Genomic DNA, 70706 nt, shown 5'->3' with positions numbered 1-70706 from the left:
CAGACTCCACTCCAGCGCAGGTAACAGAAACCCAGCAGCAGGGGTTAGAACAGGCAGGGCCTTATTGCCTCATTCAGCAAAACGTCAGGAGGAGGCAGCCCAGGCCTGGAGCAGCAGCCCCGCGATGCGTTCAAGAGCCTGGGCCCATCCTGTGTTTTGGTCCCATCATCCTTAGCACTTGTCCTACATCTTGTGCTTGTTGCAAGATGGTGGCCGCACCTCCCAGCCTCACAATCACATTCCGAGTGGCAAGGAAAGGAAAGGGTGAGGGGGCCCAAACTCATTCTCCTAATGAGAATTTCCTTTTATTAAGGAAGGGGTACCCCCCCGGGGACTTCCTCATTGGTCAGAAAGAGTCACATGGCCACCCTTGGCAGTAAGGGAAGCTGGAAAATAATGATTTCGCTTTTCAGACTCTGTAGTAGAGGAAGGAAAAGAGGAGATGGATTGGGAATTTTTAATGTTTTTCATGATTTTAATGAATTTTTAATGGTTGCCAATTTTTAATGTTTGCCATAGCCATAAAGGGAATTAGTTGTCCGGTCTTCAAGCATTGATGGATCCAGAATCTCATATGATGTCATCCAGACTCACTCTCCCTTGCTCTCCATCTCTCCACTCACTGTCTTCTGCTTTGGCTTAATTCTCAGGCTCCTTCTGGTGGCACAGGCACAGGCAGCTCCAGATTTGCATCATCTTCACAGCTAGAAATCACACCTGAAAGTTTTGTTTTCCTCATTGTTCCAGCAAAATTCCCAGGATTGAATCTCATTGGCCCTGCTTTGGTCACAGGACCACTGTTGAACCAATCACCACAGTCAGGGGATGGAATATTATTAGCTGGACCTAGGTCATGCCTTCTCCACCCCCTTCCTAGAGCTAAGGATGAGGTCAGCCTTATAAATCACCTGGACTGAAAGTGGAGGTGTGCTAGTCCCAAAAGAAAGCAAAGACCCTCTCTGGATAAGGTAGAGCAGATGCCTGGTAAGCACAAACTGCAGATGTCTCTAGATCCTGACCTCACCTTCCCTGACCTCCCTCCTCCAGTTCTTCTACCTGTCTAACCTCATCCTCACCTCTGGACCCTTCTTCCAGCTTGGACCTCGTAACACTGTGCTCCACAGAGATCTGAGCTCAATCCTTTTCTCAGTCCAAAGCCACCATGAACTCACGCAGTCCCGTAACCTCGTGGACTTCTACATGGTGATGGCACCCGGATGCGTGTCTCCAAAGCAGATCTTGCTATGGAGCTCCAAATGTATCAATCGACTACACTATGTCATGTATAAACACATATAACATACACATACATTTTTAATATGTAAATACATACTACAAATACACATAACATAAAATTCACTCTTAGCCATTTTGAAGTGTACAGTTCCGTGGTATTAAATACATTCATAATGTGCAGCCAGCACCACCACTCATAGCTCTTTTCATCTTGTAAAACTGAAACTCTGTCCCCATTAGACAATGACCCCCCTTCCCCCTCCCCCAACCCCTAGCAACCACAGTTCTTTTTGTCTCTGATTTTGACTACTCAAAGTACCTCATATAAGTGCAATCATATAGTATTTTGGGGGGGGGGGACTTTTTTCACTTAGCATCACGTCCTCAAGATTCACCCATGTTGTAGCATATTGCAGAATTTCCTTCTTTTTTTTAAGGCTGAATCATATTCCACTGCATGTATAGACCACAGTTTGTTTAGCCATTCAGCCATTAATGGATACTTGGGTTGCTTCCATATTTTAGCTATTGTGAATAATGCTGCTGTAAACGTGGGTATACAAATGTCTCTTTGAGACTCTATTTTCAATTCTTTGGGGTCTATACCCACAAGTGGAATCTCTGTGTCATACAGTAATTCTGTTTTTAATTTTTTGAGGAACCACCATATGGTTTTCCACAGCAGTTGTACCATTTTCCTTTCCCACCAACGGCGCACAAGGGTTCCAATTTCTTCACATCCTTGCCAACACTTGTAATTTTCTGTTTGTATGCTTTTTAAAATAATAGTCAGCCTAATGGACGTGAAATGGTATCTCATTGTAGTTTTGCATTTCTCTAATGATCAGTGATGTTGAGCATCTTTTCATGTGCTTACTGGCCATTTGTATATCTTCTTTGGAAAAATGTTTATTCAAGTCATTTGCCCATTTTTGAGTCCGGTTGTATGTTTTTCTGTTGTCAAGTTTTAGGAGTTATCTGTGTATTCTGGATATTAATCTCTTATCAGATATATGATTTGCAACTATTTTCTCCCATTCTGTGGGTTGCCTTTTTACTCTGTTGATAGTGTTTTTTCTTTAATGCCCAAAACTTGTTAATTTTCATGAACTCCAATTTGTGTATTTTTTTCTTTTGTTACCTGTGCTTTGGTGGCTTATCCAAGAAATCATTGTTAAATCCACTGCCATGAAGATTTTGTCCTATGCTTTCTTCAAAGAATTTTCTTGTCTTAGGCCTTACATTTAGGTCCTTGATCCATTCTGAGTTAATTTTTGTATGTGGTGTTAAGTAAGGGACCATGTGGCTCTCCAGTTTTCCCAGCCCCTTTTGTTGAAAATATTCTTTTCCCCACTGAATGGTCTTAGCCCCTTTGTCTGCTTTTAATCTGTCTTATCAAGTCCTTTTTTCACATAATCATCAGAGCAACCTTTCTAAACTGCAAATCAGTGGTAGGATTGGCTGCCAGCTCCCCACATCTGGCTGTGTGACCCGGGGGGTGGGGTTACAGAAACTCTGAGGCTGAGCCTCACTCATCTACAACACAGGATCACAGTGGCCATCTCAAAGGGATGTGGTGAGGAGTGCTTGAGACAAAAGACTTGAACACCCTCTGCGGTGTCTGGCACAAGAGAGATTTCCTATCAAGGGTGGTTCCTTTCTTAATTTCCTTATTACCAGTCAGGTAAGATAGGAAATGTACACTCGGGCTTCCCTGGTGGCGTAGTGGTTGAGAGTCCACCTGCCAATGCAGGGGATGTGGGTTCGTGCCCCGGTCCGGGAAGATCCCACATGCCGCGGAGTGGCTGGGCCCGTGAGCCATGGCCGCTGAGCCTGCGCGTCCGGAGCCTGTGCTCCGCAACGGGAGAGGCCACAGCAGTGAGAGGCCCACGTACCGCAAAAAAAAAAAAAAAAGAAAGAAAGAAATGTACACTATATTCTGGCATGCAAAGCCTCTCAGAGTCTGGTGCCCATTTTTCTTTTGAGGCTCATCTCCCCGCTCCCCACAAAAGCCACACGCACAGATTCACTCACTTAACAGCATGAGCTCTGGCCCATGGATGCACCTAGAGGTCACCTGCTCAGCCTCACCTCCTCAGTCCACACACGCTGTTCCCACCACCTGATGCCCTTCCTTCTTCTGCCTTCTCTCCTCCAAGCCAGTTCACATAACCTCCTCCTCTGTGGTCCCCACTGGGAATCCATCATTACCTACGTATCTGTTCTGAGAACTCATCACGTACCTGTAGAATCATCAGAGGATGATCTGCCCCACTGGACTGGCTCCCCAGGGCTTGGTTGGATCTCACTTTGTCCTGAGGAGAGGCAGTGATGTGAAAAGATGGACGTGGCCTTGTGACTTAGACTCATGGGATCTCACATCTCTACCATTCAGAGACCCTGGGACCCTGGATAAGACACTTCACCCTCTGGGCCTCAGTTTTTCATCTGTAAAATGGGGATAATCATATCTATTTCACAGAATGTTTGTGAAGATCAGAGGCCAACGGATTTTTTAACAATGTATTCAAGTATTATATGAATAATTTTAAATGTAAAACTGTATCAAATGGGAAGTGTGGGTGTTGAATGGACATTATAGCTCACCCAGGATGGGCAGCCAGGATGCAAACTCAGGTCATCTAAATGCAGAATGCAAGTTCTTAACCACTATGGAAGATGGATAGATGATGGACAGGTGGTACCGGGATGGAGGGAAGAACGGATAGTGGATGATGGAAGGAGGCTGCGGGGGGCGGGGTGGACCAGTCACTGGATAGAATCAGGAGGCTTCCATGTGAGGCTTTCCCAGCTGAAGCTCAGCCACTCCCCACTTAGCCCTCAAAGAGAGCTGGGATAGGGTGAGGCACTCACTTCGGGTGCAGAATCTAAAGGGAAGCTAAAGTCACTAATCAAGATAAATAATCCTTTAGGTGATATCTTCAGAAATCAAAATCAATGCAAAAAAACCCCATAATGAACAAAATATCAAAAATAATGTTAATATTTTTAAATTTAAATAAAGATCAAATCTGCCCCAGCGTTTATACGACCTCCTCCTGGTCCAGGCCTTACCTACCATCCCAACACCTCCCCTCCCAACCTGAACCCATCACCCCCAGCCCATCACTTCACCACCACCCCCATCGCCACCCTGAGGCCGGCAATGGAGAGTCGGGGAAGGAAGTGATGGAGAATGAAAGAGAAGGCAGAGAGAGGGGGCTGCCACGCTCTTCCCAGCGCCCAGCCCTGCCGGCCTCCCCCCCACCCCCAGTACAGTCACCGCCCATAGACCCAAACACAGGCCTTGACGGCTCCTCTGGGTGGCGTTCCCCTGGCCACCACAGGGTGGCGCCCGTGGGCTGATTTTGGTCTCCGAGGAACCAGCGGAAGGGGACAAGGGAAGAGGGTCGGGGCCTCCTGGATCTCCCAAGGCCGCGCTGGGTGCTGGCTGCTTGACGTGGATTCCTTCATGAAATCCCTCACACCTTCCCTCGTGGGAGGTGCTGTCATTATCCCCGTTTTTACAGAGAAGGAAAAAGAGGCCCAGAAAGGGAAAGTGGACGGCACCTGCTGGGGACCTGGCCGTGTCTGCAGGGCTCCTCGACCTGCGCCAACCACTCACCGGGAGCCCAGAGGCCCCATGCCTCACAGAGGGCACTCTGGGCAGTCTTGCGAATAAATGGGCAAACAGGCCCATTTTGCAGAGTTGGAGACCGAGACTCGCGTGGCTGAGTCCCTTAGCTCCCGTCATACAGCCGGAAGGGACGGAGGAAGCAGGGGAAGCCTGGGACTGCCCAGCACCATCCCATGCCCTGACCCCACCCGCGTGACCCCCGCTTGTGAGGCCCTGTGTCCTGGCCTGTAGATTCAGCCGTGCCCAGAGAGAAAGTTCTAGCAGGTGGGAGTCAGGAGCCTTTGTCCCTCCCCCTCCGTGCTGACTTTGGCCAGATCATGTGCTCCATCGGTCCCAGGGTCATCTCAGGACCCTGTGGGCCTGGGGTCACAGAAACCAGATGGGGCCTCCTCCCAGCATATCGACAGCCTGGTGTGGGCAGGAGGGCAGAGGGTGAGGGGCAGCCGAGGGGACTGGACGAACAGGAGGGAATGAATAAAAACCAGGACTCAGGGCGCTTGGGAGCACCTCCCTACCTCCGCGGTTCTCTCTTCCATAAGCACAAGGAGAGAGATCTCAGACACACTAAGGGGCCTTCCAGCAGAACATTCTGGGATTCCAGGACTGCAAGCTCATTGCCATCACAAGCTGGTCTATGTCACCATTCCTGGACATGACTCGTACAGCCCAGCCTGGCCCAGGGACCTGGCTTCCTGATAACTGAAGGTTCTGGTTAACAGAGTTGCCATGCTCGTATGGTGATGACCAATTTCAGAGTGACTCTAGAAGTGACTCTCATTTCATCCCAGGGCCCTGTTGGGAGTGTTACCACCTCCAAAACTGTGGTTTGCAGGTAGAGAAGAGGTGCCAGCTGGCCACCTGCCTTCTGGTTAGATGGAACTTTACGGTTGTAGGACGTAGAAGGTCAGGAATCAAAAGGTCCTTAGAGCTGATTTGGTCAAACCCTGACAGTCACCCCAGCCACTTATTCGTACAACAAATACTTACTTAGCATCACCATGTGCCACAGACTAACTAGATAGAACCAGCCCCATCCCTCCTAGCATTTATAATCCAGTGATGAAAACAAATATCGAGCAAGTAATTATAGTGATGGGTCCTAGGATTCTGGTAGGGTGCGCTGAGAGCCATGAGCATGTGGGTCCGGGAAAACTGCCCAGAGAAAACAGATTAAGCCAAAACCTGAAGCTTGAGTAGGAATTGACCAGAGAAGGCAAGGAGAAAGAGCACATCTGGTGGCAGGAGTGGCATGTGCAAAGGCCCTGGGGCATGAGAGTACACGGTCTGATCAAGGTAAAGAAAGATGGCCTACAGAGCAGTAGCATAGAGTGGATGGGAGAAGAGGGCAGAGCAGCATAGCAGGCAGAAGCCAGACTCCAGAGGGTCTTGTGGGTCATGCTATGGAGTCTCAATGCCATCCTGAAGGCAATAGGGAGCCACTGAAGGTTTTTAGGCAGAAGAATGACGTGACCAGACATGTCTTAGAAAAATCAGTCTGGGTACTATGAGGGCAAAGATTCGGGGTGGGGGTGGGGCAAGGCTTGAGGCCAAAAGACCTACTCAAGCTGTCACAAGAGGAAAGATGATGTGATGGTGGCCTGAATAGGGAGGTGGCAATGAGGGAGCCTGAGGAGTCCATGGCTCCGAGAGTCATTTGGGACACCAGACTCCAGGGAATATTGATTATGCAGGCAGGGACGAGGGAAAAGAGGGGTCTAAATCGATGCCTGGGGTCCCGCCTGGGTGACTGGGGGCGGGGCGGGGGAGCAGTGCTGTCGTTTGCTGAGCTGGAAAACATACAAGGGGCCAGTTTGGGACCCACTGAGCGGAGGAAACAACCCAAATGGAGTTGTCAGGTGGGAAACTGGAAATGTAAGAGTCAGAACAGAGCACGGGGCGGGAGTGTCGGTGCGCACTCTCGGACCTTGAATGACAAAGAAAGAGGTTCTGGGACAAGCCCCGAAGGAACCCCAGCATCCTACACACCACTGTGTCCATGTCCCCAGGGACCGGCACATTGCTTGGTGTGAGGAAGAGTGGCAAGTGGTATTTTCCAAAGATGGCGGCACCAGCATCTCCCATCCACATAATCTCATAAAGTGACCCCGTGACTATGGTGGAAGTGACACTGAGAGACTTCCAAGGCCAGGTCATAAAAGGCGACTGTTTCCACCTGGCTCTCTCATGGCTCCCAAGGCTACTGGCTACCTGGACCCGCCATGCTGGAGGGGCCACGTGGAGAGTCCACAGAGGGCAAGAGAGAGATGCCAAGTAGTTCTAGATGTTCAAGCCCACAGACCCACCGCCAGCTACGCAAGACAGTGAGCCTTCAGGTACCCCAGGCCCATTCTTGGGCTGCCCCAGTTGACACGAAGTAGAGCCCAGACCAGCTGCCCCCACTGAGCCCTGCCTACACTGCAGATTCATGAGCAGAATAAATGTCATTTAGATCCACCAGGAAGTTTGGGAGTGGCTTGGTACGTAGCAGAACAATGGGCACTTCATAAATGTGTTGAACAGACATTTCAGGACACATAGAGAAAAGGGAGCCTGCAGAGGAGTCTGGGAAGTGGTTAGGAGGTGAGAAGGAATCAGTGAGTGAGTGAGCGGCCCAAGGGCACACAGCAGACTGGTGGCCGAAACTTTAAGTCTGGTCTCCTCTGCCCACTATACTTGGGTTTGACCCGAGATATTTATGTTATCTTCCTTCCTTCTTTCCTTTCTTTTATGATGAGAATTTGTATCTCCCAGACTATCACCCATATATACAAAAAACTAGGAATATGAAAGTATACAATCAGGTCCAGGAGAAAAGAAGGCAAATGTGCCAAATGATGCTGCAGTTGAGCTTCAGATTTGCTTGAGTTCCTGGGCAGCTGGAGTAAAAAGAGAACAGGGCAAGTTACTCAGTTCTCCTTACTGGAAAAGGGGAAACAGGCCAGTGCTCTGGTGAGTTGCATTTTCCTAACACCCTGCTAGAAGAAAGCTCTGTGTGCTCTTGATGTAAGGAGCACTGAGTGACATCACGCCTTCAACAGCAAATACAGAAGTGGTCTCCTTATTTCCTGTAATAACTTCTTTGCTAAAGGCTGACCCCAGAGCTCTGAAGCCCGGAGTGTATCCTGACATCATTACAGAGGGAAGGACAACATCTCCCTTGCCAGGGTTGCAAGCATCTGAGCATATATTTAAAATAATGATTTCAGGCCCCTCCCTCAGAGGATGGTCCCAGGAGTCAGTGGCCTGGCAGTTTGTACATGAATAGACTCCCAGGGGGACATATCCAGGGGTCCCCTGACAAAGAGAATCTTTCCTAAATCTCAGGAAAACAGACAGTAAAACAGGGCCTACTGTCCACTGGGGCCCTGGAGCACTCTGGAAATTAGACGAGCCATGGGGAGATGGACAAGGGCCAGTGGCTGCCTCCACTGAGGCCCGTTCCACTGTACAACCACGCCCTCCAATCTTTACAAGCCAGAGTGACGCTCTGCAGTATCCCCATTTTACAGATGAGAATGCTGAGTCCCAGAGGATACTGCCACAGCTCATAGGTGGAGGCACTGAGGTTCAGAGCCAGGACCCACTGAGCTAGAGGCTGACGCCAGGAAGAGGCCAGTTTCCCAGCTGAAACACACATCAATCCTTCATAAACAGCCTGAGTTTCACCAGTGACAGGGTCACATTCATTCCTTCAAGAAGCATGCACTGCACACCTACTGTGTGCGCAGTCTGTTCTAAGTCCCTCCGAAGCAGCAGGGAACCAAACCAACCCAGTGTATTAACTTATATACTAACCATATTTCCTTATTTTCTACATTCTTGAGGCTCTGGTATCTGGGGCCTCACTTCTGGGAAGCGACTTCCACGGCACCAGGGTTAGCTAATTTCTAGAGCTAGTAAGTGAAGGGGCGTGCCAACATGAATTTCAGATGCAAACCAACCCTCTTGGGTCCGTATCCCCATCGGCTTCCTCTGTCTGGCTTTACATTCCAGGACGTAATAGTCTTTCCTAGACAACTAGGAACCACCTCGATTGCCCAGAGCCTGCCAAAATCATTCCAACTAGCCAATCCTAACCCTGCTCCATGCTTACCTTGCCTCACCCATTTCTTCCCTGGAAAACCACAATAAAGGCTTTTGTCCATGCTTTCCTCTCACTTTTCTGCCCCCTTGACTGGCCCTGCTACTTCTCTGTGTGGCTCTGCGTGGCCTGCCACGCCCCCTTCTCTTGGGAATCTGTGCATATAGCATATCCCTTCTCGACACCCCCGTTCACTGCCTCCACTTCCTCAGCTTCCCAGCCTGTGGCCCCTGCCTGGCCACCACCCACCCCAGTCACCCGGCTATAACGCAGTGAACATTCAGGGACCTTCACCTCCCCCCACCCCCTGACCCTGCCGGGGACACTGATGACCAGCTCTTAAAAGGCCATCATCTCTTGGGCTTCCCTGGTGGCACAGTGGTTAAGAATCCACCTGCCAATGCAGGGGACACGGGTTTGAGCCCTGATCCGGGAAGATCCCACATGCCGCGGAACAATTAAGCCCGTGCGCCACAACTACTGAGCCTGTGCTCTAGAGCCCGTGAGCCACAACTGCTGAGCCCACGCGCCAAGAGCCCGTGCTCCGCAACAAGAGAAGCCACCACGATGAGAAGACTGTGCACTGCAACGAAGAGTAGCCCCCGCTTGCTGCAACTAGAGAAAAGCCCATGCAGCAATGAAGACCCAACACAGCCAAAAGTAAAATAAATAAAAATAAATTTATTTTTTTAAGCCCTCATCTTGGGGTCTCTGACCACTCCTGGGTTTCCTCCTGTCTCTCCGACTGCTCCCCTTCCCTCTCTGTGGTGACATCTCTCTCCAGGGCCCCACGGGTTCTTGCCTTGGTTCCCACCAGCAGCCACCTCTCTAGCCGGGGGCGTCCACCACCCACCTAGATGCTGCAAATACCAGCTGCTCTGTTTCCAGGAATCCCTTGCATCGAGGTGTGAGCATGGGTCCACCTTGGCCAAATGGGATGAGCAGAGCCCTGGTGGGCACGGTCAAATAGATATGAGATGCCTGGAGCTGCTGCAGCCATCTGGTGACAACGAGGGAGGCAGGACACAGGGAGACGTGGCCTCTGGCCACTCGGGCCTACTGGAGACCTTCTGCTTCCTCCAGGCCCCCACTTCTGTGAGCTTGGGAGGAGGGTAGAGCCTGGGCCACGTCCTGTGTGTATGTGATATGCACACCTGCACTTGATGTGCAGGTGTGTGCTCCTGTGCCCAGCAGAAACTACTGCCCCCCCAAAATCAGAAATCAGAGGAAATTATGAAGGGTTGGAAAGGGGAAGTGGGAGTCAGGGAGGCCCTGAGTGGAGGGCAGAGGCCTAGGAGGAGGAGGAGGTGCAGGGAAGGGACAGACCCCAGGCAAAACCAGATCCAGGCCTGGATTCATGCCAAGTCCCACCCTCCATTCCATCTCAAGCCTCTGAGCCTTTGCTCATGCTGTTCCTCCAGCCTGGAACACCCTTCCCTCACCTTCTCTGAGGCACAAACTCCTGCTTGATCTTCCAGAGGATTCTTTTCTTCCTTGTACAGATATCCAAGACTCCAGACAAGCATCCCTGCTCTGTGAAGCCCTTGCTAAGTGATGTGACAGTGACTGGTCCAGAGATGGGCCCATGACCTAGGCCTAGCCAGTCAAAGTCTTTCCCTGAGAATCTCTTTGGGTAGGCCCTCTTTCTGAAGTCAAAGGTACTTTGATGTGAGCCTGGAGCCTTCTGTGGCTAGGTTGACTGCCCCATGGAGAAAACCCATCTGTAACCAGAGACAGAAACAGCTAAGGCAGACAGAGAATGAGAGAGAGAGAGAGAGAGAGAGAAGAGAGAGAGGGGGAGAGAACAAGGACATTCTGAGTCTCTGGTATCCATATCATCTAGGCCAACCCCATCCCTGACCCTCCAGAAACTGAGCCAGTAAATTCCAGTTTAAGCCAGACTGAGTTATGTTTCCTTAAAAACAAAAGATGCTTGAATTCTGGAATATCACCATTCTCTTTAATGACTCACACTGGCCCATCATCTGGACCCCAAATAATTTATTAACCATCTAGTCCCTTATGTACATGTTGACTCTTCCCATATTCCCCAGTTATCAGTGATGCTGTGTGCTTGCTCACCCCTTCCCACATACGTGCAATTATCTCATTAGGGGCCATTTCTAGACATGAACTTGTACATGAAAGTGTGCTTCACTGCCCTTAACCCCCACCCCTGTCTTTGGCTGAGTCGTGGACCCTCCCACAGGTCTAGCTTCCCTCTATCCTTCTGTCCTGCAGGTTCCCAGTAAGTCTTGTGGCCAAACCCAGATGAGGAGTGACAGGTATGATGGAAATCAGGAACATTTGGAGAGCCCGTGGGCTTCTGGAGACCTGCTTGCCGCTTGGGCCTTATAGGCAAGACCCTCAGCAGCCCCAGGATGTAGGGATGCACCACCCACCAGACAGAGGCTATCTACAGTTCTGAGTCATGAGATAAAATGAGAAATCAGAGAAAATTATGAAATGGGAGGATTTCAGAAATGATTCATCCCAGACACTCACCCTGCCCACCACCTACCATGTCCCACCCAGTCCAGCTGACTTAACCATGTGTCCCATGAAGGCTGGGATTTTTGTCTGTCATGTGCCAATGCCAAAAACGGCACATGGCACATAGTAGGTCTTCAGTAAACACCAACTGAATGAATGGACAAATGGATGGATGGATGAGTGGATGGATGGATGGATGGGTGGGTGGATGGATGGATGGAAGGATGGATGGATGGAGTACTCTCTGCAGCCCAAAAGGGTTCAGTGATTCAGCCCTTACCCACTCTAAGTCTCCTCCTTCTCCAGGTCTAAGTTACCGTACATGTGAAATGAGGTCATTGTATTAGACCACCTCTAAGCTCCTTCTAGATCTCTTTCCTTAGAGCCATTGGTGTCAAGGTGAAGAATTCTGAGCTTTGGGGCAAACAGAGAGTGTCACTCATGTAGTTTTGCTACAATTCAATTCAAGTGCTGGACCTTTTTATCTCTCCCCTGAGGGGTGGGCAGGCCGCTGAGTTTCTTTCTAAATGTTTAAAATGATGCTTGCACAAATTCAGAACGAGAATGAAGTGAGCACAGGGCTTGAATCTGAGCTTTGCCTCTTCCTGGCTGTGTGACCTTGGGCAAGTGACTTAACCTCTCTGAACTCAGTTTCCCATCTATAAAATAGGGATTGTAATACACTTCATTGGGTTGTGGAAAGGACTAAGTGAGATGTGCACTTAGCACAACACCTGGCAGGTAGTGAGCACTCCATAAATGGTTGTGGTGATTGTTTGGGGACCCCCCAGGCCCCATGGTTGGGGACTGTTGTGTGTTGTCCCATAACCAATTATGGACCTCCACCTCATGTACATGAAGGAAGCAGAGACTCTGACCTCAGCCCAGAAAGAACTAGAGGAAGAGCCCTTTAAGGGGAGCCCTTCCCATCTTCATCCTTCTTCCTACTTCAAATTCAGGCATAACGGCTGGAGATCAGGTAGCCACTTTGGACCATGAGGAGACCTTAAGGACAGAAGTGGCAAGTTAGAAGGAGCCTGGATCCCTGATTACCAGACTTCCATGAGGGCAGTCCTATATTACCTACCTCAGGCTTCTTTCTCGTAGGAGATAAATATACCTCTAATTTCTTTAAGCCATTGTTATTCGGGTTTTCTTTTTCATGTAAGCAAACTTAATCTTTTTTTTTCTTAGCAAGTTTATTGTTTTTAATTTATTTATTTATTTTTGGCTGTGTTGGGTCTTTGTTGCAGCACGCAGGCTTTCTCTAGTTGCATTGAGTGGTGGCTTCTCTTCGTTGTGGAGCACGGGCTCTAGGCGTGTGGGCTTCAGTAGTTGCGGTGCATGGGCTCAGTAGTTGTGGCTTGCAGGCTCTAGAGCGCAGGCTCAGTAGTCGTGGCGCACAGGCTTAGTTGCTCCACGGCATGTGGGATCTTCCTGGACCAGGGCTCGACCCCGTGTTCCCTGCATAGGCAGGTAGATTCTTAACCACTGCGCCACCAAGGGAGCCCAAGCAAACTTAATCTTATCTGTCCCCATTTTGCAGATGACAAAAAACAAGACTCAGCGGTTAGAAGCCCACACAACTGGCAGATGCTGAGTCAGGATTTGAATCCAGGTCTCCATAGCTCCCCTACTGCTGACTCTACCAAACCCTTTGCCACCCACAGTGAGAGTACCCTCCCTCCCAGGCTACCTGCGTACAAGCTGTTAGACATGATCGGGGCTATAGGGGAAGAGCAAAGGAAGGTGTAATCACCGAAGGCTTCACAGAGGAGGTGGTATTTGAGTTGAGTCTTAGAGAAAGAGATAGTAATAATACTGAACCATTCAACCAGTCCTTCAGACAAAAAGGGAAGTCCCAGATGCCAAACTGTGGCCCTGGGCAAGGGACACCTACTGGGCCTGGCTGTAGCATTAGAATATGTGTCAGCGGTCCCCAAAGCCATCCCCAGTTTCAGTGATTCACCAGGAAGATTCACAGAACTCGGCATATAGTCTTACCTGCAGCTGTGCTCTATTACAGCAAAAGGATACAAAGCAAAATCAGTGAAAGCACGTGGAGTGACGTCCAGGGGAAACCAGGCATGAGCTTTCAAGCCTCCTCTCCCAGCGGAGTCACACAGGAGGTGCTTCATTCCTCCAGCAAAAACTTGTGAAAACACATGAGAGGTGTTGTCAACCAGGGAAGCTCAGTAGAGATTCCACTCCCCAGGTTTTTACTGGGAGCTGCTCGCGCAGGCACCCTCTGCCTAGCACATACCCAGATCCCAGAGCCCCGGGAGGAAATGGGTGTTCAGCACAAACCACACTGTTTGCGCAAACAGTTTGGGTCACTCTTACCAGGAAACAGCAGGAACCCTCCTGAGATCCAAGTTCCCAGATGCCAGCCGGGGGCCAAAATGCAAGTTGGCCTTTTATATATATGTATATATGGGGTTTTTTTTAATTGAAGTATTATTGTTTTACAGTGTGTGTTAGCTTCTGGTGTACAGCAAAGTGATTCAGATATAGATATAGATATATACTTTTTCAGATTTCAGATTCTTTTCCATTATAGGTTATTACAAGATATTGAACATAGTTCCTGTGCGGTACTGTAGGACCTTGTTGTTTATCTCTTTTTTATATAGTAGTATGTATCTGCTAATCCCAAACTCCTAATTTATCCCTCCCCCTCCACCCTTTCCCCTTTGGTAGCCGTATGTTTGTTTTCTATGTTGGTGAGTCTGCTTCTGTTTTGTAGATGAGTTCATTTGCATCCTTTTTTTTTTTTGGTTCCACCTATAAGTGATATCATATGATACTTTCTTTGTCTGACTCCACTTAGTATGATAATCTCTAGGTCCATCCGTGTTATTTCATTTCTTTTTTTATGGCTGAGTACTATTCTATTGTGTGTGCATGTGTGTGTGTGTGTGTGTGTGTGTATCACATCTTCTTTATCCATTCATCTGTCGATGGACACTTAGGTTGCTTCCCTGTCTTGACTATTGTAAACAGTGCAAGCAGTCCTTTTAAAGAATAACGGTCTCAGACCCACTGTTACCACTTTTCTGCACAGGGAATGACACTTTTCTCTCCAATTCTCTTTTTGAAGTGACCCAGGAAATGGTTTTCTTGTGCCTGAGGCCCTGATGTGTTGAGAAAATTCTAGTTTACCATGAAGATAATTTCAACAAGTTTCCTAGGAAATAACCTTGAGCTAGGCAAGAACTGGCAGGCAGGGGGTGCTGGCGTGGGGGCAGGTTTGAAGAGCCTGACAGCTCTAGACCAGCAGTGAGTAGGCCCAGCTGCTGGTCCTCAGCCGGCTACTCACTCAAGTTCCAACTTGGTCAAGCGTGTCCCCTAAAGGAGCCTCAGTTTTCTCTTCTCCACGTGTCTCCATCCTCAGCAGGCCACCCGGGGCAGCTGGGCTACAAGGTTTCTTAAGGCCTCGCCTCGGAAGTCATATAACATTCACTTCTGTCACATTCTAGTGGTCAAAGAAAGACACAGCCCAGTCCAGATTCAAGGGGAAGAGAAATAGACACCACCTCTTGATGGGAAGAATGACTGCATCACAGTGCAAAGGGGTATGGAGACAGGAAGTGGTGGAAATTGTAGCCAACTTTTGCATCAACCACACCATCTCCCCTGTGTGCCCTTCATTCATTCATTCATTCATCCATTCATTCATTGCACGCTTGAACACCCCCTAGGTTCCCAGCATTTACCAGACATGGGACACAGAGGTGAACTTGTCCTCATGGGGCCTTGAGACTGGTGGGGAAACAGACGAATAAACCGATATGTGCCACAAAGTTACAAGGAATGAGCATTTACTTTATAGATCTTTATTTACAATGCACCTTTTTCCATAAAGTATGGAATCAGCCTGCCAAAAAAAGGCACAAGCAATAAAATTATAAATTTTAACCCCCAAAGAAAATTTAAACCAAAAGGGTAAAGAAGATAGTGTTTATTGAATAGCCAAGCATCTTACACACATTATCTCCCTCCATCTTTTCCACAACCCTGAGGTAAGGATTATTATTCCCGTTTCGTAGTTAAGCAGACTGAGGCTCATGGCAGATAAGTGACTCACCCAAGTTCACACAGGTCCTGAGTGGCAGAGCTGAATCACACTGCTGAGTCTGGCCTTAAAGTCCGTATGTCACAACAGAACAGCTGTAAAAGAGCTTCAGATTTGACTGAGCTTCCTAGCAGCCTGGGGGAAAAGGGAAACTGAACATAATGCCTGACTGATCACTAGACAGGAAAAAGCCAGGCATTTCATTGAGGGGAAGCAAAGCCCTTCCTAGCACTCAATTAATTTTTCTTTGCTCAAGGGAGAGTTGATGAAAGAGAGCTTGCGGGGTGGAACTGATGGGGCTCCATGTTGAATGATACTTAAGCTTATATGCAGAGAGGTTCTGTCCTCCAGTAATCATCTTCCTCTGGGTGTGTGTGTGTGTGTGTGTGTGTGTATCTGTGTGTGTGTGTTTTTCTCTGTGTCACCATCTTTCTCTTCTTATCCCTCTCTGTCTCTTTTGCCTCTATCCCTCCCTTGCCCACACCCAAAATGCAAAGAGTCCCCGCTACTCAAAACTCGGCTGGTTTTTAGGAAGTGCTGCTACATCAAGAGACTACGCACCAGACCCCAGCAGGACAGGACTTCCTCCCCACACTGTGCTGGGCGGGGCAAACGGGAAGGGGCCTGTTGTAGCTGAGATGACGCATCCCTGCCTGAGCAGCCCGAGCAGCAGCTGGGTCAGTGGGCCACAGGAGCACAGGCCACCTTTCCCCGGGGGCTTCAGAATGGACTTGTGCCACCCAGGTAAGCACCTGGGCCGACCTGTCAGTTTCCTGTTCTGTAGAATGGGGATAATAGTGCCTGCCTCACAGGAATCGGTGTGTAAATAGATATAACACAGATGGGACATGCAGAAGCAGGCAACAGATATTTATGAGCTTAGGCTACGTGCCAAGCTGTGTTGCATATGCTGGGAGTCCCGCGAACAAAGCAGGCATGGCCCCTGCCCTCATGAGCTTACGCTCTGGAGGGGGAGACAGACAGTAAATATATGAATGTACTATGTCAGGTGGTGACAAGCAGGCTGAAGACCAGTAAAGTGAGGTAAGGAAGATGGGTGGCTGGAAGTCCTCAAGAGGAGACACCGTTTGAGCAGAGACTTGTAGAAGGGAAGGGAGTGATCCATGTGGGTTTCTGGGGAAAGAATATTCCAGGCAAAGGAACAGCCAGTGCAAAAACCCTGAGGTGGGACTGAGAAAGGTTGCTTGTGTTGAAGATGATGATGTCTGTGAGAATGATAACTGTTTGGGTGGCACAAGGGCCCTGCAGCCCGTTTGGCCTCTGGTGGGTGACAGTGGCCTTTGTGAGGCTGAGGGCACCACTTTTGCCAGTGGAGCGGCCAGCAGGGGACCATGGCTGAGACCCTACCTGGTAGGCAGGAGAGGAGGCTGTCAGTTGGTACAGGAAGAGGACAGGACTGTGTTGTGGTGTGTTTCTGTGAGGCCGAGAGGAGAGCGGCCAAGTCTCTGCACCCTGCATCTCAGAATGTTCCAGCATGGCCTGGAACTTCAGAAGACAAGCGTTGTCAGGAGCTGTCCAGTCCCCCAGGCCCAGATGACGTGAACCCTGTTAGCAACAGACCCCTTTCTTCAAACAAAACCTAAGACAAAGCAGTCTGAGTCCACTCACTGGGCCTCCCCTCACCCCAAGTGTTCTGGGGAACACAGAGAACCACTGATCCATTTCAACAGCCCCCATTTACAGCTGGAACAAAGGAGGCCAGGAGAGGGACAGTCTTGCTGAGGCAGAATGACTCCCCACCTCCAAGCTCCCTGTCCAGTGCTCTCTCCCCGAACCTCATGCTTCTCTCCTGGGGGCTTTTGGGGGCAGGTGGCTTGCGGACTGTATGGCTCAGTGAACACATCTTAGGGGCAAGTAGGGACGCAAGCGGAGACCCAGGAGGAACAGTGCCTGGCTCGAGGTCACTCAGCAGATGCGAGGGTGACAAGAAACAGTGAAGTAATCCCCCTCACACTGCCTGTCTTTCCACCATTATTCTTGGGGTCTTCGTGTACAGAAGTCCTTAGGATGTTTGTCCCCATAATGCAAAGAGGAAACTGAGGCTCACAGAGGTGAACTGGAGGAGAGGACGGAATTGCCCAAAGTCGGGTGGCCAATAAGAGGCCGAATAAAGACAAGACCTGAGAAGAGCAAGAGCCCCAGTTGAGCCTGGGCTGTCAGGGAGGGGAGGGGCGAGGCTCCCCCAGGGAGGCCAAGAGATGAGTCACTGCTTTGCTTCAGGCTGGTCCTGGGACGACAGGGATTGAATGGAGTCACTGCAGGCAGTCTCTTGGGAGATGTGAGGACTCCACTGATCAATTCATCTACTCATTCGTTCATTCATTCATTCAATAAGTAGTCCTCTGGTGTGCAGGTCCTGGGCTGTGCAATGCTAGAGACAGCAATGACCCAGCCACAAGCCCAGCCCTGAGGGAGCTGCTGGCTCGGGAAAGGGGGGAAGGGGGAGAAAACCCTGTAGGACAGTGACCCAGGACAGATGTGCAAATGGGCACAGACCTGCAGCCTGGGAGGGAGTGACTCTCTCTACCCGGGGCAAGGGAGATCTGGGAAGACTTCCTGGAGGAAGTGGAGGGAAGGAAGGTCATTTCTCTGCTACCCAGACTGGGTCTTAATGGGAGCTCCTTCACAGCCTGGTGACTTTCCCTCTCTGAGCTCTGACTTGTCCTCTCTAAGTGGGCACCATCATCCTGGCCTCACCCCGGGGAAGTGGGGAAAGAACAAGGATTTGGAGTCAGCCCGACCTGGCTCAGATCTCAGCTGTGCACCAACCTGCCAGTGGTCATGATGGGCCTCTTCCTTCTGTGGGTTTCAGTTTCCCTGCTCGTACAATGGACAGGATGGTGGCAAAGGGGCTGCCTGCCCTCCTCCTCCAGCTATGGGTGTCTGACACCCAGAAGCAGGTCCCCTCCCCCTAGGTCTGCTGAAAAGCTGAGAGGTCCAGGTAACAAAGCCCCAATGTGACCAAAGACAGCCGTGGGGCTGGTGCAACAAGACTGCAGATTAAAAATAGAGGCAGATGGCTTGGGGGAGGAAGCCACACGATTTGATGCGCCTGCAGGCCCTCTGGGGCTGGGGCGGGGTGCAGCTCTGCTAGCCGCCCCCCCATCTCAGACCCCCTCGCACCCAGACTCTGAGAAGCCTCCGCCTTCAGGACCCCAGAATCGCACCCTCCTCCTGCCCTGGAAAGGGGAAGCGGAGCCAGCTGTCCTGGAAGCCAGGCTGCGAGCAGATTTCTAAAAATATGATGGGAAAGAGGAAGGACAAAGGGGAAGTAGAGAGGCGCTGGGGTGATGGCCGGGGCGGCACCTGGGCACACTCAGCTGGCTGGGCACGGGGTGCGGAGGGCAGCCCAGCCGCGGAGTGTATGGGTCGGTGTCCAAGGGCAGCCTTCACGAGGTGTGGGAAGCACAGCCCAGTGAGGAGTAAACAGAGCTCACGGTGGTGGCGGTTGTTACCATCATTTTAATACCTTTGTGTTTTTTATCATTATTGTCACTATTATTATCAGTAAAATCCATCTCCCATGAGCTGCACCAGTGCCTGAAACTCCATCATCACTAGGCTTGGAGTCAGTAGTGACCCCCCTCAGGCTGTGTCCTTGTCACCGTCCCTGCACCTCAGTGTCGTCAGCTCTGAAATGGAGAGAAATCCCCACTTTTAAACAAACAGGTGAAGGGTTGGAAGACCCCCCATGCACCACGGGATGAGTGCCACAGGCTTGGGGCTGTCAGCACTGTTTCAGGGTTCAGATGTACTCAGCCAGCTGCCACCTGTTGGGGTCAGGACCTGACAGAAGGGGACAGTGGACTGAGAGGGTTCAGGAATGCGCCTGTCAAACCACGAAAAGAGCTGCATGAAAAAAAAAAGGCAAGGGCTTCCCTGGTGGCGCAGTGGTTGAGAGTCCACCTGCCGATGCAGGGGACATGGGTTCGTGCCCCGGTCCGGGAAGATCCCACATGCCGCAGAGAGGCTGGGCCCGTGAGCCATGGCCGCTGAGCCTGCGCGTCCGGAGCCTGTGCTCCGCAACGGGAGAGGCCACAACAGTGAGAGGCCCGCGTACCACAAAAAAAAAAAAAAAAATAGGCAAATAAAAAAGCCGTACCCTAACCCTAAACTGTAGCCATAGCCTCAACTGTACCATAACCCTAACCCGTACCTTAAAAGAAAAAAAATGGCAAATAACCCCTCTCTACCCTCATGCCAACCCACTCTCCCAGGAAAAAGAAAAAAGCACTTTCCCCAGCTCTACCATGTTGGCCTTGTTTTTGTTTGTTTGTTTGTTTGTTTGTTTGTTTTTGGCTGTGTTGCATCTTCATTTCTGTGCGAGGGCTTTCTCTAGTTGTGGCAAGCAGGGGCCACTCTTCATCGCGGCGCGCGGGCCTCTCACTATCACGGCCTCTCTTGTTGTGGAGCACAGGCTCCAGACGCGCAGGCTCAGTAATTGTGGCTCGTGGGCCTAGTTGCTCCGCGGCATATGGGATCTTCCCAGACCAGGGAAAGGCTCGAACCCATGTCCCCTGCATTGGCAGGCAGATTCCCAACCACTGCGCCACCAGGGAAGCCCAGGAGACACAAGGTGGTTGGGAACCCCAGGAGACACAAGGTGCCTCCTGGGGTTCTGGCTAGGGTATCTGGGGGGCCATTCCCAGAACTTGAGAACTCAGGAAGAAGGCCAGGTTGACAGGAAATTCTAGGAGTTCCGTTTCAGTCACAGTGACAAATGAGCTGTTGGTCAGGACACAGGGGGATGGAAGGGTCTGAAGCTCGGGGAAGGAGTTGGAGCTGAGGGTATGTGTGTGATTCCTTGGCCCAGGAGGGGAGAGGGGGATTAATGAGACCCCATGGGGAGAGAAGAGAAGTCGGCCTGGGACCCAGCCATGGGATCCACATTGGGGATTATCAATAGAAACACGGAATTCCCACCCAGCTTCTCTCCAACAAGCAGCCTGTCTGGAATCCATGTGGCCTCCAGCAGCAGGTGTGCCCTGGGCCAGAAACAGGCTTTCAGGACACAAGCCCCAGCCAACAGGAAAACAACGAAAAGCAAACAAACAAAACACAAAAGTCTGATCTTTCACCCCAGAGTCAACTAGAGGTGATTGGGTTTTTCCACCGTGGAGCTCAGCCTCCCTTCACTCCTGACAGAGGAGTTCCAGGTCCCAGCCTCTAACGCTGCCTCCCTTGCTATGGCCCTGCTCCTGTCTCCGTGTGAGGGGATGGCCCCTCACTCCTTCTGTCCCTGCATGTCCCCAAAGGCATGCAGAATCCACCTCGCCTGGGATGGAGGCTTAGGTGTTGGCAAACTAATGTTTTGATCCCAGCACTGCCACTTCTTGGCTATGTGACCCAGGGCAAGTCTCTTCACCTCTCTGACCCTCAGTGTCTTAAACTGAGAAAGATCCACTTGAAAGAGTTGTGAGGATTAAATGACATAATTTACATGGAGCTGCTGGCATGGAGTAGGGGTGTTTGAATTTAGAGGTTGAGGAGACTCTTGCTTTGTCCCCTGGTGTAAGTGCCACCTCCCTTCATCCCCCAGGAAACCAGGATCTCTAGACCTCATAGTTGCAGGGACGGAAAGGAAAACTCCCAAGTGGGTCACTAGAAGGATGGTACCACTCCTATTCCTTCCTTGTTCTTGAATCCCAGGAGATTACCTCTTGGGGAAAGAGCACCATCTAATGGTCATTGATTTACCGTGTATAGTACATCTTGGAGGATGATGCTCCATCCAAGCAGTATATCATCTCCAAGCTGACACCTCAGCAGCACCTTCCATAGGCTGCTCCATCGTTCCGTCAGGCCAGCATCCTCTGGTGGTGAAATGTGTAAGAGGACCATTGGATCCCATGGCCACATGCTCCTCCCACACCTCCTTTACTGTAAAGAGGGTCATCCTTTAGTCTAACATGATGTGTTGCAGGGTTCTGGGTCAGCAGATCAAGCCCTTGGATAGTGGTGCTGACCAAGGCTCTGTGGGCAGGAAAGGCCACCATATCCAGAACAAGGGATCCAATGTAATCGGTTTGCCACCAAGTTGCTGTTTGGTCTTCTCAAGAAACAATGGGTCTCTGTTGCTGGCAGGTCTGATATTCAGCAGTGGTGGAGAGCCTGGGTGAGTGGGTCCACACAGACTCTCCACAGAGGCCACATTCATTCGTGTACCGTTGTACCAGCACTGGGCTAGCCAGTCAGAAACTGGCTGATGTCAACTGGCTGAGTCATTCTATCTGCCTGGTGATTTAGTGCCTCTCCTGTGGTGGCTGCTTCCTGGGGAACATTAGTGTGCTTTACAAAAATCTTCATACTCTGTGCCCACTCCCATAGGGCCACCCACTTGACTCTTCCCCAGACCTCTCTGTTCCCAAACTTCCTTTTCTCCTTCCTTCTGACCGAGAAGTCAAGGCATCTTCTACTGCCCATGAATGCATGTATATTCTTACTTCATGCCGCTTCTCTTTCCACATGAAATAGATGACCAGGTGCCCTACCCAAAGCTCTGCTCACTGAGAGGACTTCTCACCACTCTCTTTCTGGAACACCTTGAGCAGGTCTGTAGTTCAATAGCTGTCCAGTTTTACTTGTACACAAACACTGAGCCACCCATCCTGGAACCGAATTCAGGCATTTTTCTCCTTTGTCATGAGATCACAAGGGATCCATCCATAAAGACATAGTATGAGCTGAGGGACCTGGTACAACAGAATGACAACAAGTGGATGACATGAGGGTCTGGGTCACCTGTCCCTGGGGCTTCCTGGAGCCTTCTGTCTCTGCTCATACCTGTTCCTGGGTGAACCACTTACGAAGGATTGCTGTTGGGCTCACTTGACTTTATGACTAGGTGGGTCAGACCCATCCTGGCTGCTTGACAGGGGAATCATTACCATTTACACTTGACACAGTGTTGCAGGAGCCTTCCTTCCAGGGGCCTGACCTCTTCTTCAGTCAGTGGCGCCTGGAATCTAAAACCTGCTCAGGTCCACAAACCAGGCAAGGGCTCTTGGATTTTCATGTAGTGACTGCCCTTTGGGAGGGGCGTATCCTTGGGCAAGGCAGCTCCATTTGGGCTGAGGTAAGTTCTTGAGGAGGGACTCAGCTGTGAGTCATCAGGAGGCTACACACACACACACACACACACACACACACACACACACACACAGCAGCTGAGGGAGTGGGTGCCTTGGTCCTGAGGGGGAGAACTGGGTGACACAACATGGTTCCCATTATACGTGTGTTTTACCCTTCCCGTATGTCAGATCCTCACTGAGTGTTTGACAAAATTCAGATTTTTTTAATCCTGACCACCACCGTCTAGGTTATGGTTCATGCTTCAGAGACAAGGACACTGTGCAAGTTGAGTTTCAGGTGTGGCGGATGTAACAAAAAGACTCAGAATAACAGTGACTGAGACATTCTCAACACTTATTTCTCTCTCATTGAAAAGTCCAAGTGGGTAGCTGGTGGGGGTGACCGTGATGCCTCTTCTCCACATGGCTGCCCAGCACCCAGCCTCCTTCCAGCTTGGCGCTCTGCCACCTCAATACCCAGCTAACATCTCAAAGTCCAAGATGACTGCTCAGTCAACAGGAGGGGAAGTAGGGAAAGGGACCTCTTGATATTCTCTGCTTTTATTTGGAAGAGATCATATCTGTCCTTGCAAAACCTTTAAGAAACGTGACCAGGCACTTCCCAAAGCTAGGACTTGAGAGTCGAGAGGATTTGAATGGGCAGGAAAAGGCATCACAGGGTGGAGGAGCTGTAGAGGCAAAGGTGGAGAAGTAAGACTGAGAGTTAGACCATTTGGGGGCAGTGAGGAGCAGGCAGGCTGGACTGGCAGGCTCTTGTTGAGAATGGTGGGGAATAAGCCTGGCTGGATGAGGACTTTTCCCCCTGTGGAATAAGGATTCCATGGAGATTTTGACCAGGAGAGCGTTATGGATGGGACAGGAAGCGGGGGTCGGGTAGAGGTAGGTCAGCTGACCCAGGTGGGGTCATATGACCCAGGTGGGGTCATAGCACGTTGCCAGAACATTGGCACACCTGTGTCTCCTTTAATTCAGTTCCAGGTGATGAGGAAAGAACTCAGACTTTGTCGTCATCCCAACCCAAGTCCCACCCTGGCTCAGCAACTTGTCCCTTTGGGACCCTGACCAGGTCACCTCACTTCTCTGAGCCTGAGTGTCTGGGGCAGGCACTGTGAAATGTCCCCCCAAATTCAGTTTCCCCATCTTACATAGTAAGGATATCAGGACCACCCTCTTAAAGGCTCATTACCCAGCCTCCCTTGAAGGTAGCTGTAACCGTGTGGCTACATCTGGCCAATGGGATGCGAGGCAAAATGATCACCACTTCCTGGTCATACAAACAAATGAATAAATGACAGATGCGTGATCCAGTGAAGAAGTAAAGTTGCAGCAAAGGATGGATGCCTTCAGCAAGTATTGCACTGAGCACCTGCTATGTGTCAGGCTCTTTCTAGGTGCTGAGGATACAGCAGTGAGCAAAATTGTTGAAGTGTCTATTCTCATGGGGCTGAGTGGAATGAGCAGAACACAAAAGATGCAAGTAAACAAGATGGCTTAGGGAGTCTGTACCCAGAGGGGCAGAAGAAACATAAAGCTTGTAGGAGGGGAGTGTGGGGAGGGACTGCTTTAGACAGGGCAGTCAGGGAAGGCTTCTTGGAGGAGGTGACATCTGAGCCAAGGCCTGGATGAAGAGGGCAAGCAAGTCATGGTTTCTAGAAGGAAGAGCACCCTGGGGAAGTGAGAGCTAGCTGGGGTGGCTGGAGCCGAGTGATGGAGGGGAGGGTGGGGAATGAGCCAGGGACCACCAGTTCTTCTCTCTCCAGACCCAGGGGAGCTGAGCAGCAGGGAGGCGGAGGAGCTGCAGCGGATCAAATGGCATCGGAAACAGCTTCTGGAGGACATCCAGGTGTGCTCACACTCACGCTCACAAATACACATGCTCTTGTCCACCCACATGTTCGTGCTGACACACCCTCAAACCACACATACCCACAAGCAAGCAGTCATTCACGTTCGCACACCTCCTGACCCAGCCTGGGCCAAGAGCGGGGCCAGATTCCAGCCCACATGTAGCCTCAGCCCCAGCCCCCAGGAGTGGGGAGAACAGAATTCTCAGGGGAGTCCCCACTCCTGGGTTCAGCTGCCAGGGCTCAGAGAGAGCCAGGAGAGCAGGGGAGAGAAAGGGAACCATCAGTTCAGCACCTACTATGTGCAAAGCCCCACCTGCATGGCCTCAGTCTGGTCTCATCTCCAACCCAGACCTCAGATTCATCCCCCCGAAAATGTAGACCATTTGGTCAAGATAACACCATTAGCTGTCCAGCACTTGTCAGTTCACCAGTTTCTCAGACATTAGCTCATCTGATTCTCAGCAACCTTGTGAAACAGGCCCTGCTTCTGCTCCTGGAATGTGCCACCATGCTCGGTCCTGCCCCTGGGCCTTTGCACTCACAGTTCCCTCTGCCTGAGACTCTCCTAATCCCTCCTCATGGCTCCTTCTTCTCCTAGTTCATTCTCAGCCCAAATGCCTCTCCTTCTAGGGGTCGCCCTGTCCACTCTGGCTGTAGTTGGTGTGGGACCCCACTTCCCATCCCAACACGTGTACACCTAAGATTCCAGAGAAAGACGAAGGCACAAGATAACTCCCTCAGCAAGTACTTACCATGTGCCAGGCTCTTTCTAGACCATTACTCTGACCATTTTCTGCATGGTCATTTCATTTGCCCCATGATCCAAAGTCCAGTGGGGCGAGCTCCATGTAAGGAGAGCCTGGGTCTGTTTCCCACCACTATATCCCAAGTCCAATAGTCAGAGCATAGTAGGTGTTCAGTTAATACTTACGAGTGAACCTTCATTTTATTTGTGGGGAAGCCATTCAGTGACTTGGCCAAGTTCACATGGACAGGAGCTGACTGGGCTCAGAAGGATGCTCCAGGCCCCATGCTGCTCCTGGGCCCCAGGACAAACCCCTATTAGGACTACCCCCATCCCAAAGATCTTGAGGGAGGTGAGGGAAGGCTGGGGTGCCTTTGGGGGCCCTTTCTGCTGCCACTGAGTTAGGGGGACTCCTCTGCCACTGGGCATCTCCTGCCGGGTCAAGATGGAAAAGGCTTGGGGGGTGTCAGGGAAAGCACAGGCTTGGAGTCAGATGTTGGACATGTCCCTTCACCTCTCTGGGCCTCAGTGTCCTCTTCTGTAAATTTCACTGGAATTGCAAAGTCCCTGAGAAGAGGTTCTGTGCCATCTTGTACCCCGTTGACCCATAGCACCTGGCTCGTAGTGGCCACAGAGTCTAGGGAGCGGGACAGGGTAAATGGATGGATGGAGGAAAACCAGAGAGGAGCTGGGGCCTGATCATTGGGTGAGAGTTTGTACCTCCTGCCTGGCAAGGCAGTAAGGAGCCGTGGATGGAGTTTGAGTGGAAGAAGGGCCGGCACCAAGCTGTGCTTCAGAAAGATGGCAGCTGGGTGGAGGAGGGCTTGTCGGGAAGTTTTGCCTCAAGGGTAGGACACTTTTCAGCTGCAGAGGTGAGAGATGGGGAGACCAGAAATAGAGTGGGTGAAAGGCTAGGGACTGGGGACTCCCTCACCCCAAGAGAGGAGCCCCGGGAGAACTAGGTATAAACAGAGGCAAGAAGTTTGCCTTGGGATTTTGAGGATATGAGATATTCGGGAAAGGGATCCACCAGGGGGAGGGTCCCTTAGTGGCAGCTCAAGACAGAGGTTTGGGAATCATGCCTGGAAGTGGGAATGGTTGTGTTTGGGGTTGGGGGGTGGGTCGTGAACCCCTTTCTGTCCCAGTCTCCGCCCCCTGACTCTACCTCCCCACCCTACCCCCGCCACCCCACAGAAGCTGAAGGACGAGATCGCAGATGTGTTTGCTCAAATCGACTGCTTCGAGACAGCAGAGGAGAGGTGAGGGGCCCGGCAGGGGACCCTGGGAAGCTGCCACAGTGGCTTCCTGAGGATGTCACATGCCATGAGTGAGAGTGAATGAGCCCGGGCCCTGGTGAAATCAGGGGTCGGACCCCCAGAGGGGAGGCATAGGGGGGTGAAATAGGAACAGGGCGGCCCTGATACTCCATCCCATGGTCTGGTCTGGCCCTTACTTCCAGCGACCCCTCTCTTCAGCAGCAACCCCGTTCTCCCACCTCCTCCACCCAAAGCCTCTCCCAACTCACCCTGACCCAGCCCCTGACCCAGCCCCTGACCAATCGCTGGCCAGGAGCATCCTGGGTTGGGCCAGGGAGAGGGGAATTTCAGCCCCAAGGATGAGGACAAGGAAGCCAGGGGCCTTACGGGGACAGGAGCCTGGCCTGTGGCAAGGCCAAGGCTGGTCCACCTCACTCCACCCATAAGGTGTCATCACCCCACCCCTTCTATAGGAAGACTGCCCCTGGCTCTGTGACCTGCGGTTGGTCCTCCCCTCACTGGGCCTCAGTTTCCCCACTTGTACAATGAGAAGGTTGGTCCCTACATAATCCCCTAGGGTCCCAGGGCACTGACTCCTCCATACGGTGTCCCAGGAGATCCCCACCCTGCCCCTGCCAGCCTTCAGTTCTCTGATGCCTCTGATGTTCACCTTCCTAGCCCGGACACGTGCATGCACTCACGCCCGCATACACACGTGCACTGCTCCCGTGCCTCCAGCCCCAACAATGACAACAACATAACATTTTTTTTTTGCAGTACGCGGGCCTCTCACTGCCGTGGCCTCTCCCGTTGCGGAGCACAGGCTCTGGACGCGCAGGCTCAGAGGCCATGGCTCACGGGCCCAGCCGCTCCGCGGCACGTGGGATCTTCCCAGACCCCGGCATGAACCCGTGTCCCCTGCATCGGCAGGTGGACTCTCAACCACTGCGCCACCAAGGAAGCCCAACAACATAACATTTACACGGCACCTAACACTAGCTATTTTCAATGATTTAACCTCTCAACAATGCTTGGGGGGCAGGTGGTAGAGTCACCGCATGCTATAGATGAGGAAACTGAGTCCCAGAGAGATGAGTGGGACTTGCACCGGAAGCCTGGCTCCAAAGCCTGTGCTCTCACCCCCAATCTCCCTGTTAACTTCCTCCCCCTCTAAGCACGGGGCCCCCCTAAATCCCTCCCCAGGAGTATCTCTGGCTCCTGAGGCCACAGCTCCAGAGCTGGGCCCATTGGAAATATGGTCTTGTAGCTCAAGAAGGGGCCCAGACCCTGCATTTCTCACGTTCTCCTCAGTGATTCCAGCCCCACTTGGAGGTCCTTAGGGAATACTGGCTCTAGCTGAGGGAAGCATCCTCGGGGATTGGAGGGGTGTCCTGGGGTCCGGGGGCGTCCAGGCTGATGTCTTCCTGTCTACAGCCGCATGGCCCAGAAAGAGAAGGAGCTGGGCATCGGGCGCAAGAAATTCAACATGGATCCCGTGAAGGTAGGCAGTGCGGGGGCCGAGTCAGGGGGCTGGGAGAGCTGCATGCTGGGTCCCTCCACGATGTCCTCTTCTTCCCCTCAACTGACACAATTACCCACTTTACAGATGAGGAAACAAGCCCCGCCGGGCTCAGCATCTAATCCTGCGCCCCACGCCGGTTATGGCTGGGGGCTCCGCCACCCCACAGCATAGTAGCCCCGGGGCATGAGGTGGGAGCCAGGAGAATGGGGTGGGGTCTGTGATGTCTGTCCCCCACTCTGTGAGTTGGACTTTGGGCAATGGGGCCCTTAAACTCTGGGGCTCAGTCTCCGGAAGTGTCTACCAGCCCCTCGGCTGGGGGAGCCAGTCCTGGGACACTGGCGTGGAGCCCTGAGCGCTCAGGGCTCAGCTACGCTCTAACCCCACCCCCACTGGCCTCAGAGCAGCCCCAGTCCCCACCCCTCGCCCAGCCAGGTGGCCCTGGGCTCCTTTCCTGTAGGAGCCGGGACAGGAGGAAGCCACAAGTTGACACATGGAGGTGGGGTCAGGGAAGCCAAGGGGTCCCTGGAAATTTACTGCTCTCGCTTAGAAGGCTGCCTCTTCCCCATCACAGGCCTCCCGTGTCCCAGCGGCACAGCAATCAACCCCTGCCCCCATCCACACGGACCACACAGACCACACACACACGTGCACACAGGCGTGTGCACATGCGCTAACTCACTTCCTACCTGATCCTGCCTGAGCTCCCCTCAGGGAGGGACCACTGAGGGGTCCCCTGGGCCATCTGCCTGTCACTCAGAGCCCTCCACAACCTGTCCCCCGTCTCCCCTCTTCTCCAAAAGAAATAGGGACTCGAAGGCATCATCATGGAAAACCAGACACCAACCCCTCAAACTCCTAAAATTAGATGACAGACTTCGAGTGCCTGGATTGTGGGGAGAGATGTCTGAGATATTGTCAAATCAGAAAATCGGGCGAGGCACACTCCCATTTTCACACAGAAAAGGGAGGAAAGGACCACAAGGGAAACTGTCTACCTCCGAGTGGTAGGACTGAGCAATTTCCTCTCTTTTTGACTGAGCAGTTTTTTTCTAATTTTTATACAATGGACATAGATTACTTGTAAGAAAAAATGAAACACTATGTTTAAATAATATGAATTTTAAGGGGGACAAAAGGAAGGGCTGAATCATTCAATCTTAAAATTATAAATTCATAGAATCATCGAAGCATATCATCAGAGTGTCAGACTGAAGGGCACCCTGGGGAGCACCTGGCATGAGCCTGGTTCATGGCAGGAACCCCATCTCTCTTTGCACGTCTCTGCTGACGGAGAACTCACCACCTTACAAAGGCAACTTCTATTAAGGAGGGGACACAACTTCCCAGAACAAGCTGTGCCAATGCTAGAATGCCAGGCCCAGGGCTCTGGCCACAGGGGCTCCCTTGCTCCCTCCTCCCAGGTCAGCTGCTGGGCGGGGCTACTCACGGGCTCTGTGTACCACCTCCAGGGCATCCAGTATCTCACTGAGCACAAGCTGCTGACCCCTGATGTCCAGGATATCGCCCAGTTCTTGTACAAGGGCGAGGGCCTCAACAAGACGGCCATCGGCACCTACTTGGGGGAGAGGTAAGGAGGGCGGGGCCTTAGGGAGGCAGAGAATGAGGGTGTGCAGGTGTGCACAGGCGTGGGTGAGGGGATTGTGCATACAGGTAAGTAAGGGAATGAGTCATGTTAGGAAAGTCATAACTCCTGGGGTTCAGCGGCCTAACTGATCACACCCCTCCAGACCCTGAACCCAGGGCTGCCTGCCTTCCTTCTTTCCTTCCTTCACTCATTTAGAAAACAAGTAGATATTTTTAGTGTCTACCGTGTACCAGGCAGTGTTCCAAGCCCTGGATTTACACCAGTGAACAAGATAGACAAAACTCCTGGTCGGGGGGGCAGGCAGGGGGGTTAAATTGGGAGTATGGGATTAACAGATGCACACTACCATATATAATAGATAAACAACAAGGATTTACTGTGTAGTACAGGGAACTATATTCAATATCCTGTAATAAACTATAATGGAAAAGAATTGAAAAAAAGAATACAGATATATACATATATATGTATAACCAAATCACTTTGCTGTGCACCTGAAAATAACACTGTTGTAAATCAACTATACTTCAGTTTAAAAAACAAAAAAAACTACTGGGAATTCCCTGGATGTCCAGTGGTTAGAACTCGGCACTTTCACTTCCATGGGCCTGGGTTCAATCCTGGTCGGGGAACTAAGAGCCCTCAAGTCACGCAGCCCGGCCAAAAACAAAAACAAAACAAAATCAAAAAACTCCTGCCCTCAAGGAGGTACATTCTAATGGGGAAGACAGATCCCAAAATATGTAAAATAAGTTAGAAAATTATAAATTCTTTGGAATACAAATAAAGCAGGGAAGGGAGATGAGAAAGTTCTGGGAACCATGCTTCGAAGGCTGTGACTTTAAATAGTGTGGACACAAAGGGTCTCACAGAGAAGGTGAACGTTGACTGAAATTTAAAGGAGGTGAGCATTGTAGCTCTGGGGGAAGAGCATTTCAGGCAGAGGGAACAGTGCGTGCAAAGGCCCTGGGGCAGAAGCCTGCTTAAAGAACAGCAGGCTAGTGAGACTGGAAGAGAGAGAGGAAGGGAGAAAGTTGTAGGTGACAAGGTGGGGACCCCTGAGAGAGTTCTGGGCAGAGAAGTGGTCTGAGGGGACCCTTCTGGCTGCTGGGTGGCAGATAGACTATAGGGGACAGGCGTGGAGCTGGGCCAGCAAGCCAGGAACCCTTCCCCCAGGCTCCCCAGAGGACACTCTCCTTCTAAGCAAGCAGGGAACCCAGGTGGCAAAAAGGGCAGCGCTTTCTGATTTCAGATCTGGGAAGGGGAAGGAAATGGGGGTGGGCATTTTCTCTTGATTTTACAGATGTGGACACTGGGGTTTGGGGAGGTCAAGTGGCTTGTGTGGGGTCACCCATGAAGGAAGTGACAGAGGAAGGATTTGGCTCAGGGCAGGCCATTCTGAAACCAGAGCTCCCCTCCTGGGTGAGGACAGTGCTGGTGAGCCGTCAGGGGGCGGGGCGTCTGCTGTGTGTGGTAGGACATGGACATGCACACGGGGGCGGGGGGACAGTGATGTGGGCTCAGACAGATGTGAACAGTCCAGATGGTGGCTGGATTCAGAAGGAGGACATCTCTCCCCTCCTTGGCCTACCCCACCTCAACCGTCCCCAGGAGGTGGGTGCCAGCAAATGCCCGAGTGTGTCCCGCCCTCCCTTCTGCCTCCTCGCCAGGGACCCCATCAACCTGCAGGTCCTCCAGGCCTTCGTAGATTGCCACGAGTTCGCCAACCTCAACCTTGTCCAGGCCCTCAGGTGAGTGGTCCAGGGGGCAGGGGCCTGACCCTGGCACAGGAGGAAAGGTTGGGGCATCACCATCCACATGGATAACAGCACAAACAAAGCATCAGGAGAAAGAATGAATAAATGAGGGAACTCCCTGGCGGTCCAGTGGTTAGGACTCAGCGCTTTCATTGCTGAGGGCCCGGGAACTAAAATCCTGCAAGCTGCATGGTGCGGCCAGAAATATTTTTTTAATAAATAAATAAATAAACTTAATTAATGACATTATCCCCCACATAGAGCTGAGGTTAGATGAGATAATAGGTGTGGACTGCCTGGATCAGCACCTGGCTCGTTACTACTACTAATTATTATATTACATCATTATTATAATAATATTTAATCATTATTACTATTATGATGCTATTCCCATCCCACTGCTCTTTGGATTAGTGCTTGTTTTACTTATTTTATTAATGCAGCTTAGTGTGTACTGCATTTATGATTACTTATTATTTTCTAATTAGGATATTATTGTTGCTACTCATTTTTACAACAATGGGAGGCATTACAGTGTATGCATTAGGAGCACAAGCTCTGGAGCCAGACTGCTCAGTTCATATCCTATCTCTGCTACTCAGCCCTTGGGAAAGTCTCACACACACACACACACACACACACACACACACACAAAAACCTCTCCTGCCTCAGTTTCTTCATCTGTAAAATGTGGATACTAACAGTACCAACCTCATAGGGTGGTGAGGACTAAATGAGAAAATGTTTAGAACTGGTCCACTGTAAGTGCTTAGTTAAGTCTTGCTGCTGCAGATGATGCCTGGAAAAGCAGCTCCTGAGTCGGGGCATTTGTTCTGGGCTTTGATGGATGATTAGGAGTTTGCTAGGCAGAGAAGGAAGAAGCCACCACCATCTAAGCAATGTGGCCTTCCCTCTAACTCCCATGCTTTTTAAAGGAGAGGGATAGGTTGGGAGTCTCCAACGTTCATTCGTTCATTTATTCACCTGTTCATTCTTTCACTCATTCAGCTAGCCTTTACTGAGCAGTTACTGGCTGTCCCAGCTCACCAGGAGATGTGAGAGGAGAAGGCACTGCCCTTGCCCTTGGGGAACTTAGTTGGAAGCTGTGGAAATCACTCACTTCTAAGAAAGGGATGCCCAGCCAAGGGAAGACACTCCCCCAGGGTCCCACAGTCAAATCCCAGGGCCCAGTGGCCAGGCGGGGAGGGGCCTCAGAACCCGGGAATCCACAGGGCTAAGGTCGACTGGGCCGCAAATGGTGCTGGGTCTCAGATGGGCAGTGGGGTGTGCCCGCTCAGCTCCTGTATTCTAGAAGAAAAAGCATTTCTTGGATCCCCCCTGCAGTCTTGGTGCTCAGAATAACAAATTCCACTGACCACCCCCCAACCCTATGAGCCTAGATGACAGGTGCAGAGTCTCTCATTTACAGGATAAAGAGACTAAGCCTGGGAAACACAGAGCAGCTTATGGTGTGGGGGGATGGGGTACCCCCTAAGCCCCCTCTGAGAGCCTCCCCCACCTCCACTGCCCATGGTTTTGTTCTTCCCCCAGACAATTCCTGTGGAGCTTCCGACTGCCAGGCGAGGCCCAGAAGATTGACCGCATGATGGAGACCTTTGCCACCCGATACTGCCTCTGCAACCCAGGTGTCTTCCAATCCACAGGTGCCAGTGTGGGAGGGGACCCTGCCAGACACAAATCTGCCTTCCGAGGCACCTCGGCCTCTCTACCCCCTCAGGTCTCTCCCAAGCACCCAGACCCTGGGAGCCCAGATCCCCTCATGAACACTCACTACTGAGTGTCAACTCTGTGCCAGGCCCTCTGCTGGGTGCTTGTCAGGCAGAGCTGCCTCAGGGCATGATCCTTGGGAGAGAAGGGAGGAAATAATGGCACAGGGTGTTAAGGCACCAGTGCCTCATGTGAGGGCAGGGATGGGGGACTCAGCGTGTCCAAGCTGGCTTCCCAGAGGTCCTGAGGTCTGAATGGGGTTTTGAAGGATGAATAGGAGTTCTCCAGGAGGTCAAGGGGAGAAATGGCCTTTTGGGCAGGAGTTCTAGTTTGAGCAAAGGCACAGAAGCATGAAACAGCCTGAGCAGGATGCAGGGCGCAAAGGGGTATAGAAAGATATCAGCAAAGCTCAGTCGTCCACATCCCCCAATATGGTGGGCGAAAAGTCATCATGGAAGGCTTGTCCTGGCCTCTTCTCTGGGTCTGAAGATACCATAGCAATAACCAAGTCCACATACTGAGCACTCCCCAGGTGCTAAGTGCTTTACCCATGCAAAGTCATGTAATCCTTACATCCACTCTACAAGCTCATCAGTGTTCTCATCCCTGCAGAACACAGACTCCGAGAAGTGACAGGAGCTTTTCAGCAGTATATCCATGGGCAAGTCCTACAGAGCATTTGCCTACCTTGTAGTTATATATAAATTAGGGATTTGCTTGTTTGTTATCTGTCAGCCCCACAAGTCTAAATGTCTCACAAGGATGGGGACCATACAGATTTTTTCACCAGTGAATCCCCATTCTGTAGCACTTAGGAGGTACACAATAAATATTTGTAGGGAGGAAGGAATTTTAAAGCACCAGATTTGAATCACAGTCTCACTACTTAATTTTGTGACCTTGGACATGTAAACTCACTCTCCCTGTGTCTCAGTTTCCTAATCTGTAAAACAGTGGTGGTAACAGTGCCTACCCCATAGTGCTGTCAAGGGCTGTAAAGAGCTTAGCACAGGGGCTTCCCAGGTGGCGCAGTGGTTGAGAGTCCGCCTGCCGATGCAGGGGACACGGGTTCCTGCCCCCGTCCAGGAAGATCCCACATGCCGTGGAGCGGCTGGGCCCGTGAGCCATGGCTGCTGGGCCTGCGCGTCCGGAGCCTGTGCTCCGCAATGGGAGAGGCCACAACAGTGAGAGGCCCGCGTACCGCAAAAAAAAAAAAAAAAAAAGAGCTTAGCCCAGGGCAAGCACCAACATTAGTGCCACTGCTACTAGAGGCAGAATCATTGATGTTCTAGAACATGAAGCTACTTCAAAGTTAAACCTGCAGATGGGGAAGCTGAGGCTCTGGGAACTCAGGTACTTTCCAAGGTCAACCAGAAAGTTGGGGACACAGCTGGACTTCCCTGGCTCTGGACCCAGGGCATTAAAACATCATAAAGAAAAAAAAAAAAATCATAAAGTAGCGATCCCCTCCTTCCCAAACGCTCAGCCCAGCCTCGCTCCCAAGCACATGGAAGTCTGAATAATGGAACAGGAGCACGGCTCCGGGAGCCCCACAATGCTAATTAGATTACCAAGTGGCACGTGACGAAGCCCTGAACAGTGTTGCCAATAATAAGCATCCTCTGAGTTCCGAGAAGGCAGAGAACAGAGTGGGCAGGGGAGCTGGGAGGGCTCCGTGGAGAGGAGGGCTGGAGCTGGAGGCCAAAGAGGGGGAGGGTTTAAGTGGGTAGAAAGGGAAGAGGAGGGAGTGCCTGGCAGGGGCCCCAGCAGGAGCAGAAGTACCAGGGTGGGAAGGCACACAGGGGCTCGGGAACTGACAACTGAAGCTTGTTTGGAGCAGGGAGCCCCATAAGAGTGGGAGGCATGGCCAGGCCTCAAATGCCAAGCCGGGAGGGCAGAGTGGACCTTCAGGACATTGAAACGGCCCATTCTTGGCCCCTAGAAGGGATTGGGGCAGGGGAGGGGGGAGTGGCCAGGGCCAAGACTGTGACCGCTGTCCCGTCCCACAGACACGTGCTACGTCCTGTCCTTCTCCATCATCATGCTCAACACCAGCCTCCACAACCCCAATGTCCGGGACAGGCCGCCCTTCGAGCGCTTTGTGTCCATGAACCGTGGCATCAATGATGGCAGTGACCTGCCTGAGGAGCAGCTGCGGGTAAGAGGAGTGTGGCCTCACCCAGCCCCGTCCCCAGGCATCCAGGAGGAGCCCGTCCTTAGGTCCATGGCCCAAGACGGGTTCCTCTAAGATAGGCCGCTCCAGGAGAGGGCGCTGCTGAGACGGCCCTCCCAGGTTGGTAACTGTCTTGAGAGGGACCGTCACAAAAGAGGTTGATCCCGAGAAGGGCTTTCCCAAGTGGGTCCATCTTAAGAAGGAGGTCCAAGACTGAACACCCAGGAGGTCCTCCCAGACCTCAGCCTTTGGGGAACTCTGGGCACCCATCATTCACACCTTCCAGAAAGGGTGCCTCACGCAGCCTAGGTCTATTTTTTGGAATCCCAGATTCTTAGACTCTCAGTGGGTCAGGGCTGAAAATCCCCAGACTCTGCTCAAACCCCTCCCTCTTTCAGAGAGGAAGGAACAGGTCTTCCACAGGCTACACATCAGCTCGAGAGTCGAGCAGAACCCAGGTCTCCCATCCCCTCCTCAAACAGCTCCACCCCTGCTACACTGCACCGAGCCCTGTGCCTGGCACGGGGCACCCAGGGATGAGTAAACCCACGTTCAGGGTCTGGTGGGAGGATGATATACATGTGAATTATAACCCTGCATGATTCATGCTGCACTGACCGTAGGAGACACAGCTATGGAGACACAGAGGACACTATTATCACTCTCCTGGGAGCAGGGGAAGGGTGCCATCCTGGAAGACTCCACAGAGGAGGTGACTTTTGAACTGGGCCTTGAACGTTGAGTGGGAGTTTGCCCAGAGGAGAAGCAGGGAAAGGACATTCCAGAAAGAGGAACTGGCCAGCACCTGACCTGGTTGGGAAAGGGAGGGGCATCCAGAGTGGCCAGCTGGGTACATACAGACAGTGATGGGCACCGAGGTTGGGCCAGAGAGACCATAGCTTCGAACGACAGCCTCAGGAGTTAGCCTGCTTCCTATGGGCAAAGCGGAGCCAGGAGCTGTTTTAGAAACACAGGAGTGAGATTCAAAGCCTGGCTCTGCAAAAATGAATTGACGGTTCATTTCTAGGACCAGAGACGCCCCAGAACTCAATAGAGCTTCACTTCCCTCCAGGTCAGAGCGCGGCAGGAGGGGAGGAGACTGTGTGAACCCCACCCTGGCAGCTTAGCACCCTGTGTACCTCCGACAGCAGAAGTCTGGTCGGTGGGGGGGAGAGCCTGAGTCTTGGAGCGATTCTGGTGCCCCTCGGTGTTTGAGAACAGCTTCGCCCTTAGCCCACCCCCCTCCTTGGTCCCCAGAGACAGTTTATCCTGGTGGGCGGGGGGCACGACATAAAATGAGGGCTTGAGAGTAGGTTAGAGCTCAGGTCAAGTCCCATCTTCCCGTTTGCCTGCTGGGTGACCTTAAATAATGACTCACCCTCTTGGAGCCACCATTTCCTCAACCAGGAGAACAGGGATAATGATGTCTGCATCACAGAGCTGCTGTGAGTAGTAATTTTAAAAAATGTAAAGGGCATAGCCCATGCCAGTACATAGCACAAGCTCTAAATGGTAGCTTAGGTCAGCATTAAGAGTAATTAATAACAATTTAAAATCCCCAGCCCTTAGTAAAATGCCTAAAACGTGAAAAGCATTTGAAAACTGGTAACGCATCTCATTGTGGTACTTGGGGCAGGAAGCTGGGCGCACCTTGTCCAGCAGGTAATGAGTTAACGACATGCCAGCACCAGTCCTGTGGGATCTCCCAGGTGCCACTTTATTGCTTCAGCCCCCAAAGAGCCTCCTTCAGCAGCTCCCTCCTTAGGTATTTTTCCCAATTCAAGCCTTTTGTTAATAACAATGCACTGCATTTGTACAGAGCTTGTAACTTTCTTCTCATAGGGCTTTCCGGTCTATTATCTCAATTTAGCTTCAAGCTCTTCCTGGGAGGTCTGGGAAGGGTTTATTATCCTCCTTGGCAGTGGAAAGGGGCAGGCACTGAGCAGGGAAAAGAACAGAGTGTTGGAGTCACAGCCACATCCAAGTCCTGGCTCCCCCATTTTCAAGTTGTGTGACTTTAGGTAAGTGGCTTGACCTCTCTGAGCTCCTGGTTTATAGGATTAGTGTAGGTAAGCTTATAGGATTAGTAAGGTATTTAGCACAGCACCTATGTCGTTGGACTGGCTAGTTAATCCAGAAGCTTCCCAGGACACAAAGTGAACCACACTGGCCTGGTCCTTGCTCTTCAAGACTTTCACAGGAAGCTGATCAGGACCGGGGGTCCTCTTGCTTTCTCTTGGGGTCTCATCTTCCCCATGTGTAAAGCAAGGACTCGGCTTTAAGCACCTTCAGGTATTCAGTTTGCAGCTTTGCAGAAGGATTCTCCAGGACACATAACATTTTTAAGTGACCTGATTTATGAAATTAAATTGACACAGATACATCATCTAAAGAGAGGTCACCCCGTGACCATGAGGGTGCGCAGCTGGGAAAGGCTTCAAAGAGGTGCATGATGGGAGCTGGGGCTCAGGCATGTTGAGCGGGTCTTGCCCTGGCCACCCTGATGGGGACAGGGTGAGTGCCTAAGAAACTCAGCCCAAAGGTACAGGGTGTAGACTCAGAAGATGGGAGATCAGATCCCAGCTCTGCCCTTATGGCTGTGTGCCCTTGAGTGTGAGCCTCAGTTTCTCCATCTGCAAAGTGGGCTGATGACACTGACCTCACATTGTTCTCCTGAGAAGCAGACAAAGCACTTCAAGCACCTGGCACCACTCACCTTGACAGGGTTGCCCAGAGAGGGAGCCAGGGTAGAGGAGGGGAAGATGCAGAGAGGATAGAAGGAGGGCTTGTCCACTCTCCAGTGTCACGGGTGGAGAAACCGAGGTCCGGGCAAGGGAACAGTCTCCCAGTTCAGGGCATCTTCTGCTGCAGGCAAGGCCGGACCTCCTGGGTTCCTGTCCAAGCGTCTCCATCAGAGCTGACCATATACTGGGCCCATTAAGTCATCTCGACAACCTTAGGCAGCAGGTACCATCCCCAGTTTACAGCGAAGGAAACTGAGCTCCAACAGAGGTAGCTGGCCAAGGGTCTCAGTCTGTGAGGAGTCCAGATTCAAACCCATGTCTGTCTGACTCCAAAGCCCTTCCCTCTGCAGAGACCAGAAAGCAAGATTAGGGGATGGAGATCTTGGCCATGTTTCCCAGCTTCCAGTTTCTTCCTGGCTGGAGGAATCTCAGCTCATATCATGGAAAAGATGGGGGATTGATGGTTGGCTTCAGGCTCGGCTAGATTCAGTTGCTCAGTGAGGTCAGAAGAGCGCAGTCTGGTCTCTCCATCTCTGAGCAACCTCCTCTTCCAAGTTGGCTTCCCTCTTACATAGGCTTTCCCCAAGTTGCAGCAAAGATGGCCTGGGCAGCTCCAGGCTTCCATCTTGCTTTATACTTTAAACTAGAGTCCCAGAATTAAGGTTTATTGAATTAAGGCTTATTGACTGGCATGGGTCACAGGTCCCTCTCTGAACCCGTCGCTGTGACCAGTAGGATGAAATGCTCTGATTAGCCAGATGGGAGTCATTCACAGTCTCCTGAAGCCTGGGGGCATGGCAGGTGGGCAGTGAGTGTCAACCCCCGCCCCCAGCAACCTGGACAGAAAGTCCAGGTGCAAGGATGTTTTATTACAGGGGGCGGGGGCGGGGGGAGCCTGGAGTTTACAAGGTACAGGAAATGTGGGTGAACTGAGCTGTTTCCCTTGTGGGGGCAGATTGTGTAGGCTGTAGGGCGCCTGCCAAAGCTGCCATGGGGCTCCCTGTGGGTGTCATGAAGGATGAGGCCCTCTCTGTCCCCCTGCTCACCTCCTTGGGCCTTCAGAATATTTGTCTGTGCTGCTTGCTTTGCTGACAAGGCCTTGCTACCACAGATCTTGTTCAACCAGCCACCGCCACTTGGGGAATCCCAGGGCCAGGTTGGGCCAGGGCAGGAGGGGTAAAGCGGGGCTTCCCAGCTGCTTTAGGGATGCAGGGGCTCCAAACTGAGAAAGTGGTCCCTGCTCTTCCCTGCTCACCCCACCACAGCCAGCGGAGCCCACTCGATCAAACCCAGGAAAACCTGCTTCCAGCCGGCACTCTCCTCACCCCATCTCTTACCCCTCCTCCACCCCTAAGCTCCTGGATTAGAAAAGACCTTTAAAAACCAGAAAACACCATTTCTAAAACTTTGGGGAATCGAACAGTACTTGGGAAAATTTTCATTTAAAATTTCAAGGAAACCATCCGAACAGCAGCACAGACAACTGCAACAGAAGGAAATGATGTCATTATCTCAACGATAGAGACCCAGCATTGTGTCTGGTTTTAGTCAGCAGAATTAGACAATTTAGAATGTTTTTTCCAAACACTCGGAAATCTGGGCAGCTCGTCTATGGAACGCAGTGCCCCACGGCAGGGGGTTCAAAACACACAGGGGTGATCTGTTGCCAACATCCACATCTCTCCCACAGGGAGGTCTTAGCCCTGGCTTGCATACTTCCAGTGACAAGGAACTCATTACCCTACAAGGTTGCTCCTTCCATATTTCAGCAGCTCCAACTTCTAGAAAGTTCTCCATAGAGAACTAAAATCTGCATTCTGAGAAAGTCCTACCCCCCAGAACAGGTCTCTGGTCTCTGCCTAGAAGAGGGGGCTTTAAGAGCCTAGGTCAGCATCCCACCTTGAGTCACAACATGGGCAGCCAATCTCCAACTCCCTAGCAGGTCCTCTGTGTCCCCCAACCCACGGTACACCTGGAAGTCTAGCTACTGCACCTAAAAGAAGAGGAGACCCCTTCCCCCTTAGATGTTGTCCAAAGAGGCCCTGAATCTGGCTGCTGTGCCCCAGAGTGCGTGTGTGTGTGTGTGCACGTGCGCACGTGCACACGCACGCACACTGGTGAACATGTGTGTGCATGTACACATCCCAGCCAAGCATCCTGTCTCCGACACTCTCAGACATGGGGGTGATGGACCCTGACTCACTCATCTGACCCTTAAGAGCAGTGCTGGGTGGTCAGGGTGCAGGTGGGGGCTTCTCCTCCTCATCATCTTCCCCTCGACTTGGGGGCAGGGAGGGGCTCTGACCCCAGTGTAGTCCATTTACTCTCCCTAGAACACTGGGGGTCAGCACTGTCCATTTTTCAGAAGAAGACAGAGCAGCTCAGAGAGGTTGAGGGATGTGCCCAGGGTCACACAGTCATCAAGTGACCGAGCTGGGATTTCAACCCAGGTGGCCTGACACTGAGCAGGTGCTGTTGTTCCGCCACGCGTGTTCTCCTGCCACTGGCTGGGGTTCCAGCAGGAAGGTGGGGGATGGGAACCATCAGCGCTAGGTCAGCAAACAGTTGCTAACCTGCTTTAGGCCAGGCCCTGGGGGAGGCTCTGGGGTTATGGCACCCAGGCCTTTCCTGGAGGAGCTCCCCATCTGCTTGGGGAGGTCAACCTGAGCAAGCAAACTGACAGCAAAATAACTGGCAGCGTGGGGACCATGGGTGAGGCAGCCAGCACGGTCTCTCGGCGGGGCTCACCCCACCCGCTCCATTCTACAATAGCACAGGGGGAGGCATGACATGGGGTTGGGGACAGGGGAGCACCACTGGGCCTGGGGGGACCGGGGAGGTTTTCCCCAAGAAAGCCAGGGACCAAAGAGGAGCTAACAGGAGGGGAAAGAGTTTGCCCAGAGGGCCAGTGACCTGCCCGAGGCCACACAGGCTGGACCCAGGCCCTGGACTGGGATGAATGTCACAGCGGCTCTTTCCCTCCCTTCTCTGGGGGCAGAACCTCTTCGACAGCATCAAGAGTGAGCCCTTCTCCATCCCCGAGGACGATGGCAACGACCTCACTCACACCTTCTTCAACCCCGACCGCGAGGGCTGGCTGCTCAAGCTGGGTGAGAATGTCCTCATGCGCGCTGGGGGACACGCACCGACATGCCTGCACACTCACGCAACGCGGCTGCCACTCACATGCACTTGACATGCAGCCTCGGGGGTGCAGTCAGGTCAGCCCCAGGTCTCCTGACCCCTGGAGCAGCAGTCTGCCCATCCCATCCATCCATCTGTCTGTCCTGGGGATGAGGGGACAGTGCGGGAGGGGAATGATAAGCAGGAAGTGGGGACGGGAAGCTGACTGATTCATAGATAAACGCTTCAACCGCGGGTCATTCTTCCTGAAGCGATTCTGAGGAAGCCCAGACCCAGTGAGGTTAGGGCATCTGCCCAGGGCCACACAGCCAGCCAGTGGCGGATTTTGGTGGGCAGAGGGTTGGGTGCCCTTGAAAGACAGAGGGAGGGAGTGTGACAGGATGTGGCTCGGGGAGCCTCCCCTCAATGGGACTAGGGGACACGGAGGGCCTCAGGCCTACAGAGGGGAGCTGTGGTGTGTGCCACGGCTGCAGCGGCTGGAGGATCTGGCAGGGGAACTGCAGGGCCCAGCCATTTGCTTCTGCCACCCCCACACACTCCTGGGCGCCGCCCCAGCAGGGGCAGCCCAGCCAGGCACAGTGATCTTCCAGGGCAGGGGAGAACAGACGCCTCGTGCTGGAGCAGGGGTCCTGGCCTGGGGTGCCCATCCAAGCCCTCCATCTCTCCAGACCCACCTCCCAGTTTACCCCCCTGCAGACTGCAGCCTCCTTTCTTGCCCAGCTGACTGTCCTCAGTCCCGGGGAAGCTCTAAGTCACAGATCCCAGCTCCTCCACCCACCCTCAGCCTGAGTTTCCACAGCCGCAAAATGGGGATAATCATCCCTGGGACAGTTAAATGTGTGGGAAGCCAAGCACTTGGGTTCTGGGGCCGGGACACTGGGGTTCGAATCCCAGCTCTGCAGCCAGACCTCGAGCAGATGACTTAGCCTCTCTGTACCTTGGTCTCCTCATCTGTAAAATGGGGTTAATAATGGTCCCCTTCTCATAGGTGGTTATACGGATTAGTAAGTGAAAGTTTTTTGAAACCTCTAGAACACTGCCTGGCAAATGAAAGATGAAAGGCTTAGCATAGTGCCAAGCAGGGAGCGGGCCAAGGCATGAACGGAGGGGTGAGGGCAGCAGGAAGGTGCAGAGAATGGCCAGCCTGCCCCAGGGCCTGATCATGGAGGAGCCTGGGTCAGGCAGCTCAGGGGCAGTGCAGGGGTGATAGAGCCACTCAGGTTTTCAGTCAGGAAGGGATAGATAAGGGGGAAGGTGAGGCAGGCAAGGGGTTGGGGGCTTGCTGCTCAGGTGGGGGCCCAGAGGAGAGTGTCTGAGGCCCTGCTCTTCTGTGGAGGGAAGTGCTGGTGGCCCAGGGCAGAGGAGGGCTGACTGACTCCGCCACTGGCTTTCGCAGGCGGCCGCGTGAAGACGTGGAAACGACGCTGGTTCATCCTGACAGACAGCTGCCTCTACTACTTTGAGTTCACCACTGTGAGCCTTACCCTGCCCTGCCACTCCCCCCAAACCCTTTCCAGACTTCCACTAAGCGGTCCATTGACAGAGCTTGGGGCCCCTTGAGATCTTTCGGACCTCCTCCATACCCATTGTACAGATGGGGAAAACTGAGCTACAAAGAAGGGAAGGGGCTGGGCCAAGGTGCAAGGCAGAGCCGGGGCTCTTCCCGTGCTGCTCCCCTGCCCTCTCCAGGGCTGCACAGAGTCGGGGGAGATGGGCACACTCCTCTCTGGGTCTAGGGATCCCCCAAGGTCACTCCCTGCCCTTGGCTTTGATGCTCCATTTGCAGGTCCTGACCTTGTCTCCCATTCCCCTGCAGGACAAGGAACCCCGGGGAATCATACCCCTTGAGAACCTCTCAGTGCAGGAGGTGGATGACCCCAAGAAGCCAGTAGGTATCGGTATGGAGGCCCGAGGCCAGAGCGGTTGCGGGAATTTCCAAAACAGGGTGGGAGGAGAGGGGGTGCCCATCACACCTTCCGGGCAGCTCAGGGTTGCCTCAGTCTCCCTCCTGGGGCCGTGGATCCTGGGGGCAGGTCGATGGCATCAAGAGGGCTTGGCCTCGCTCTCTCAGAGCTTGCTCCTGACACTGGCTCAGGGACGTCCAGTAAGCCTCTGCGCATTTCTGAGCCTCAGTTTCCCCATCTGTCAACTGGGGATTTTCAGAAGAATCATGGATTTAGGTCGAGCCAGGCACGTAATAAGTTCTCAACAAGAGGGGCTGCAGCTTCCGCCCCTTTGCCTCTCACAGGAAGGCCCAGGGGTCGGGTATGTCCTGCCGCTCATCCAAGCGCTGGTCTTGCCCAAGTGTCTAGGCCTCTCTGAGCCTGCCGGAGAGCCCAGTATAGCAGCCCTTTCCTCCCACCCCTGCCCTGCCTTCACCTGGCCACTTCCCCACAGTTCTGCCTGGAGCTCTACAACCCCAGCTGCCGGGGCCAGAAGATAAAGGCCTGCAAGACAGATGGTGATGGCAAAGTGGTCGAGGGCAAGCACGAGTCCTACCGGATCTCAGCCTCCAGCGCTGAGGAGCGGGACCAATGGATCAAGGCCATTCGGTAATGGGTGGCCGGACTGGTGGGGAGGTGTCTCCTGTCACCTTCCAGAAGCGCCTGCTTCTCTTGGAGCCCTGTTTCCTTGTCTGTAAAGAGGGCTAACTCTAGAATCTCCCTCCTGTTTCTGGCATGCAAATCCCTTCCACACATATTCTGTGAGCATCCCCTCTGGGCCAGCACAGTGCCAGGTCCAGGACACAGGGGAGAGAGGCACCGCCTTCATAGGGATGGTGGGGCATCACGGGAGATGTTGCATGTAAAGCTCTTTGCCCAGCGCCTGTTAGCATCAGGACCCAAAGTGGCCCTGGAAAGACCTGATGGAGGTGGAGAGGAGGCCTTTCTAGGTGGAACAAGCAGTGCAGGCAAAAACAAGAGGGCACGTCAGGCCAAAGCCACGCTCACCTCCATTTTACAGATGAGGACTGAGGCCCAGAGAGGGGAGGGACTTGCCCAGGGCCACACAGCCAGTGAGGGGCAGAGCCGGGACCGGCAAGCAGTTCTGCTGGTTCCACCTGGGCTCTTGTCACCTGCTTCTGAGAGTCTGATGGGAGCCTGGGGAGGGGTCCAAAGACATTTGGGGGCAAAATTCCCAAGGCTCTCAGACCTCAGCCTCACCCCCTCTGGCCCCGCCCGTGGGACTCTGGGTTAGGCCAGCAAAGCTGGACACACCCTGGCTTGGTCCTTGCTGGGGTCGTCTGGCTTTTCCCCTGAGGCGGGGCAGGCTGACCCCTCCCTGGGATATGGGACTCTTGAAGTCAGCCTGCCCAGCTCTGAAATCTTTTCACCTCCTCTCACTCCAGAGCCAGCATCACCCGTGTCCCCTTCTACGACCTGGTCTCTGCTCGGAAGAAGAAGATCGCCAGCAAGCAGTGAGCTTCCTGGGAGGTGGTGCCCGGCTTCCTGGGAGGTGGTGCCCGGCTTCCTGGAAACCCCGTGACCTGTGGTGCCTGGAGACCTACCTCCCACCCCAGGGCACCCTTTCCTGGCCCGCAGACACCCTCCCTCAACCCCCTTCACTTCAAGCTGACAGCAGAGGGGAGGAAGGGCTCAAGAAAGAGGGTGGGTGGGAACCACCGAGGGCTCAAAGCCTGACCATGAGGCCGCTGGCCCTGGATACCCAGGAAAGGCCCCGCCCCAGCCCCAAGTCCACCGCAGTAAAGGGTGAGGAAGGCAGCCCAGAACCCGGCACCCCGCCCTCTCTCTGGGGCTCAGTTTCCTCTCCTGTCAGACGTCTCCTTGCCCTCTGAAATGCTGTCAGCCCTCAGAGCAGAAGGGGCCTGCATGCTTCCTACCCTCCGCCATGGTGATGACCCCTTCTTCTGTTCAGGGGGTTTCTCGGCCAGCCCCTCCCCCATCCTCAGCTGGGGCTTGGTCTTTCCGGCCCAAGGGACACACGTACACATCTCAGACCCACCGACAAGATCTCTGGGAGACCCAAGAGCACTGGACTAGAAGCCCTGATGCCTCAGTCCCAGTCCCAGCTCTGTCTCCAGTTTGTTGTGTGCCCTCATCCAAGTCACCCTCCTTCTCTGGTTCCTGGAAAAGTGCGATGTTTGGTGAGAAATGTCTTGGCCCTTCTGGCTTTGTGCACTTTCTCCCCTGCAACCTCCAACCTGCCAGCAATGGCCCTAGGTAGGTCCCAGCAAGGTGTGAGCTGGCCACCTCCCTCCTCTGAGACTGCTACCTCTTGGTAGAAGGACAGGATTGGACTGGGTCTCCCAAGGAGCTTCTGGCTGGAGATGTCTGCACCAGAGCTGGAGGGGACTCTGGACTGAAGGCTGCTGGGAGGCAGAGAGCAGAGTGGGCTCCATCCTCAAGGATGTCCATCTTAGAGAATGGGCGGGTGGGACTCCTCAAGAAAATGGCAGACAGCATCCCAGACAGATGTACTCAGGCGGAACTGGCGGTACAATCAAGAAGTCAAGAAGAGGGCTTCCCTGGCGGCGCAGTGGTTAGGAATCTGCCTGCCAATGCAGGGGACACGGGTTCGAGCCCTGGTCCGGGAAGATCCCACATGCCGCGGAGTAGCTAAGCCCATGTGCCACAACTACTGAGCCTGTGCTCTTGAGCCCATGAGCCACAACTACTGAAGCCTGTGTGCCACAACTACTGAAGCCTGCGTGCCTAGAGCCTGTGCTCCACAACGAGAGAAGCCATTGCAATGAAAAGCCCCCGCACCGCAACGAAGAGTAGCCCCCGCTCGCTGCAACTGGAGAAAGCCAGCACACGGCAACGGAAGACCCAACGTAGCCAATAAAATTAATTAATTAATTAATTAATTAATTAATTAATTAATTAAATCTTTTTTAAAAAGAAAATACTAAAAAAAAAAAAAAGAAGTCAAGAAGAGAGCTTTGTGAGCTGTGGTTAGCAAGAGGGCTACCTGGAGGCAGCGGCCATGCCAGTGAGTGACACAGAAGCTTGTAGCAGAGTCTCAGCTACAGCTTCCCTGCTGGACCACTGCCCAGGGCTCCCGTGGTGGTGAGCAGGGTCCCAGCATCCTGAGATCCTCTGGAGTAGCACCATCAAGAGTGGAACTGACTTCCCAGCCTACAGGCAGGCAGCTCTCTGGGGAGATTCCAGCCTGGAGGAGGATTCCACGAACAGGTTTCTGCTCAGTAGCACTTCTCACCCCATCGCACAGGCCCTGGGGGAGTCCCTGGAGGGAAGTTCCCTGGCAGGAAAGCAGGATATGGGGTTACGTCTGCCCCACTCCCAGCCTGCGTGGGCAAGCGGAGCAAGGTGGATTCCCCCGGGGAAGGGAGGCAACCTCTCCTCCCTTCCACCTCCCACATGCACACATGCACACTCTCCAGGGTGTCAGGATAGAGTAGCTGCCTTGCAGTGGTGAGACCCCTATCTCTGGAGGTGTGCAAGAACCTGGTAATGATATTGCACTGAGGAGCATCTGGTTGGGCGTCTGCAAGAAGCAGCCTTACAGGACGTCTGAGGTCCTCCACAATCAGACTCCATGTCAGCCTGGGAGTTGAGCGCCACCTCTGCTGCCTCGTTTGGCCCCTGAGGGGGCAACCAGGCATCATGGGCTCTGAGGTTCTCTCCTGCCACTGGTTATACACTGGCTGTGTGATCTTAGTCCACTTCCTTCCCCTCTCTGGTCCTCAGCTTCCCCCAACCACCCCGCCCACATCATTGAGAGGATGGAATGGGGGATTTTCTGGGCATCAGTGACTGTTCTGGGAATCACTCAGAATAGAGAATAAAGCTCATGATTCAGCTCGTGAGTGGGGCTCTGTCCTGCCTGTGACTACATCTCCCATCCTTGAGCCCACCCTGCCCCTTCACCATCCCTTTCCCAGCCAGAGTGCAGGAGGGCCAGACAGGGAAAAGTGGACACTCCAAGGACCCTGGACCCTCATCCTCTGGGCACTGGGGCTACCACACTGGGCAGATCTCCAGGGGCTGCATTTGTGTCAGGGGTCCCTCAGAGCATGGGCAGGAGTGCACTGGTTCTGCCAAGGCCGGGGGAAAGCAAAAGAACTTTCCAATAGGCTGCACTGTCTAAAGAGAGAAAGAATGCTGCTCAGGAGATAGGTAATAAGCTCCCTGTCTGCAGAAGGATGCAAGTACAGATTGGCTCCAATGATCACTTGGGGTGTTACAGAGGGACTTGAATTTGGTCATCTTCATTTATTTGTACTTTCCACAATGTTTATTAAGTACCTACAGTGTTCCAGGCACTGGTGGAACAAGACAGAATCCCTGTCCACATGGAGCTTACATTTTGATGGTCCTGAATTCTAGGACTCTAGGCAGCACCCTCGGATGTGTAAGGCACTGAGGGGACCCCTACACCTTAACCCAGCCCCCTGCCTGAAATTCCACCGTTGAGTCTCTCCTTGAAGACCTTAAGGTGTTGGACTGATCAACATGCTTTCATTTGGCCCAGGCTTATGGAGCACCTACTATGTACCCAGCTCCACACACAGAACCAGAGATCCAAAGATGATCAAGGCAAATCCCTTGCCCTCAAAGGGAGCTCAGTCTGCTGGGGAAGACAGGTGCAAATGAGCAGTGACAGCCCAGGCCAACAATTGCCCGTTATATAGAGTGGAGCACAGGGGCTGGTGGAGGGCTGGGCTGGGCTGGCCGGAGAGGCAATCCAAGGGGCTTCACAAAGGAGCTGTGCTTGGGTGTTGGCAATCAGGTGGGAGAAAGGACACACATTTGATATTGCAGTGAGCTCACCTCATGTCTGCTTCTCCCCACCACACACACACTGACTGCAAATTCCTCGCATGCCAGACTGTCACTGCTCGGTGCCTGGCACACAGGAGGTTGCACAATAATTCTTGGTTAGACTGAAGTCAACTGAAAAGGCCCTCTGGGGCTCCACATGAGGAGATGCAAATATATGGAGGCGCAGGGAACTGTGGGAACGGTGGTGTCGGGCGGGGGGGCGTGGCTAGAGAGGCGAGCAGGGCCACATCGCAATCTGGTCCAGCTCTGACTTGCTGGCCCAGGACTCCCCTGCTCCCGTGGCCTCTGCCCACCTTCACACCCTTCTGCCACTCTTCACTCTGGGCAGCAGGGGGCTCCCACCACCCGTGGATGAGAGGTTCCACGACACAGCCAGACCGGAGATGGGACGGCTGCCCCTTTCAGGGATGAGGCCTCAGCCCAGAGTAGAGCCTTGAACTGGGCCTCCCGGAGAGGGATGCACCTGGTCAACTAGGACCTGTGGGCTTGAGCAGGCCCAGACACCCATGGGCACAGATAAGCATGGGCCTCCCCTCTCCCCTCATGCCAGGCACAGTCAGCCCTGCTCAGCCTAGGAGTCGGGATACCCTGGGCTCTGGCTTTCTGGCTGTGGGACCCTGAACTAGTAGCTTACCCTCTCTAGATGCGATCTTCCTCCTTGAAGGGTTCTGACAGGTGAGTTCTAGGACACAAAGCCTTTAGCGGGGACTTCCCTGTGCAAGGGAGTCTCAGACATGGGTACCAGGCAGCCCCTGCCCTGGGATGAATTGAGACTGTTGTGTGTGGCAGGGTGGGTGGCAAGTGAGAAGGTGCCACAAAAGCCACATACTGTAATAGACCACAGGGGGGCAGTAGTGAGGCCATCCGGAGGCCCTGGGTTCAAGGCCCAACTCTACCCTGTATCTTAAGCAAGTTTCCTAAGCATTCTGAGACTCAGATTTCCCATCTATAAAATGGTAATGATAGAATATATGCAAAATACTTAGAACAGTGTTGAGTACCTACTCAGGGTTACATGCTACTAATATTATCCATCACAAGGCAAACTAGGTACATGCTTTTATGGAGATACAAAACAGGCTGGACCACTGGAGGAGGAAAGATTCAGGGGGGGTTGGGGAGTCGTAGATCTGGGTAGACTTCTTGGCAAAGGTGCCCATGTAAGGTAAGATAAATGGAGGCCTGGCTCTTCCAGCCAGGAGGAACCAAAACAAGGATGCTTGATAAGGCAATGTATTTCTGGAACTCCCTTGAGCCCCCAAAACAAGCCCCCAAAGCAAGAGGAAGAAAGGTTGAGGGGAGCTGGGCCCTGCCAGGGGCTGAGCTGTGTGCACGATGCTGTAGTCCCTTGCGTCTCCAAGGCCATCGTGACCCTTGTCATGAAGCTCTGGCTGGGGATCCAGTAACATGGCTGCTGAACTAGGCCATCACAGAACGAGGGAGAATAAGCTTAGCACCGGATGGCCTGGGGTGGAGCAGGAGGGGGGAAGGGGGACCCCTGCCCAGTGCCTGGGAAGTCGGAGCGCTTCTGGCCTGGAAACGCAGAGCTGGCCCTGGGACCCTGCGCCAGGGTGCCCAGGGCCAGGAAATGGGGGGCAGGCAGCCAGGAGTCGAGCGGCAGGTGTGAGAGACCTGGAGAAATTGATTTATTAGAGACGATGAAAGGAGCTAAATATGTTTGCCAGCTCAGCGATGACTCAGGCGCTCCCCAGGGGTCCACAAAATGTGAGCATCAAAGAATCAAAGACAGGCCTTCTCCCACCCGGGCTCTGCCAGCCTGGAGCCGTCCTTTGGCAATGGAAGGACCACTCCAACTGTCCTGAGAGCCTGGTCCTCAAGGGGCAGCAGAGACCTAGCCACTCCAGCCAGCATCCCCTGCCCGCCCCCCACCCCGCCAAACCTCCCCAGAATGGCTGAAGAGCGAAGCTTCAGAGTGAGACAGATCTGGGTTGAAGTCCTGCCTGGCCCCAAATTGCTGCGTGACCTTAGACAAGTAGCTGACCCTCTCTGGTCCCACATTCACCAGGGAGGACAGATGCCCACCAAGCCAGGGCCCTTCCTCCCTCTCCCTGTCTGGCAGTGTCATTCCTACCTAATTTGGCTTCTTCCAGACAGCTGTGAGCACAGCCTCCTCTGCCTGAAATCTACCAACTTCCCTCCAGGAGACAAGCCAGATTCCACAGGGCCTCATTTCCGGAGAACATGCTCTTCCAGTACCAGGTTCCAGGCTGGTACTGTGTTCCAGGAGAAACAAGAATGAATCAGAGTCAGAGGCCGGAGGCAGGACAGAGGAGGGAGGAATGATCTCCTTGTGGGGCAAAGGGCTGGGGGTTGCAGTAGGGATGTGGGAAGGGGGCCTGCGGCCCCTGGGAGGACCAGTGGAAGAGGGGCTGTCAGGGGTGAGAAGGGACATCTGCCAGGCAGTTGGGGGGACATGGCAAGGACTGTGCAGGGAAAAGACTGGAGCCCTCACACAGCACCATGGCATGGCTGGGGAGTGGTGAACTGTTCACTGGGCAGAGGGGGCCTGTGCCTAAAACAGCAGCAGTTGGAGTTGAATAGAAGCTGGGACCAGGCTGGCCAGCGAGCAGTTAGACTCTATGTGGATGGGGAAGGGGAAGAGGTCATAGCAGGAGACAGGCGGGGCTGGAGGCTGTTTGCAGGTAGTCCTTCTGGCTTCGTAGCCTGGGGCTGCCAGGCTCAAGTGAGGGTGTGAGATTTGATTCTGCTGCTGGACTCCAAGGCCCACAAGCCCCCTCCTTCTCCCCATCTCTCTGCTTCCACAAAGAGACCTCCAGCTCCATCCAGGAATTCCTTGGCCTGTAAAATCATCCTTCCCCTTCTTCATGCAGAAACTGAGACTCACAGAGGTCAAAGGACATGTGCTAAGGGGTCACCCACCACGGAGGCTCCGCGAGGAAGACAGAGGCAGAAAGTACCAACATTTATTGAGCATCCTTCATCTCATCTATCCTCCCAGTAGCCCACGAGGGAGACAGGATTATTCCCATTTAACAGATGAGGATGTGGAGGCTCAGTGAGTCTGTGACTTGCCCAGAGTTACATGGCCAGGAAGCAGCATCTGATCAACTTGTTTTTGTTGAGCTGTTGAGGCCAGGAGGAGCCAGGAACCTGCAGGGAGTTTCCAGCAGAAGTGGAGGATTAATCCATGACCTTTACAATCCCCTTGATCTCTTGAAAATGAAGCTTAACTCTCTTCTCTTCCTGTTTCCTCCAAAAGATTTTCATTTAATAAAATGAAAGAGCCCAGAAAGGACCCAGTTTTGACCCAAAGAAATTATTTTTTGAATAAAATATCCTCTATTAAAAAAGAATAAAACAGGGCTTCCCTGGTGGCGCAGAGGTTGAGAGTCCGCCTGCCGATGCAGGGGACGTGGGTTCGTGCCCCAGTCCGGGAAGATCCCACATGCCGCAGAGCGGCAAGGCCCGTGAGCCATGGCCACTGAGCCTGCGTGTCTGGAGCCTGTGCTCCGCAGCGGGAGAGGCCACAACAGTGAGAGGCCCGCATACCACAAAAAAAAAACAAAAAAGAAGAAGAAAAAAACTTAGATCAAGAGTTCTTCTACCTGATATCATAAACATTTCAGATTATTTCCAGCACACCTATACACTCTATATGTTACATCTCTGCAACGCTTCTACTCACAGACAAGTTTGTAACAAGTCCTTAACACCATGGAATCAATATTTCCCCATGTGTACCAGTCTGCACAGGCTAGTTTATGCTGTGGTAACAAATAACCCCCAGATCTCAGCAGTTTCACACATAAGAGTTTACGCCTTGCTCACACTGTATGTTCGGTGGGGTGTTGGACAGGGGCCTCTGTTTATCACAGTCACTCAGGGACCCAGGCTGGGGAGGTGCCTTCCTGACACAGGCCACTGGGAGTACTGTCTTGGACATGTTATCACTTCTGCTCACATTTCATTGGCCAAAGCAAGTCACATGGCCACCTAACTTCAAGGAGCCAGAGAGTTACCCTTCTACCACCTGCTTATCAAGAAGGGAGAATAGAAATACTTGGACTGCAGCACTAATGCCCATTGTAATTAGGATGACCAACTGTCCTCACTTGTCAGGACCAAGGGCTTTCCTGGAATGTACTCTCAGAGCCATAACTGAGAAAGTCCAGGGCAAACCAGGATGAGTTGTTCACCCTCCCTGTACCATGTTATATATTCTTCACAAACTCATTTCTCAATGACTGCACAACAGTCCATCTAGAAGATGAGTCATGGTTTTCCTCCCTAATCCCCTATTGTTGGAGACTTAGATTGTTTCCAGTTTTACACGTTTATAAATCCACTGTCTTAATAGCTTCATGAATAAAACCTTGTCCATATAGCTTCTCAGAAGTGCAATTACTGGCCATTTTTCAGTCTCAGAATACCCGCCGTGCCTTCATATTTCAAAAGAGTTTGGAACAACACAACCTGCCTTCTACAGCAGAAGCAAGGTCCACTCCTGAACATTCACCCGGAGCCCTGAGCAATATTCTCCAGTCTTAGCAGCAGAATCCCCTGGAGGGCTTGTTGAAAGAAACTACTGGGCCCCACCCCCAGAGTTTCTGATTCGGTAGTCCTAAGGTGGGCCCAAGAATTTGTGTTTCTAACAAGTTCCCAGGTGATGGATGATGCTGGTCTGGGACAACCCTTTGAGAACCACTGGCCTAGTGGCTTAATGCCCCTGCTTTGTAATTTGACAGGTGATTCTGCTCAACTATTCACCAGCTGTGTAACCTTGGGCAAACTGTGTGACTGATCTCTCTCAGCCTCAGTTGCCTCATCTGTGAATTGGAGCCATTGTGAGGATAAGCGCAGCTAACATTTGGAGAGCTCTTTTTTTTTTTTTTTTTTTTTTTTTTGTGGTACACGGGCCTCTCACTGTTGTGGCCTCTCCCGTTGTGGAGCACAGGCTCCGGACGCGCAGGCTCAGCGGCCATGGCCCACGGGCCCAGACGCTCCAAGGCATGTGGGATCTTCCCAGACCGGGGCACGAACCCGTGTCCTCTGCATCGACAGGTGGACTCTCAACCACTGTGCCACCAGGGAAGCCCTGGAGAGCTCTTAAAAGCATGTCACAAGAGCTCAGTTAAAGATAGTTACAGTTATTCAGTGGTAGATTAAATAACTTCATGTTTTAAAATATTTGTTAATCTGAATAGAATTGCATTTATTGAAGTTTTCATGCCTTTTATGTCTCTGGGTGGGAATGATTTTTTTTTCCATGCAGTGATGAAGCATTTGTATTTCTTTTTTTTTTTTTTTTTTTTTTTGCGGTACGCGGGCCTCTCACTGTTGTGGCCTCTCCCGTTGTGGAGCACAGGCTCCGGACGCGCAGGCTCAGCGGCCATGGCTCACGGGCCCAGCTGCTCCGCAGCATGTGGGATCTTCCTGGACCGGGGCACGAACCCGTGTCCCCTGCATCGGCAGGTGGACTCTCAACCACTGCGCCACCAGGGAAGCCCCTGTATTTCCTTTTTAATATGAATCGTCGGCTCCTGTCCTTTGCCCACAGGTTTCCCTGTCTTTCCTCGTGGTCTGCCCAAGCTCGTTAGAGAGCAAAGATAACAGACAGACCCCATGGCTGGTCTTGTTTGCTACAAAAATTTTCCAGGGTTGCTGCCTGCCTTTCTACTGAGGTCATTTTTCTGGTCATTTTACAGAGTGGCCAAATCCATCTGACTTTTCCATTTTTATTCCCTCTATCACTTTTAAGCTGAGATTGTCCCCCTTCCCCAGAATGTGAAAAAAATATATAAAGGAGGTCTTTAAAAAATGAATTAATTAAATTAATTAATTTATTAATTAATTTTAAAAATAAAATAAAGGAACTGGATTTCAAATGATGGGATTTGGTGTGTCCTGACAGTTGGGGGTGGGGGTGGGGAGTGGGGAGAGGGTGCCCTCCTGGCTCACCTCAAACCCTCTCTCAGAGTATTGGGTACATGCAGAAACCCAGGGCCTCGCAGCACTGCCCACCACGCTGCACCCTCAGCTCTGCCCCGGACACAGCCATGTTGTCTGTCTCCCCATCTGCAAAGACCCCCTCCAGAGAGGCACGGGGCAGTTCAGGGTTGGATGGGGCCACTGGAAATGCAAGGGGACAGGATGACCAAGGGTGTAAGAACTGGCCATAGACCTTAGACAGTCTCAGGTTCAGATCTCTCAAGTGTTTGTCCTATGAATTCGCCTGAGACTCTATTTTCTCATCTACAAAACGGGAGTGATAATGCCCGCATGAATGGAAAATTTTAAATAGATCACCAGCCACAGCGCGCTTAACACACTGCTGGGTGCAAAGTAAGCACTCAATAAATGGGTCTTGTCGTTTTGTCCAATTCTGTTCCCAGGGCGGAGGCATGAGCCCCACAGCCTTTTCCTCTGTTTGGACTGAAAATACCCAGCACCGCGGGTCCCAAGTCCCCAGGTCTCCGCAGAAATGAATCTCGACGCCTCAAAGAGCCCTTGCGCGTTCAGGCTTCCGAGCGCGACCGCAGACCCTCCAGGGACAGCTCAGCCCATCAGCCCTGCCCGGCAACTGCATCGCCCGGGCGCCGGGTCTCGGAGAGGCCAGAGTAGTGCCGGGAGGGAGGAGGAGGCTGCGCCCCTCCCCACCTCCCCCGGGCAGCTGAGTCCGCGCCGAGCGGCCTGCAGACGAGCCACGCGCGCCTCCCCGCTCCCGCGTCACCGCCAGCAGGCGCGCCGCTGGGCCTGATTTCCGTAATAATCAGCCGCAGATCTTCCGAAAAGACGGGGAGCGGCCGCCGCCACCCGCCAAGGATGCTCCGGCGGGCGGGCGCCCCTCTCCCGACCCACCCCGCCACCCCGGAGGGAGCCTCATGCTTAAAAGCTTTCGAGATACCGTGGGCTTGGGAGGCAGCTGCGAGACACCCGGGACGTCGCTCTCGCCAATAAGGGGGTTGGCGGGGGGCGGGGAGGCCGGGAGAGGCCGAGGCTCGAATATAGACCAGCCTCAGAGACAGGAGCAGAGGAGGGAAACTGAGGCAGATAAGGGCAGAGGCACGTCTCCAGGCAGGTTCTCACAGCCCCCCTGAGAATGGGTTCTCTGCTAAGCCCCAGTTAACAGAGGGGGAAACTGAGGCCCGGAGAGGTTTCGGGTCTTCCCAGCTGATGAGGGCTGAGCAGGGACCCCCTTCCCGGCTAGCAGATCCAGAGCTCGCGGCCTCCTCCCAAGAGCAGGGCTGCGCGTGTGCATCCCAAGATGAGCTGACCTTGGAGACAGACTGAGCAGAGCCCGCAGGAGGGACGACGCCGAGGCTGTGCACGGCACCTGGAGCTGATCTGGTCTGGAAGTCCACCGGGCTTGCAGAACCGAGTTCGAACCCCAGCTCTACCACCTGCCAAGCAGGGGTAAGCAAACTGCAGCCCACCGGCCAAATCCTGTCCACCAAGCTGCCAGGAGCTAAGCATGGTTTTTACATTTTTTAATATTTAAAAAAATCAAAAGAAGAATAAGATTTCCTGACATGTGAAAATTATATGAAATCCAAATTTCAATGTTCATACGTATAGTTTTATTAGAACACAGCTATACCCTTTTAATATTGGTTACTGAAATCGCTGCTTTCCACTACAACGGCCCAGTTGAAACGTCTTAACGGAGAGACATGGTCCTCAAAGCCAAAGACGTTTACAACCTAAATCCTTTCCAGAAAAAGTTTGCCCACCCTTGCACTAAGAGGACAAGTGATGCAGTCTCTGAGCCTGTTTCCTCATCTGAACAAACGGGACTAACATTAAATGAGGATTAAACGGGGCTTCCCTGGTGGCGCAGTGGTTGACAGTCTGCCTGCCACTGCAGGGGACACGGGTTCGTGCCATGGTCCGGGAGGATCCCGCATGCCGCAGAGCGGCTGGGCCCGTGAGCCATGGCCGCTGAGCCTGCGTGTCCGGAGCCTGTGCTCCGCAACGGGAGAGGCCACAACAGTGAGAGGCCCGCGTACCGCAAAAAAAATAAATAAATAAGGATTAAATGAAAAGACCAGCAAAGCACCAGGAAGTTAGCTCCTTTCTCCCCCCCCACCACCCTTGGAAATACCTTTCGTTTTCTCCTAGCCCATGCCACTTGCTCCCTCTCCCATCCGGGAACACAGCCACCTGGATGAATGCACCTTGAACCCAAAGTGTCCACCGCCCACTGCCTAATCCTGCTTGTCCTCATTCCATCCTTATCAGCTGAGCCCCCAGCCCCCTACCCAATCAGTGGCCAAGGCTGGCTGGCTCCCCATCAGCTCCCAGCACAGTCCCTGGCACACAGTAGGTGCTCAGCAAACATGGTCTAGATAAATGGATGAGTGGATACTTGGCAGTCTTTCTCTTTTCTCGATTCTCTCTGCTCTGACCTCCGTCATTTCCTGCCAAGTCTCCCTGACCCCATCGAGCTCTCTCCATTCCATCTCTGACCCTACAGACAGGTGACCGGCCTGTGTCACACCTCCCCCCCACCCCCCACCCCCGGCTCCTCACTGCTGTCTCTGTTCAGGCCATGCCCCCCAGTGCAGCACACAAAGAGCTCACCTACCGCCCTTACTCAGTCCTACCAAATATCCAAACCGCTAGCACATCCCAGAACACAGAAGGTTGGATCTAGCCTCCAGGTGGCTTCTCCTGCTCTTGCCTCTTGCCTGGAATCTTCCTCCTTACCTCCAATCCAATGTGCCCGGCATCTTCTACTCGACCCCTCCCCAAGACTCAGTTCAGGCCCCAACTCCTACTGAAAACCTTCCAGATCTCTCACCCACCTCCACTGCCCCCAGTATACAAAGCTATCCTGGCACCGGTGGGATTTCAGTGCCATTATGAATATGCATGATTATGAATGCATAAATATGCATGCCCCTCCTGAGCCCTTGAGCCCCTTGAGGACCAAGATTGTGACTGGTATTTCTGTATCATCAATCCCAGCAAAGGCATGGCCCAGAGAAGACTCTTAGTAAAATTTTTAATAAATGCATCCATGAAGGAAGGAAGGGATTAATACATATGGGATCTTGTCCCTCCCTTGCTCAACAACTTTCAGTGGCTCCCCAGTTCTCCCGTATAAAGGCCAGGCACCCAGCCTGGTCTTCAAGCCTTATATGAAGTGGCTCTGATCACATACACACCTGGTGGGGGGCGGGCAGGAACAGAACTTGGTCCTCCAGGCCTGTCTCCCCTAAACAGCCCTAACCTCCAAGCATTTGCCCATGCATTTCCCCCTCCCTGTACGTCTTCTTCACTCACCCCCATTTGTGCCTATGGGAGCCCAGGCCAACCTTGGGGACCTCACAGGGCTTTAGGGACCCAGGGGCACCTGATGTAGGGAAGCCCACTACTGTCACATTCCCCAGATCCCACAGCAAAAGACAGTGAGCAGGGGCTCTGACCACGAGGACCTGGGTCCAGGGTGAACCCTGCCATCTACTATGGGGACATCACTTCACCTCTTGGAGTAAAATGGAGAATAACACTTGCCTCATAGGGCTACTGGGAGGTTAGAGATGCTGTGGTCTAAAGATTCTGGCACACAGTAGGTGTTCAATAAACAGCAGCTCTTCCAGTCCTGGTCAGAGCCTTTTTGCCCAGAGAAAGGGCTCAGGGAGCAGACCTAGAGCTCCCCGCAGCCTTCAGCCCCAACCTCTCTCTTCCCCTCTCTCCCTCACCCCCGACAGCACATGCAGCCAGTAACTAATGCTGCTGTGGACAGAATGACAATGAGGCCAAGACCTAAGCAAGCCTATCTGGGAACCCAAGGCTGGAAAAGGGGCTCAGAATGAAGATGAGGCAGAGAGGGGCAGGACTGAGGCAGGGGCAGGAGAGGGGCAGCGGGTGGGGTAGGAGTTCTGGATGAAGATGGGGCAGAGGCTGCCTAGGAGAGGGCAGAGCAGGGCAGGGCAGGGACCATAAGGGTTGGAGCAGGGTTTGGGTTCACTGGGGAGATGGGGCTGGTACAGGGATCAGGACAAAATCATGCCACCCCCAGGGGGGCAGAAACAGAGACTGTGAGAGAGTTAGGGGTCCTCCCAAGTCAGAGGAGAGAAGGAAGCAGTTTGAGAAAAAGGTGGAGAGGAAAGGAATCTAAGGGGGGAGTGAGAGCAGGGAGAGGAGAGGAGGAAGCCACTGACACTTGAGTCCTGGGGACAGTCCCACCTGTGCCAATCTCCTCCCTTGGCAGGTGGGACCAGTGTAGCCAGAGAGGGCCAAGGACTCACCGGGGCCCTGGCAAAGGAGAAGCACAGTGGAGATCAGCTTATCTCCAGACCCAGAGAGGAGGCTGGAAGGAGGGGAGTGGGAGTGGCTAAGATAGGGGGCAGGGTAGGACCAGCACAGACTTCTGGGGCTAACAAACCAGAAAGACAACTGCCATCCCTCTCAGCGTATGCAAGTCGGCAACACAGATGTCGGGAGCGATTCCTGCCACATGCCCTGCTCATCCCACCTCCCTGCCTTTGCTTAAGTCAGTGCCCCCACCCCCCGTAAGGGAAGCCTTTATTTCCCCCACTCCAAACACTTCAACTCATCCCCAGTCCATGTGCCCTGACTCTTCGGCCCTCAGACACTCCAGCCCCGGCCTCCCTCAGCAATGACTGTCTCTCCCTCACCCTTACAGCTTGATGCTACTGGGATTACATTCTGATGTAAAGGTGCATGCTGGGCCCCCATAAATGTGCTTAGTCCTCACAGACAGCTTGAGAGTCTGCTGGGCTAGGTTCAAGTCCCAGCAACTTCATTTTTTAATTTTATATTGGAGCGTAGTTGATTTACAATGTTGTGTTAGTTTCAGGTGTACAGCAAAGTGATTCAGTTATGCATATACATATATCCATTCTTTTTCAGATCCTTTTCCCATATAGGTTAATACAGAATATTGAGTAGAGTTCCCTGTGCTATATAGTAGGTCCTTGTTGATTATCTATTTTATATACAGTAGTGTGTATATGTTAACTCCAAACTCCTGATTTATCCCTCCCCCACCACGTTTCCCCTTTGGTACCCATAAGTTTGTTTTCGAAGTCTGTTTCTATTTTGTAAATAAGTTTATTGGTATCTTTTTTTAGATTCCACATATAAGTGATATCATATGATATTTGTCCAGCAGCTTCATTTTTACATAGTAGGTGCTTCATAAATGCTGTCCCTCCCCCTCCTTCCATCATATTGGTAGCTCAGGACACACACACACACACACACACACACACACACACACACACACACACACAGAGTATGTGTCCAATAGTGGCTCCTGGGCTGAGCTGAGGTGCCCTTCTGTTCCCAGTGGATCCCTCAGTCCTGAGAGGAGTCGTGGGTGTCTCCCCTGCCTTGGCGCCCAAGCCTGAGCTATCCAGCTTGGGAGAAAGGCCCATTGCTCATTCCCCTTGAGTCTCTGCAGCTCAGGCAATCAATCGGTCGCCATAACAACCAGACCTCCAATCAGAAGCAGGCACTTCACGGCTGAGCCAGAGCCACCCACCCACCCACCCACTCAGGCCAGGCTGTGCAGGTCCCTCACCTAGGACTACTCTGGGGGAGACAAGGGGGCCCTGGCATAATCTGCGGGCACCTGCCTGCATCCTCAAGACCCAGGGATCCCCAAAGAGAGAGCATTTTCTGGGGGGCGGAAAGTGGGGGGACAGAGCGACCACTCCATCTGACCTGATTTCCACAAGCTTCATTCCCATATGTTACTGCCCTCAGTGTTCAGAACAGGCCTGAGGGGTGGGGATCATTAGCCCCCTGGGCAGAAGGGGAAGCCGAGGCCCAGCTGGAGAGTTGGTGGCAAAACTGGGCATATATTCCCTCCCTGAGACCCTACCTTCAACCCTCTCCTTCCTGGCCAGAAGAGTGGGAGCAGGAAAGGGGGGAGCAGAGAAAATCTTGACCCCACTACAGCCAGCAACTACCTTCCCACTAAATCTATGTGTGACACTTCCGGTACCCATTAGCACCAGGCCCATCAGGGACCATTAGCCGAGATCTACGGGCTGCCCACCCACAGCCGGCTACAGCCTCCAGCCCCGATCTCCCATCTTCCACACAGTGCCAGCCAGGTTGGACAGAGCCCAGACTCCGAGTCAGAGTGAGCCCCACGTTTGACAACTGGCTCCTTGCTGGTGAGCCTCAGCAAGCCAGGTAACCTCTCTGAGCCTCAGTTTCTCTGTTGGGAAAGTGGGAATAATTATCCCTGTCTTACAGGGGAGTGGTGAAGTCAAACAAAGGGTGTATAGACCTTAGGACAGAGCCTGGTATGTGGCTTATACTCAGGAAGTGGAGAGAGGGCCCCTTGGAGCTGAGCTAAGGCTCCTCTAGGGTATCTTCTCTAGGAGGAGACAGGAGGCAAATGCTACCGTTATTAATAACCAGCCCAGAAAAATGTACGTTACAGATGAGATTTAGAAAAGGGAAGCAACTTGCCCCGCACCTGACGCAATGAGGAAGAGGCGAGATTCGAACCCAGGTCTGTCCGATTGAGACCTGAGCCCTCTCTGCTGCAGCCCAGCCTCTCCTGGCCAGTCCAGCTGCAGCCAGCGCCCATCACCCTGTGCCGCTGCTGCCCAGCTCTCCCCAGTGTTCAACACTGATTGAGGACCTGCTGTGTGCCTGGCTCACTAGGCGCCCACCACAACTCACAGGGCTACAGAAGGGAAGTCAAGGGGATGCTGAGATGCGCTGGGGGACCGAACCTGGTTTAGGGTGATGGGGAGACTTCTGGGATGAAGGAAGAGGTTATTTTCACTCCTCAGGCTGGGAGTAGCATCACACGAGCTGCTCCTGCTACCCACTGTTTGGAGTTTTTGCCCTCTGCCAAAAGTCCCCCATTACTGTGCTCTGTCTGCTGGGACCCAAAATGTGCTGCAGAGAGAGCCATGTGGCCCAGCACTGCAGGCCCAGCCGTAGGTGCCAGTTGTCTCAGCCCCACCCAACCTGATTCCAGCTTCCTTCTCCTTCCTGCCAACTGGACTCCAAACCCAGTGGTCTCTCTCTTGTCACCTTTCCTGAGCACCTACTATGTTCCACAGACTGCATGAGGCACATTTACAAATGTTAGCCCAGCCACCCTGCTGAGCTGTCCCTCTCTTGGAGATGAGGAAATGGAGGCACGCAGAGGTGAAGTGGATTTCTCAAGGTCACACAGCTGATATAGGCCAGAACCAAGATTTGAAATCAGGTCTGTGAGACTCAAAGGCCGACACATCAGTGCAAATACCTAGGAAGACCCCAGGGCCCCGACTTTTGGATCAGTCTCTTTTCCCTGCCCCCCTTCCTAATGACTCCTGTAGGACAGGATGGAGCAACTTGATTTGAGTTATTATCATATTTCTGCTTCCCTCTTCCCTCCTCCAGAAAACAGATGGATTCATCAAATTACACCTTTAATCTGTCCTGGGGAAGGGGAAGGATGAGCCTCAGCACCCCCAGGAGGAAGCATGGCTGATAATCAGCCCACCCATCCATGCGCTGGGAACGTTCCCCTGTGCTCTACCGTCCCATGATTAAACGCTAATTGCCACCATGCTCTCAAATTGAGGACTTTAATTTCCCGAAACGAAAAGTACATTTCAATCAGTTCCTCTCCCAAACCATCCCTCCTAAGAGGAGCCAGGAGCAGAACACAAGCTCCTCAAGGCCACAGACGGATGAACCTACTTCCTACATGCCTGTCTTCCCCCTCCCCCACCAGCACCACGTCTGTCCTTTCCAGGTACCGTCCAAGAGATTCCTACAATTGGGGGTTCCGAAAAGTGAGGCAGGGCTCCCAGCGCTGAGGAAATAACCAGATGACAGGGGCACAAGGAGGGTCAGCCACAGGCAGAGTCACAGACGCTTCCTCCACTCCCACTGGGTCAGTCTGGTCCTGCCCAAGAGAATGGGCAGAAGTCTGGACAGGGGGCCCAGTGAGAGAAGAGACTGGGAGGAGGACAGCCAACCTCCCCTCTCTGGGTCTCAGGGTCCTCATCTGTCCCAAGAAGAGACTGGGGAGGGGCAGAGTCAAAAGCTAGAAGGCCCTTCAGTCTGTGCCTCCCAGGAACAGATCGGGGACCAGGACTCAGCTGGCTGCAAATTCACCAGCTCAAATCCTGGAGGTGCTGGGCTCACCAGGTCTTAAAAGGGGTCCAGGAGCTGACTTTTTTTTTTTTTTTTTTTTTTTTAAGTTCTCCAAAAGACTCTAATATGCTGCTGGGGCATTTGGAAACTGCCAGGCTAGTCCAGCCCCCTCAGTTGACAGGTGTGAATGTGGGCCCAGAGAGGGTGAGTGTCTAGCTCAGGGTCACACAGCAAACCAGAGGGTTAGGCCAGATGATCTAACAGCCCTTCCAGTTTAAACACTTCAAAGAAGGTGGCAAAGACAGAGTGAAGGGGGCTCAGGTGTGGCACCCACTACCAGGGAGAGGAAGTGTTGCCAAGGGGTCCAGAGCTGAGAACACTCAGATTTCCACTTGGAACCACCTTCTCTCCCCAGTGTTGGTTGTGATCCTGAGCAAGTCACTTCACTCCTCCATCGCTGAATGTAGAGGGGGCTGAGGATTCGCATGATGTCTCTCCGAAGTCCATTCTGGCTCCAGAGTCCTGCAGTCAGGCCTGCTGGAATCCTCCTCCTCCTCCTCCTCCTCCTCCTCCCCACCCCCACCCCGGCAGACATTTATTGAGCATTTACTAAGTCCAGGCACTGAACTAAGCGGTCGGCATGGATTTGTCTATCCTTTCAACCATCTAAGAGGTGTTCCCTTTTTCTCCACCCTCCCCCTGCCCCCGCCAACCCTTAGAGAGTAGCAAAGTGAGGCTCAAGGGAGGGATCTTTCACAGCAGATCAAGCAGGGAGAATGAGCTCTGGTCGAATTCGAACCCAGTGTCAGTAATTGACAGCAGCGCTCTAGGACCCGGCGGTGCACGGAAGACGGGGCGGGGCGGCGCGCACCCCGGGCCGCGCCCCGGGGGCCTTCATTAAAGCTCAGCGACGCGGAAGCTGGCGACGGCGGCCCCGCCCAGGCGCTCCCGGCACAGACCCGCAGCGTCGGCGGGAGAACAGCTGGGAAGGGGGCGCGGGCTGGGAGGCGGGGCGGCCGAGTCCCCTCCACTCGGGGACCGCCCCTCCTCCAAGCCAGGCGGCGGGGGAGGGGGGAAGGACGCGAGTGCACTACGGGAGGAGGATGGGGGGGACACCAAATTGGGGTGCGGTGCCAACACAGAGACTAGCCCCAGAACGTCCACTTTCCGTCATCCCATTACTGCGTCCCCCCACTCACGCCACACACCCATTTTACAGGTGATTCGTCCTAGGTCGGGAGCAAGACTAGAACCAAGTTGCTCTCCACCCAGTTGCCAGACCTCATCGAGAGACTAGGGATGAGGGGAGAAAGCAAGGACCCGACCGGCACTTAGAAGAGGGTTTGGAGGACACTCAGGAAGGCGCCCCCCGCACCCGCCAGAGCGGAGGCGGCGGGAAACTGAGCCTCTCCTGCCCCAGCGCCGCCGCTCCCTCCCCAGCTAGCGCCTCCGCGCTCGGCTGCCCACCCCTCCCCCTTCGCGCGCCTCCGCCAGTCTCCCCGCTCCCGGAGGGCTCCCCTCCTCCTCCCCAGTCTCTTTCCGGAAACTGGTCCTCTCCCCCGCCCCCAACCCCACCCGGCTGGTTTACCGCAGTCTCCGCCCACTTCTGTGTCCCTGCTGTGTGACCTTAGATGAGTGTCTTAACCTCTCTGAGCTTTAGTAGTGGCCTCCGGTATAGATTTAAGTGGAAAAAAAATTAGAAGACCCCGGTGATGGAATGCCACCATGTAATGGGTTAAGAAAAAGGGAAGCGTATATGTATATATTTGCTTTCCTCTGCGTGTTTGCTTCTCTCAGCGCAGACACCCTGGAAGGGAAGCAAAGTCGCAGGCATAGCCGGCTGCTTCCAGGAAGAGAAGAAGCCTGGTCCTCCGAGGGAAGGGACGGAAAGACAGAGACCCGGCGTAACACACACTTACCTTTTAACTACTGAGATATAAATGCATTAGCAATTCCAATGAATAGATTAAATAAAACGCAAACATTTACAAAATTGAACTTCAGAAATAATACTGGTACCTGGATGTGTTGTGAGATGTGTGTGTGTGAAGCAGACAGACACAGGGAAGTTTCAGCGAACCGTCCCTATTTTGATTGTCACTGCCGGCTCGCTAGAGCTCTTGCCTTGCTCTCAATTTCTGTTTTCCTTTTCTCCCCCACCTCCTCCCTGCCTCTTCTCGTCTCCCTCCCCTCCTCCTCTTCTTCTCCCCAAAGAAGCACCTTGTTGCCCACCCCACCCACCCCCGCCGTAGCCTATCTCCTTGGAGGGTGGAGGGCAGCAGGGATGTGTGACAGTGGAGCCAGGGGAAGGGATGGGGACAGATGCGCCTCCCACCAGCCTCTCACAGCATCATGGGGACCACATCATGCTGCACACTGCAGAGCCCCTGGCCCACTCACTGTCCCTCTTCTCATGGACAGGCTCCTCCTCCCCTCCCTTCCCCAGCCTCCTCCACCTCTCCTCTTCCCATATGGGCAAGACTGTACCCAGAAATGGCACCAAGTAATCAGTACCTGGGCCCAGTCTGAGGTGTGGCAGTGTGGCCTCAACCCACAGCAGGGTGGGGCTGGTCCAGGAACTGGGAACCTTTCCAGAATCCAGGCAGCAGCATCTGTCAGGGCTCCAGGGCAGGGGAGAAGGGATCACCTGGCAGCCCCAGGAAGGCAGTGTGGGGCGGGCTGGGGACCCCCTAGAAAGAACCCCCTCACTAGTCCGTCTCCAGCCTCACTCCCTCCAGGCCGACACCCACAATGCAGGTGTTAAGGGGCCCCTTTCACAGACGAAGAAACTGAGGCTCAGACAGATTAAGAGAGGGAGTTCCCTGGTGGCCTAGTGGTTAGGAGTCTCGTTTTCACTGCCGTGGCCAGGGTTCAATCCCTGGTTAGTGAACTGAGACCCCACAAGCCATGCGGCAAGGCCAAAAAAGAGAGATTAAATGACTCGTTCAAGGCCACACAGGCCGTGTTTCCTGGGCTTCCATATCAGTTGGCTTCCAATTGGATTTGGTCAATGGCTGGGAGCCTGGAGGATGGGAAGAAGGGAAAAGTCTCGGTGTTTCTCCCTCTCTGTCTGCCTTGGGCATGACTGTGTCTCCTCCAAGACTCCAGCTTCTGCTGGAAATGCTCGGCCTGGTTCCAAGGCCCTTAAACTCCAGTAATTCTACCCCTCCTTTGTCCCCCTAGCCTAAGGGAATCTCTTCTCCTTGTCCCCTTCTAACTCTTCTAGTCACCCTGTGTAAGCAGCCCCCTATGGTGAGTCACGTGTGTCCAGACCTCAGCCCCGTTGCCCCCAACTCTCACTCTCTATGGCTGCTGCTCCCTCACCTCGTGTAGGTTCTCCAATCTCTCACCAGGTGCCTCTGGGCCCTTCCATATGCTGTTCCCTCTGCCTAGAACACTCTTCCTGAAGCTCTTTGCCTGGCTGGTCTGTCCATCCCTCTCCTCAGCAACCGCTTAAAGAAGGCCCCCTCCATCTCCCAATCTTAATCCAGCTTGCTTCTTAGTCCCTCACGAGGCCCTGCCTTCTGCCTCAAAGCCCTGGACGCTGCCTGTGGTTACACATCATCTGATTGTTTGCTAAATGTCGGGTTTTGCCACTGGACCACATGTTCAGGAATTCCAGGCGAGCAGGGCATGTTTGTCTTCTGCACAGCTGTGGCCATGGCCCCAGTGTCTGATACTGCACCTGCGCATAGCCATCCTCAATCAATACTTGCTGAATGAATGAATGAATGAATCTATGAAAGGGTCAGTGCATAGCAGGATTTGCAGATGGACACATGGGCTGGGCCAGATCACAAAAGGCCTGAAGTGTTAGACTAAGAAAGAAGGTGAGTGGGACATGGGGAACATCTTTCCATCTTCTCTTTCCTCATCAGATCCCTGACTTGCTTACGTCCCCAAGCTCACACTGAGAGCACAGTAAATGTGTTTCCCAATTCTTAAAAGCTTCCCAGCCACCATGGCCCTTTCCAAGCACACACGTACTGAGCTTGGGTGGCTGGAGAAGGAGGCACAGGGGACTGTGTCAGGCAGTGTGGGTCACCGGGAGGCCAAAGCCCCTGAGCAGGCTCTTCTCTGCCTAGGGAGGCCCCTCAGGCCATGTTGCTCTGCTAGCCTGTCCCCTCCCTTACCCTGAGAGCCCCAGGGAGGGGTGATGTCAGCACAGCCCAAGGCAACCCGCAGGGTCTGGTTACGGGGTCAATCTCGGGGGAAAAAAGACCCTGGGACCTGCAAAGAGACATGGCAGTCCCTGGCATGTTCCCCTTCAAACACTGGGACTGGACTTCCCTGGTGGCGCAGTGGTTAAGAATCCACCTAATGCAGGGGACACGGGTTCAATTCCTTGTCCGGGAAGATCCCACATGCTGCGGAGCAACTAAGCCCGCGAGCCACAACTACTGAGCTCGTGAGCCACAACTACTGAAGCCCGCGAGCCTAGAGCCTGTGCTCCACAACAAGAGAGGCCACCGCAATGAGAAACCCGTGCACCGCAACAAAGAGTAGCCCTTGTTCACCGCAACTAGAGAAAGCCTGAGCACATCAACGAAGAACCAACACAGTGAAAAATAAATAAATAAAATAAAATTATTTAAAAAACAGAAAAAAAACACTGGGACTGAACCAGCCCCTGGACCCTCCTGGGCAGAGCTGGGTGGCTGCCCTGACTGTCTGACCACTGTACTTGGAACCCAGGAGTTCTTAGTCCCTTGGGGCCTCAGAGCTCATAGTTTCTCTTTCTCTGTGAAATGGGGGCATGCCAGGCGAACTGGGACAGTGACAGGACTATGGCAGAACAGAAAAGAAATGGCAGTAAAGGATATGGGATAGGGCACAGCTCGGGAAGCCCCATGGTCTCCCTGAGCCTCAGTTTACCCCTCCGTTAAAAGAGACCATCCGATTTCCCTAAGTGAAATAAGCCAGACCCCAAAGGATAAATATTGTCTAATTTCAGTTATGCAAGGTGCCTCAAATAGGTGAATTCATACAGACAGAAAGTATAGGGTGGTTACCAGGGGCTGGGGGAGGGAGGGACAATGGGGAGGTATTGTCTAATGGGTAGAGTTTCTGTTTGGAAAGTGAAAAAGTTCTGGGCATGGATGATGGTGATTGCTGTGTAACATCATGAATGTGCTTAGTGCCACAGAACTTGCCACATAACTGTACACTTTAACATGGTTGAGATGGTTAAGTTTTTTGTTACACATATTTAATCACATTTTTTTAAAAATGCAAAACAAAGAAAGTGGTCAGCCCTTACCACGCAGGGCTGGCTGAGCCCCCGCCAGGGAAGGGTGTGGAAACACAAGCTCTGAGGGGCTGTGTTGAGCCGGGGGCAGCAGAAGGGCTGCCCGGAGCTCTGCCTTCCTCCTCGGGCCTGGGGCCAGCCCTGAGCTCACGGCGGGTGGAGAGCAGGAGCTCAAGGACCCAGGGATAAGCCAGGGAGATGCTCCGTGCTCTGCCAGCCAACCCTGTCACCGCAGCACATCGTCTGCACCTCTGTCTGCAACTCGCAAAACTCGGTCCTTTCCCTGGGGGCAGGGCATGGGTCATCAGGCCCATTTTCCAGGAGAGGAGACTGAGACCCCAACAGACTCAGAGACCCCTCCACAGTCCGACAACCTGGACTAGGGTCAATGGAACCTTCGACCCAACTCCAGAGCCTCTTCTGCTACATTTAAACCCAGCCCAGCATCTGGGAGCTATTCTGGAAACAGGCACTGCCTGGTCCACGTCCTGCCCAGATCAGACCCCCTCCCATCCCTAAGTGCCCCTCTTAGTCAGTAAATGCCTCGAGTCTCCCCTCCTTCCCTTCCACTGCAGCCACCCTGGGAATATCTTCACAGCAAAGAAAGAGGCAGAGGAGACTCCGAAAAAAGCCAAACATCCCAGTGAGAAGCTGCTTTTAACCTCCTGGGAGGCTCCAGAGGAGAAATAGCAGGAGTGGGGAGCTTGCCCACCCTCCCCCGCTGTGGTGGAGGGGTGGAAGGCAGGTGTCAGGTGGTGGGTAGGCGGTGAGGTGCTCAGAGTCCAGTGAATTTTATCACAAATCCCCATCACCGTCTGGCAGCTACCGCGGAGCGAGCACCTGCTGAATGCTCAGGGGCCTCTGTAGACATGGTGAGCCTGGAGAGGCTGGCACTATGGGTATTAACCCCATTGTACAGATGAGAAAAGTGAGGCCCGGGCAAGGCAGTGGACAGATGGGCATGGCTCCACGCAGGTCACACAGCTGAAAAATGCTCCGGCTGGGACTTGGAATCCCCATCTGTCTGAAGCTGAAGTCTGAGAGACAAGGGCAGATGAAGAGGGAGAGGGAAAGAGGGAGAGAGGGTGAGAGATGAAGAGAAATGGAGAGAGGGAGGGAGGAAGGGAGGGATGGAGAGAAATGGAGAGATAGAAAGATCAAGCAAGAAGGATCTTGAGGAGAAAAATCCACTGTCCTCACCAACAGCCATGGGGGCGGCCATATAAATGGAAATTAGGTGCCGAGTGGAGGTGGAGGACTTGAGTTGGCCAGGCCTGCCCCTGAGGGCTCTAGCTTGGGGGTCCCAGGAGCTGAAGGGGGCTCAGCGCCTCCTCCCACACTGCTGTCCAGTTTGTAACCTGCTGCCCATCACTGTGGCTGGTTGCCATGGCGCTTGCCCTTCCTCCCTGCCCATCCAGGGCCCTCCTGCCCACCTTCAGAGCCGGGGAGCAGTTATCATAGCTGGGCAGCCTTTCCTGCCCAGCTCAGGGCTGAGTCCAGGGAGCTCACCACCTGGGCCCAGAGTCGGGGGGAAAGTCTGGAGACCTGGATCTTCGTCCCTGCTCTGCTACTGTACAGCCTCGGGCCGTCACTTTCCCTCTCTGGGTCATGTTTCCAAGATGGTTGAACATTTCTCAGATGGTTCTATTTGTGGGGATTTCGTGCTGACAACAGCGCCAGCTCAGAGAAAGCTCTTTGGTGCTCTCCAGAGAGCAGTGATTCTGGAGTCCAGAGAGGGGGTCAGATCCTGACTCTTGTCCTTTCATTAAGCACCTACCGTGTGCCAAGCACTGGTCCAGAAAGACTGGGAATACTGAAACACTGGTTTATTTGGTGACCTCTAACACTTAACAATTCCGAACCCTGGTTTCCTCATCTATAAAATGGGCCAGTGAGGGCAGAGCCTCACCCTCAGAACGAGGAAGAGGCACAAACGAGACCATTTAGCGGAATCTCCCCCCAAGACAGAGCGCTACCGGGATCCTCTTCCTGCTGGGGCCCTATTTTCAGAGAGACTTAGGCTCAAAGTCAGACTCAGCCACTTAGCACTTGTGTCACCCTGTGGGGATCCCTGAGATAACCCGGTCCCTTCCGTGTTAGGCGGGCGCCTGCCCGCAGCCTCCCTCCCCCTGACCCATTGCTCCATGCACTCCCATCCCCCTCCCCAGGATGCGGGCTTAGGTCCTTGGAGGCTGAGTCTTCCCAGGAAGGCCCCCTCCTGAAAGGGTGCAGAGGAGACAGGCGAAACAGAGATTCCTTTACACACCTGTTTCTCTCCTGCTCCAAAGCTTTCTGTGGCTCCCCATTGTCCACCAAAGGAGCCCGGCTTCTATGGGTTTTCAGGGCCTTCAGAACAGGACACCACCTCCCTTCAGTCTTTCTCTCCCACCATCACTCCCCTGGCTCTATCCTCCCCTCCAGCCAGGCCTGCCTACCCCCATCCTCTGAGCGCGCCCACCATACCACCCTGGTTTATTCGGGCCATTCCCCATGGAAGGGACCAGCCTGTGCAAAGGCTCCCGGTGGTGATAAGAAGGGTTGGGGCGTGGGAGGGGAGACCTAGGCACACTGTTGAGTGTGGCTGCCCCTCCCCGGTGCCCCCCACTCCCAAATCCCAGTGCCACCCCTGGGTTTTTTCCACCCTGTTCCTCTGGAAATCCATTCATATTTCTCCAGGGGCCTGGGAGCCTCTGAGCTTCACTGTTGATTTTTCACAAGTGATTATTGGCGGCAGAATGTGTCACCTGCTCAATGAAAGGAAAATGAACCTTTCATCAGAACCAGCCCCTGCAGAGGCTTTAGGAGATGGGGAGGGGGGGAGTGGGGAGGGGAGGCCAAGGGAGCCGCATTCATCCCATTACTCTGTGCCTAGCTGGGCAGACAGATCCCTTTCAAGCCCCCCATTGAAGCAAGGGGAAACTGAGGCACAGAAAGCTTGAGAGAGTTGCCCAAGGTCCCACAGCAGCTAAGGGACAGTCCTGGCTAGGGAGCTTAGCTGGGCCCACTCAGCACCCCATTAATGCTGGCAAGGTGAGTCTCGTGGGGTTCAAACCACAAAAGCTGAAAGAAATATGGCAGACGGTCTGGTCCAAAGCCTCCTCCATTTCACAGACAGGGAAACTGAGCTCCACTGAGGGGCAGGGACCTGCCAAGGACACACAGTGAGGCCCCCCGGCAGGGCGGAGAGCAGAACTAAGGGCTCCTGCCCTCGGGCCAGCCTCCTTCCTCCATCCAGGAAGCCCCAGTGGGGAGGCCCTGGAGTCTCCAGCCCAAAGGTCTAGACCACACACAGCTCCACCCTCTCCCTTCACTCTCCCTCCTCCCATGAGGAAGGAGCCCTGTGGGCCCTGGGATCCCAGCTCTGACTGGAGGGTTGCCGGACTAGCCGCCTTCCCTGAGCCTCAGTTTCCCCAGGGAAACTGGGCACCACCCCAGCCGAATTCTTGGCCTGCGGTGAGGACCTGGCAC

At 53.2% G+C, this 70706-nt stretch overlaps 1 protein-coding gene across 1 annotated transcript; it reads left to right on the top strand.

The window, feature by feature from the left end:
- The first annotated feature begins 16232 nt into the window (after nucleotides 1-16232).
- Nucleotides 16233-44578, top strand: CYTH4 (cytohesin 4). Its single transcript, XM_060112515.1, has 13 exons — nucleotides 16233-16266; nucleotides 24395-24477; nucleotides 26421-26485; nucleotides 27917-27983; nucleotides 29474-29592; nucleotides 31281-31361; nucleotides 32919-33031; nucleotides 35105-35253; nucleotides 41011-41122; nucleotides 42553-42629; nucleotides 42973-43044; nucleotides 43554-43708; nucleotides 44506-44578. Exons 1-13 carry the CDS (start codon nucleotides 16248-16250, stop codon nucleotides 44576-44578), a joined length of 1185 nt encoding a protein of 394 aa, XP_059968498.1. The 5' UTR covers nucleotides 16233-16247.
- Nucleotides 44579-70706: the final 26128 nt, after the last annotated feature.

This window comes from Mesoplodon densirostris, chromosome 11, assembly GCF_025265405.1.
Source record: "Mesoplodon densirostris isolate mMesDen1 chromosome 11, mMesDen1 primary haplotype, whole genome shotgun sequence".
NCBI classification, from domain to species: Eukaryota; Metazoa; Chordata; class Mammalia; order Artiodactyla; family Ziphiidae; genus Mesoplodon; species Mesoplodon densirostris.
Note: the sequence above shows the minus strand (reverse complement) of the source record. Positions and strands in the feature narration are given on the sequence as shown.

What these genes read in the sequence shown, in the direction of transcription:
- CYTH4 (XM_060112515.1), top strand. An exon ending in TCAACATGGATCCCGTGAAG is followed by an intron (nt 27,984 to 29,473) that starts GTAGGCAGTGCG and finishes TACCACCTCCAG; the next exon opens with GGCATCCAGTATCTCACTGA. An exon ending in GGGCTGGCTGCTCAAGCTGG is followed by an intron (nt 41,123 to 42,552) that starts GTGAGAATGTCC and finishes TGGCTTTCGCAG; the next exon opens with GCGGCCGCGTGAAGACGTGG.